Below are 72,089 nucleotides of genomic sequence, written 5' to 3' on the forward strand. Positions count from 1 at the left end.
GATTTTTTTCACGGAGTAAATCTATGATAGCTCTTAATTTGCAATCATCTATGAATATGGCCAGATAAAGGACCTTGACCTTAGCCTTTACCTCTGAGAAGTAGATGCCAAATAAAAGCGGTCTGAGCATGGCGCCCTGAGGTACCCAGTACTGCCCCAGTGATCGGTCTGTTAGTTTAGGTAGACCTCCTCTGAGACAGTGGGCAATCCAGTGATTTATGTAGAGGTTTATACCCAGCTTGGTGAATTTGTCAACTACACCTGAGTTGGGTATTGTGTCTAAATGCTTTGCTAGGTCCATACTGTTAGGTTTTTGGGTGAATTTATTTGATATATTGTAGATTTATTAATTTGGCATTGCCTAAAAAAAGGAGCTAAGGAGTTGGATAAAGTTTTTCCCAATATTCAGCAGCCCAGGGAAGACAGGCATAGACATAACTCTCAACTTCTTAGCTGAAGAAATTTGAACAAAGTCTAAAATAATGCGGGAACAAAAGATCAAAAATATGTACAGATTTTAAATACTGCTCTCATCAACTTAGAAAGTTGCTCGAATAACAGGATTTGAGGTAGCATGCATTTTCCGAAGGGTGTAAAGTCTGGAATTTAAATTAACTTCAATCCTCATTGATTTGTCAGAAAACCACACATTTTATGATGAACATATCAAAACTACTGGGCAAACATCTAGACAGTTGAGAGGTATGGGAACAGACCATTCTTTACAATTCAGTGTGGTATGTTAACCATGTCCTCCCATGCTGGCAAATATTGAATCCCACCGGAAAGAGACTTGAAACTAAGTCAATTATTGCAGTCAATCATCTTTTGTTCCTACTGTGGCCTCATCCTTGGTGAAGATAGCATTCTGCTGTATATAAGGTACCTACCTGTCTGAGACACATATTCAGAGAGATCAACAAATGCAACTCTTAATATAGTCCACAAAAGTACTTCTCAGTTCATTAACACACACATAGACTATGCTAAAATCATATTAGTGCCTGTGGTGTAGTGACTTAAGTGCTTGCATAACTTGTGGATCCCGGGTGCAGATAAGCATCTAACCATTATCTTCTACTGGATCAGTCTGGTCAGGGTGACATCTGTGTGTCATACTATGGAGTCCCCATTAAGAATAGTTCTGGGTGGGGGTGTGGCTAGGATGTAGACTGGTTGGCAGCATCTTTTCTCAACTCTGCAGTCAAAAGATATTTCTGACAGGAATTTTTAAAAACTAGATATTGTAGACAAACCTGTTTTGTTGAATTACTTCTACTAATATCACTAGAAGTCTACAGTGCAAAAAAATTGGCTTTAAACATTATTTTTCCTGTTAAAAATAAGAAGGAATGTATCTGAATCTACTGAAAATGAGCTTTTCTAAGCATACCACAGAGGACCAGACGATGAAAAAGGAGATACAGTCTTTATTAAATGCTATACAAGACTTGTCAGTGAAATTTGACAAAATGAATACCAAACTGGACACTTTTGAGGAGAGATCTACAAAACAAATACAGCAACTACAAGAAATAATGACGCAACAGAAGTCTCAAATAGCTGACATAGAGAGATCCATAAATGATACTGAGGGCAGACTCTCACAACAAGATCTTCAGCTACATTTTTTATCACAACAAAATGCTTCATTACAAAATAAAATAGAGGATCTAGAGAACAGGTCCAGACGAAATAACCTTCGCATCTATGGGCTACCAGAGAAAACAGAGGGAGATAACATGGTGACTTTCCTTATTACCTGGTTACCAGAAGTTTTAAAATTGCCTGAAGCTCTTTCTTATGGAATTGAAAGAGCCCACAGATCCTTAAGAGCTGCTTCATCAACCATCAAATCAAAAAATCACCCGAGATCAATAATAGTAACGTTTTTTTCATCACAGGACAAGGAACTTATTTTAAAAACAGCATGGTCAACTTCTCCAGTTAAATACAAAGACAACATAATCAGATTTGATAATGATTATTCTGCTGGAGTTATAACTGCAAGAAAAGAATGTCTCCCTCTGATAAAGGAATTGAAAAAAAGACAACTTAAAGTCCACTTGCTGTTCCCTGCAAGAATAAAAATATTTTTTACTGAAGGTCCTAAAACTTTTGACACTCTGCAAGCAACAGTTTCTTATCTTTCAGCTAATAAAACCTTGGATAATGTGGAAGAAATGGATTTCTCCCAATTTGGGGTTAAGCGTCACTTAGAAAAACATGAATGGAGCACTGCTGACAAGAAGAAGAAGAAACGATAAAAGACATATGAAAAACACAAACATTATTGTCTTCTATTTGCTCTGTAAGGCAAAAAAGTTCTTTGAAAGCATTCATGCTTTACACGTGTCAGTCTTTGAAACAATATAAATACAAGATAAGCAGGACATTTTATAACTAAAGGAAACAACCTTAAAGAAAGCAAGGTAACATATCTTTCTCTATTACAGTGTAAATACTTACAGTCATGATTTTTCTAACTCTAGATGATGTTTAGATAGTTCATTTATAAATTACCTGCCTTTTACTGCTAGTATAGAATATGATGTATTTACACTGACATATTAATGTGGTGTGTTTAAATGAGCATGATTCATTTTTATATTATTTACACTAAGCTGCATGAAATATCTAAACTGATGTATTTAATACACATAATACTATATAAAAACTGATAGTAATAACTGTCAAAAAGTGCCTTGAAAAGTAATTATCTATTCTTTGATGCTAAAAGTGCCTTTTTGACTAGCAAACAACTGTTTGGCTTGTATATCTGCCCTAAATGTTAAGAAAACTAATAGAAGTTTAATGAGCTGGTGTTCAGTTTAAAAAAAGCCCTAAAGACTTCACTTACTTTGTTTTTGTCTTCCCACCATGGTCATGAGCTGGGAACTCTTATTTTACCACCCCCAAATGAAGGTTCTTCAGTTAGAATCCATTACAGTGTGTTAAACCTTCTAACAGCACAAAATGAAAGTAAACAATCATGAGTGATGTCAGCACTAAAACAAGACAGTATGTGTGTGGTGTCAGCTCCTAAGCTACTTAAAGTAACCAGCACATTATTTATGAGATGGCAAAGTGCTTTTACAGTTTTAACAAATATTAAAAGTACACTGAAGTACCTAATGAATTTAGAAGGTATCAACACATACATGACGTTTTATTATATTGTAATATTTGTTATTCATTTTGAATTGTACACATAAACAGCACACAAAGCTTAAAAAGAAGTATATCACTTGGAAGAAACTGTATGAATAGTTAACATATACAGACTTTAGTATAATCTTTTCTGATAAGATCACCCACGTAAATTACTATAATTAAACTTAATTTTATAAAAATTTAATATATTTAAGTCCTTGACTGGAACTATATAACATATTTATAAACACACTGCAGCTAGTGTACTCAACCTTAAGGATAGTAAGTCAATTAAGGTTCATGAATGTAGCTATGTGTTATTAGGCATCTTAAGGGTAAAACAGGAGTTGCTGTTTAATTATCAAGATACTCTGTAAATATTAAATTGTTCAAGTAGCACAATCATTAAGCAGTAATGAGCAAGAAAAAAATTCAGTCTTGCTTATGATATTGTTTTATATATATATATATATATATATATATATATATATATATATATATATATATAGGAAAGAACTGCTGAATTATAAGTATGCTTTTATTAAAGGCAAGTTATATTAATATTGAACATCCTCACTGAAAATGAATGGTTGTGTAGAGACACAGTAACTCCCATTATATAACCAAGGCTAAAGAGATTGTCTTGTATGTCTAAATTGATCAGCCTTGAACCTTAGATTGCAAATAGACATGCAACATACTTTTACTTATAATACTGAATATATATTATATAACATCACAAAAGCTAAAGCCATTGTCAGCTACATCTCATACCAATCAGCATTAAAATATGATTTGAATAGCATAGGCATTTACTAAAATATTGCTGTTGGTACCTGATATGCATATAAGTAACAGGTCTAATTTCTGTCTATGAAAGTAAATACCAGGCTGTGTGTATTTGTTAATTATGAAACAAGAACGTGCTATCTATTCTTTTTAATATCCTATAGGTATGTACTTGTTAGAGACACACACATGCTGCATAGCTGCTAGTTATTGCATATTCATTAGTATATTTCTGACTGCAGTGTTATAAATATATGGTGTGGACCACTTGAGTTGAGAATATGTCTCTATATTGGGCATGTTCTCTGTTTGAACATTGTATATTATCTATAATATGATATGGAGTACCCTCACTAAATTCAAAGAAGCCACAATAGAAACAAATATTTATTAAAAATGGAGAATAGAAGGATGAAGAGAAAAATGAAGGAAAATGGTTGATGGTCATATAAGGTTATCTTTTCCTGTGTATGTAGAATAGTTGACAGTAATAAGTACCAAACAATTGTGTTATAGCATATTTAAAGCCTATTTTGCTTATCATATTTTCCAACCTTACAGTTATAACACTGCAGATAAATCCTGTAATATCATAAGGAGTATGAGTTGCTATATGACATATGACATATGTGGTAGACTAGCGATGAAATATGCCAGTGGCACTAATAAATATATAGGAATTGCTAAGAAATATAGTCTTAAACTATATAATATCAATGCCAAAAACAAATTAGTAGCATTCATACCACTAAAATATGACTTTTTGAATTAAAAGAAAACTATAAGATTACTGATAAATGACAATACAAATGTAACATTATATTCATTGTTACGGATACTTTCTGATTTAATCAACTTGTGGCACGGTTAACTGATGCATATAATGCTTAACATTTTTATTTTTTTTTGTATGTATGCATATATGTGTGTATGTATGTATGTGTGTATATATATATATGGGTGCATGTTAGTACATCGACAAGTGAAAATATCGACATCCACTTCACCGACACATGAAATAATCAAAACCGCAAATCACGGACATGTAACAGGTAAGAGGTTGAAATTTCGCTAATCATGCCTACCACACATGCATAACACTGCCACACTTACTAAAACATGGTAGGCATGATTAGCGAAATTTAAACCTCTTACCTGTTAAATGTCAGTGATTTGCGGTTTCGATTATTTCATGTGTCGGTGAAGTGGATGTCGATATTTTCACTTGTCGATGTACTAACATGTACCCATATATATATATATATATATATATATATATATATGTGTGTGTGTGTGTGTATGTGTATGTATGTATATGTATATATATATATATATATATATATATATATATATATATATATATATATATATATATATATATATATATATATGTATAGGTCTATATATAGGTAGACCATTACAATAAATTTGATACCTATGAATGCCACTCACACTACAAGGGAGATAGACAGCAAGCATATTATTTTTAAGATGCATAACCGTTATTGCTACACAAAAGATATATTAAAATAAAAGATTTTCCTTTACAATTTAAACAAAACCAAATAGTTAAGTATTAAATCTATGTATAGTTGTGTTGCCTTAGTGTTTTTTAAAATATTAAAAATAGATAAATACTGTATTTAAGTAATCTGTTAAGACAGATACATGTATACTTAAAAGATATATAAGATACTTTTCATTATAAAACTACCATATGGCGGGGCCGGGGGAAGATGCTGAAATGCAGACTTAGAGAGATCGCTTGAATGATTAGATCATTCAAGGATGAGATGTTTTTTCTCATGGAGGGGTTTGGTGGTTGTTTATCTTATATTGTTCTCAGTTATGATCTTGTAATTTACTTTTATTGGGTGTCTAAAATCTATTGTAATACTGTTAGAAAAAGAAAGAACAAGTCATTCTCTTCATGTACACAAATCTACACATTGTTACGAGTATATGAATATGGATAAAAGCAAAGCTAATATAAATCCAATTGCAAAATCTATATCTCTTAATGTAAATGGTTTAAATAATAACTGCAAAAGGGGAAGTCTTTATAGATATTTAAAGCTATGTGAAGCGCAACTAGTATTTTTACAGGAAACACACCTTACACAGGAAGACATAAATAAAATAAACAATAAAAATTATATAATTCTAGTAAGTCCTGCCTATAATCAGAAACGAAGGGGAGTAGCAAATGTGTGGAAAAACACTACTTTAATGCCTAAAATCATAAACACGTTCCATGACAACTCAGGAATGTTTTGTCTAGTGACAATATCTATCAATGAAATGATATATACATTAGTGAATATTTATTGGATACCAGGACTAGGTGTTAGAGTGGCCAAACAACACTTAGAAGACATTGTACAATATACCAAAGGCAATTTAATCATAGCTGGAGATATCAATTGCATTATAAAAGAAACTGACACAAATACTAAAACTACACGTAAGAGATCACCTTTAACAAAGTTGTTATCTGAGTTTGTTGAAACTTTTAATATAGTTGACATAAATGAGTATGCTATCCCAGATTCACTATTCTTTACACATTTTTCCCATAGACATAATACATACTGTAGAAGAGCTAGAGTGTACATAACAAAGGATTTAACCTCTAAATTAAATAAAGTCAAGTCAATTTCATGTCCATTTTCGGACCGTAACACCATAACGTTTGAGATAGACTTATGTTTCAAGAGAAGGATATCAGTAACAAGAATAACATCTTACATAACAAATCTCAAAGATTTTAAGGAATTTTATATTAAAGAGACACAAACATTCCTAGATATCAATCTTACAAAAGATGTATCTGAAATATATATATATATGGGATGCATTGAAAGCATACCTATATGGAAGAGTGGTGGGATGGTATAAAAATAAACAAAAACAGTGGAATAAGGAATTAATGGAATTACAGTCAAAAGTAGATAATTTAAAGCTTGATATTCAAAATGGAAAAAACAACTTAATAAAAGAACTAGAAGATACTAATAAAAAATACTCAGAGATGCTACACCAGAAAACAATGATCAACTTAGAAAAAATTAAACTATGTTACTATTCAATAGCAAATAGGACTAAAAAGATTATTAAAACAAATCAAATCAAGGAAATACATAATATAGAAACCAAAAAGAAAGTATCTGATTTAGAAGGAATACTAGAAGCTTTTAGGCTATTTTTTCATAAACTTAATAATCAAAATGAGAAAACAGAAACACATTCAGCATTGAAAGCTTTTCTCAAAAACAATGTTAAAGTTAGGTTATTAGAGGAGCAGGTACAACTAATAGATAAACAAATAACAATGACAGAACGTAAAGCTGAAGTAAATAAGCTAAAATTAAACAAATCTCCAGGTATAGATAATATCACCCCAGAAATGTTTAAATTACTATCAAATGAGGCTTTGCTGTTGTTATTGAATGTCTTTACATCAGTTAAAAATGGTAAAGACATTCCTCCTTCTTGGAAGTACACATTAATATCACCAATTCTGAAACAAAATAAAGATCCTAGTGAATGTTCATCATACAGACCCATTTCACTTCTTAATATAGATTATAAAATTTTTATGGCAATACATGCTGCTCGAATAAAACAATTACTACCACTTTTGATAGAGGAGGATCAAACAGGTTTTATAAAAGATAGGAACACTTATGACAACATTAAAATAATTCTTTCCTTAATTTATTATATAAATGTCACAAAAAACAAACTGAATGTTATTAGCTTAGACATAAATAGCGCATTTGATTCAGTGAACTGTGATTATCTGTGGTTAGTTTTAGAAGAATATGGCTTCTCAAACAACTTCACTTTGTTAATAAAATCATTATATGAAAAATCATTGGCTTATATAAAACTGGGATCTTGTCTGTCTAAATCTATTAAAATAACTAAGGGCACAAAACAAGGCTGCCCTCTTTCTCCGTTATTGTTTGCGCTAGTCATTGAACCCTTAGCAAATAATATACGTATGGATAAAAATATTGAAGGAATACAACTAGACAACAGCCTAGAGCTTAAAATTCAACTTTTTGCTGATGATATTTTAATTACCTTAAAAAATAATAATAGCAGTTTAAAAGCATTATGGGACTCAATTCAAAGCTTTCAAAACTTTTCAAGTCTTAAATTTAATGAGAACAAAACAAATGTATTGCTTATAAATACTAATAAAAAAGATCTAAATAAAAATACCATAAATATATCTCTACCGATAATATAATTAAATACTTGGGAATTATAATAACTAACAACCTAGATACTACAATTGAAACAAATTATAAAGAGACCTTAAATAATATTAAAAATCTAATACAAAGATGGAATAAATTCTTCTTTTCAATGGAAGAAAGGCTTTATATAATTAAAATGATCATATTTCCAAAAATTTTTATGTCATACAAGCTTGTTCTTTGCCACCAGCTAAATCACACCTAAAACAATTAAATGATTTAATGGTAAGATTCCTATGGTATCCAAAAAAACCAAGGATAGCTATGAAGTATCATCTAGATGATTGGGATATAGGTGACATAGGTTTAAGAGACATAGAAATATATTTGCATTCATCCATTATTAAAACAATATCATTATGGCTAAATACAAAATATACATCAAAATGGAAGCTAGTTCATGAGAGAATCTGGTTAAAATCAGGATTTGTAGTAACAAATAAGTATACAGATTTCATACCAAACAATTTTCTATGGCTGACGAAGGAATATATGATGATACATAAGAATAAAAATATAAGTTCCAAATACATTACTTATACATTAAAAATTTTCCAAAATCTTATTAATAGCAATCCTGATATTAAAGCATGGTCATTTCTTTTATATCCAGTAGTGTGCACACAAGGTATTATAATAACATTTAATATGGAAGTAGTCAACATGCTTAAAGAAAAGGGATTAATATATTGGCATCAATTGCTAAACTCTGGAAAACCTCTGACAATAGACCAGATTAAACAGAAATTAAATGTGGAAGATAGTTTGTGGTTACATGCACAAGAATTAAGATAGTATATATTAAGCAAACAAGAAACAATGCAACCGTCAATAAGACAAAATGTTCCTAACCTTATAGAACATATAATATTACTAACGAATCAACCCATTACTGGAAAGGGATACTTATCATCTATTTATAAAACAAACAAAAAAATAAAAATGCATAATAATGACAAAATATGGAATTATTATAGATCAGTTAATGGACATGTGCCAAATGACAGAGATAAAAAACTAATTCTTCTCTCTCCAAAGCAGACATCACTTTCATTACATTGGAGACTTTTACATGGCAATTCATACACAGATCTTATGTAACCCCTCATAAAATGGAACTTATGTTTAAGAAAAATATTGGCTGCTGGAGATGTGATTTATCATTAAAAGCAGACTGGCAACATATGTTCTACGAATGCCATTTGATTAAACCATATTGGGATAAAATAAATTATTTTCTGCAAATGGTATTCAATGATAAATTCAGATTTCCAAATCTATTATTTTGTTTAATGCACCTGTACCCGACTGTGTGCCAAGAACAAAATATGTAATCTTATGGACTCTCCTAGCTATTGGAAGGAAGAACATTACATCAAACTGGAAATCCAAAGCTTCTCCAACTTTTAAGCAATTCATGAATATGGTGTCAGTAGTATCGCAATTGGAAATGAACACTATTAAAGGAAGAACTGAAAGAACTACATCATTATACGTAGCATGGCAAAAAGTAACTGAAATACTGGAGAATAATGACTGCAGCAGATTATAATCAGGAAACAATTGTATAGAAAGTCAATTTTATGTCAACAATAGACACCCTGGTAAATACTTTATTTTGGTTTTAATGTTTGATATCTGTTTAGAGGTTTTAGCCTACCTTTTTAAATAATTTGTAAATACTTCATTGTCATAAATAACCTGCATTCATGTTTTATTGTTTTTGGAAATGAATAAAAATATTTAAAAAAAAAAAAAAAAGAATAGTTCTGGGTAATGTGTTTGCTTGCCTTATGGATTTAGGCATATGTGTGGAACTTGGTGCTGCTTTTGGTAAGTACTTTAAACTTGTTTTTTTAAGGATTATATGTCAGTCTATGATTGAGGCAATGGCTACATTGTCTCAGGATGTGGGTCTGCTTCAAAACATCTAAAACCCATAACATCTAATTTCATAGCATCGAGACTAGAACATCTAAGACCCAAACCATCTAAAACCCATAACATTGAATTTCATAACATCAAAAATGTACATCAGAACATCAAACAGTACAAATCACATAGACTAGCATCCCCTCCACAAATAATCAAACACACTTTTTACTACGTGTCTGCAAGGGGGGGGGGCACCCCTGCACCCCCCCACTCCTCGTAAATTAAATATACCAACTCTGAGATCACACTACAGTGGGAAAAAGTTAATTTATAACCCCACTGTATCACGATCACCATAAAGGATGCACACATAATGTCTCTATCACTTACCTGTATGACCTAAAAAACACATACAGAATGGCAAAATAAACACTATATAAAGAGTATTAACTCCTACACTATATAAATAATAACTATAGAAATGAAAACTACAACATCTCATAGTGATACCACAAGATTAACAGATTAAATTATAACAATTACATATCTGCTGATACACTATTACATATTATACATTTTATAACATTTTAGATGTTCTGAGTTTTAGATGTTATGGGTTTTAGATGTTCTGGTCTCAATGTTATGAAATTAGATGTTATGGGTTTTAGATATCTTGAGGGGACCCCAGGATGCACATATCTGCCAGGCTAGCTATGGGCTCATTTGGAAATTGCATATCCCTGTTGACTGGACCAGTATTTGGGTGGGCTACTGTAGTTCATGGTCTAGGTTATTATACAGAGGACTGCTTGGGTGGTCTCTGGGGTTTGGCATAAGACTAGGTTAGATGGTGCTATAATTTGATACTAAAGCTACTTAATGTGCAGACTAGGCGCTCTAATCTTGACTCCATGTAACGGCTTTGTTTTAGTCACACTAAGTTACAGGTTTCAGTTCTAAGGGAAGTCTTATACATGCAATTTACTCTCTGAGTATTTCTGTATAGGGTACTGCAAATCTCTTGATGTAATAAAATGCATCTATATTACAAAATTGAACTTTTAAAAGTTCGAACGTCATATGGTTGACATTATATGATCAAACTTTTAAAAGTTCGAAAATGTAATAAAAAAATAAACCAAAGAAAAAACCTACCTGAACGGTTTAAACAGGGGGGCAAGCCACCCTGCACCCCCACACCCCCTGCTTCTTAAATATACCAACTCCAAGATCACACTACAGTGCAGAAAAGGGAAATCTTCCTATTCCACCTTGTATGGAGATCTCCATTGAAACGTTCAAACTTTTAAAAGTTCGATCATATGGTGTCGACCATATGACATTCAAACTTTTAAGAGCCTGACAATGTGATATAGACCCAATAAAATCAAGCTAGATTGATTGTGAGTATAATTCTGCAACAAAACAAATTAAACAAACTACCTTGAAAATGCAAATTCAAGTATTAAGAACCATTAGAATGATTTTAAGGAAAAGTCATCAAATAATGCAAAAATAAAGCAATAACACTCTAACTAGTTAACATAACTACAAAGCAATACAATAAATTGCTTATCTGCCAAGGATGGAGCAGGATAGACTCAGGACCCCCTCAGAGTATGTCTGCAATACCAAGTAGATAAAAGCTCTGAGAAAATGAGTAGGAGGCAACTTGTAGTAAGGGAGGTTTACTCATGTGCAATACTGGTTTACCTAGTGGGCACTTACAGATATATATATATATATATATATATATATATATATATATATATATATATATATATATACATATATATATATATATATATATATATATATATATATATATATATATATATATATATATATATATATATATATATATATATATAAAACAGTGGGTGGGAAAGTGCATCAATACATTACACAAGAGACAATAACAGTGAAAGAGAGGAGTGAGGGAGCATAAGGGGTGGAAGCCAGAGAGTCAGCCTTTCTAAACCACAAGTAGAAAAGTGTGGAAAGGTTGGGGAAAACTCAGACTGAAAATCTAGTCCTATGGTTGGAATACAGCAATGTTTTGCTTGATGTCTCACTCAGGGAGGGAGGCAAACTCCAACAACAGGGGACAACATTAGCAAGGTAAAAAGAAATGCAATTTGATGCAACTGTAATCCTCTATGAAGAGGGCTAACATTACACAATTATGTAGTCTGCATCCCATACGCAAGTCCTGTTTCATTCATACCTGTATTATGGTTAAACACTGTTGCTGTGGATCCTGTGCCAACTCATCACAGAGGACATGCAGATGACCTTCATGGAACACATGAAAGTAACCATTGTGTCCAGTGTAAGCCATCAGTATTTTTTTTTACTGAGTGTTAGGTGCAATGCACATGTGTAACTGTTTGGTGCACCTGCTGCTTTCATGAATGTGTGTGTCCGGGTATTATGGGAAGTGGTGATGGTATTGCCATGTATAACATCTTGTAAAGTATTTTAATCTTAGTTATGTCTGATATCACACATATGTTGGATATGGCCATGACATTATGACATTTATAGCCTTTGCCATCATGACTGTCAGTCTGTTCTCATCATTTTATTATGTATGTACACCACTTGTGTGGCATATTATGGTAGAAATCTAGCTGCCTTATGTTGCCATATCACCAGCACTCACTTGTACTGAAGGTGCATGCTTCTTGTGCTCTGTTTCTTCTGTAATACATTTTCCCCAAAATATATTTATTTTTAAGCAGGCCTTCATTTCCAGGTAATGGAGTTGTGGTGGTTGTAGTTATATACCCCAAATAGTGGCTAACATGTTTGTGGGGTGCATATTGTGCAACTTTTGACATATCTCATTCAAGCCTATAGCACCTTTTTATATACTTCCAGTTGATACCTATACCTTTCTATGGCATCCAAATCATCTGTGGGCCTAGCTTCTTTAACTAAGTGTCTTACAGTCTAATAATAGGATTAACAAAATGACACTAAGATCGTTAACCTTGGATGCACAGTAGTGGAAAAATTAACCACTGTTTACCGTTTATTATTCATATTTTCATATTTATGTTCATATTCTCATAAATGAGAGGCCTGCATACTATTCAGAGGTATGATGTGAAATGCCATGGTGGCAGACAGGGCAATTCATTATCAATGTCCATTTATATCACAATATACAGCAGATGTTTCTAGTTTTTATTAATTATGAAAATAAACAACATTTATACATGTACTTAACATTTCTAAGACCGAGTGACTTAAAGGCTATCACATGACATCAGGTGAAACCTTAGATGTTGTTGAAGAAAACTATTTCTGATATTTGCACTGTAAGTTGCACATATTATCAGATATTCAGTGCTTTTTATATCACAACTAAACATATTTCTATAAATATCTGAATAAATATGCAGTCAGGGTTGCCCTGAAAAGGCTTATGTCTGGTTAACAAAAATGTTTTAACAGTATATGTCTACAAGTAAGTTGCATTGAGATAGTGAGAGGCTATTCAAGTGTGTTCAGAAATGTTAGCAATGATAAGATCAACACTGTTTGCTCGTTGATTGAATCAGTATTAGACAACAATTTTTCTGCTTTTTGGGCAAATACTACAAGCAGATATCTGGAGTTGCTATGGGTACTCGTGTGACTCCAATCTTTGTACATTTTATCATGGCCTCACAATCTTTTGAGAGGTACCTACAATGATTTTCTGCTGTTCTTTCTGCTGTTCGTAAAATATCTTACCACCAGTATGGACTTCCTCAGGTTTACAATCAGTGGCTATGGTAAAAGCATCAGTTACTTGGACATTTCTTTGACCTCTGATGCCCCTCAAATGTCCTTTACAAGTAAAATTTATATGAAGGAAACACTTGTTAACCATTACTTGCACAGGGACAGTTTGCCTCCATCACATATAAGAGGGGGAGTTGTAAAGGGCCAACTAATTAGATGTAGTAGATTGACCACTGACAATGATATTTTTCTGGACGAGATTTCCAACTTCAGGAATTTTTTCCTCGATCAAGGTTATGATCATAACTGGTTAGTTGGCATTGAAAATGAAGTTGCAATGTTTAGGGACCACAAAGCTCTACCTATCCTGGGTAGTGTTTCTTCAGCAATCTCTTTTGTCAACATTGTCAAAGGTGTGCCAGCATCTACTAATCATGTTTCCTTTTAACAAGCTTTTCCTATCCCTATTTCTACTGACAATCCCATTATTAGAGACATCATCACTAACAACTGGAAAATTATATTGGGCAACACAGATCTTGTCAATGTGACTGGAGACAAATTTTTTTCACCTACAAAAAAATGCCGTTCAATTTGAAATCCATCTTTGAACATACAGTGCCCCCCAGTTTACACACTCAACAGATGCCAGGCACCTTTCATTGTGACAAGTGTAAGCAATGTAGGTCATCCTCAGTGCATTTCAAACCATTGGATATTCTCATTTTTGCAAATAAAAGATTGTAATTTTAAGTACTTAGTTTACTTTGCATCCTGTGAATCATGCAAAAGCTTTTACATCGGCAAGACTATAAAATGTTTGTTAAGGAGAATCTATTAGCACACATTACCCGTATGCAAGAAAGATCCAAATAATGCACTTGCTAAACATGCAATGACTTTAAGAAGTTCACTTTTTTCATTTTAGATTTTGTACACACAGATAATTTTTGTGGGGACAGTGACAGTTTGTTTGAATGGAATTTTTCATTTGACTTGTATTTTTTAAAGAATGAAAGTGTTCAAAAACACAAGTTCATCTCTGGAACCTTGCCTAGGTGATTGGTAGAAATTTTTCTCAGTTACTAAATTTGGTTTGTATTCTACTACACTTTTGCTGTTCTATATGTCTAGGTTGTATAGTTTCCAAGATATGACAGTTTGTTTTTGAAAGTTTAACAAAAAAATATAAATCTCTGGGTTTGTGTGAATTCTTAGTATAAAAATAGTGTGAAACTTGACTGACCCTATTGCCAAGCTACTAATGATTAGCCTAAAAAAGGGGGGACCTGTGAGATCCATCTATTTAGGCTGAGAAACGTTCATTGAGAGAAATACAACCTGTCAGCATTCATGCTTTTATGGTTATATTTACTAGCAAAGCCCAAAACAAGAGTACTCTATAGTGCCAGAAAGATATACCCATGAATTACTCCATCCAGTGGATAACATTATGAAAGATGAGAACCAACTGTGTTATCCATGGAAGTATATCCCAGTGATTTTCCTGAAGTCCACTATCTGAAGCTCACACTTCTGCAGTTCTAAATTCTGAATCACAAAAATGGATATAGCTTGTTTTTTCAAAGCAGATCTATATTAATGCCAGTCCATCATTTGGAACAGTGGCAATAGGCAGATGAGCATTGTGTAAAAATCAGTTGTACTTTTTATATTCTAAAAACAAATTCGTAAAACTACGGTCAGGATGGTAAACCAGATATAATTTAATAAAAATAAGTGCTTTTATTCTGTATAATGCAAAACGTCTTCAGGTTAACGTCCACATTAAGAATATGCATTGAAAACACTCATTGTAAACATCACGTGTTAGAAATAACCCATAGAATTTGCATCCAAAACATACCAAAATGATTTTCTAGATGTCATCTTATCTATGAAAAGCTTTAAGTTTTAAAAAAGTTGTAATCGTTACCAATTGTTTGAACAACAACACAATAACCTATATGAAGAACTTTTAGAAATCATTCTTAAGATACATTTTATTTGGTTTAATTTGAAATATTTCCTTCAGAATGAAGAAGTTGCCATGGGATCACTGGTGGGGTCACTATTTGCTTATGTAGTGATGCTTGAATGGGAACAATGATACATCATCTATCCCCCTTTCTATACAAAAAATAAGCTGCATCAATGATATTTGGATGATATATTTTTGATTTGGATGGGGAGTGAAGAAGAAATTGAAGAATTATTGGACTGTATTAATAATACTACAACTTTTTCTCATTTACTTATAATAAGAATTGTTTGGAAATTTCATATTTAGATATTTTACTGAGCAAGAATCATAATAAAAACTTGTACACATCATGAATTTATAGGAAAGAAACATTTTCAAACTTTTATTTGCATTTCTCTAGCTCCCACCCCTATCATCAGAAAAAGGTATAGTTAAGGGCAATTGATTTGAGCCGCAGGTATGATCACCGTGGTACATCATTTCAAAGAAGAATGTGAGATTATTAAAAATGTATTTTGTAGGCGGGGTTATCCAGAACCTCTTTTGAATGACAGGGTGTATGAGGTCTCTTATCAAAGGAGTAGTGTCCATGTCACTCCCCAGCTTAATGGGAAATCTCAAGAGAGACAGATAACTCTTCAGAAACAGTATAATGCATCTGAATCATATTCAACATCTATGATCATCACCTTTGCATCAGACAGTCATATTATCAGGGCTATATTGAATAAATCCTGGGGCATACTCCAAGAAAACAACATACACCAGCAGACAATTGTGCCTTTTAAAAAAGATGTACTTTTATTCTAAATGATGCCATAAGGCACATAAAAAGGCAAAAAGCCTACAGTACAAAATCCAAACCAGTTTCGGCTTATAAATTAAGCCTTCATCAGTGAAAAAACAAAAAGCAAAAAAAGAACCAAGAAGGCTGCTTGCCTTATATAGAGAACACCTGTCAATCATCATTACAAACAATTGGTAAACTACAAATGTTCATTTAAACCAGGGGGAAAAAGACCACCCAAATCAAAGATAGTCATCTGTGTTAATTATCAGACAAATGGTTTACATCTACATATTTATGTACTTAGTATCCTCATAAGATTATACAATTCAAAATATAGGCTTTCAGGTCACTTTGCTTCCATGTATCAAAATTATGTATCCTGTAAGGTAGTGATGCTTGCAGATGTAAATTTAGCTCATCTGTCTGCACATAGACTGACTGTTCAGTGAGTGTTACTGCTAGTGTTTGATGTGTCTGTTTACCTCATCATTTGAGAGGTCTTTATGGCTGATTATGTAGAATGTGGCACTGCATAATCTCACAAGAACAATTCAAAAACATTTTTTGATCTGACTGCTGTTTGTCATAGATGATTTTTTTTCCAGTCTCACAACACAACGGTTTAACAGTCCAATATTTTATAAAGTACTGACTGAATCACTCCCGCTGTGTCAAATATCCAAGAAGCAAATATGGATGCATAACATCCAACAAAAACAGCAACAGTCAACCTTCTGCACAAAGGTCCGCCATCTACAGACCCTGGAAACTACAGACCCATAAGTCCCACTCATCTCATATGTAAAGCCATAGAAACAATAAGCATGGAAATAGTCAGTGATATAGTAAACCTCCAGACACTGGGCCTAACCCAGTTTGGTTTCATCAAGGGCAGGCCATGCCTACTCAACTTGGTGGACATTTTTGAGAAGGTCACCAAAGCAATGCATGAGGGTCAAATGGTTCGCACTGCCTACCTTGACCTGGTTAAGGCATTTGACACAATATCCTACTTAGGCATTGTTGACAAACTCAAGAGGTTAGGTACAAACTCGTATGTCACAAGGTGGATAGCCAAATGGCTCACAGATAGGACCCAGGAAGTTAGAATTGGGGAGTCCTCCTCAACAAAGAGGCCAATCACAAGTGGAGTCCTTCAGGGATCAGTCCTTGGTCTGCTTCCTTTCAGCATTTACTTCTCTGAAGTCAAGGCCAATGTCAGTGGTCTCTGGCTAACTACATTTGCAGAGGATTGCAAATTAGGAGCTGTCATTGAATCTAACACTGACACAAATGTTCTCCAGGAGGGGCTGACACAGACAAACAACTCTTGTAAGAGGCATGGACTAAAACTAAATACTAAGAAATGCATAATAGTATCCTTCTGGATGTCATCCACCCCTGGTAATTATCATATTGACAACACATCTCAGTAGTCAGGGACATAGGGATACTCATATGCAGTAATCTAGCCTTTGACCATAACATGTCTACAGTAGTGAGGAAATTATTCTATGTTATGCAGCTTATAAACAAACGTATGGCATACCTGTCCAAAGAAGTAATTGTTCCATGGTATTTTACATTCATCAGACCTATCATTGAGTACAGTGACCCCATTGTTATGTACATAACCAGGCATATCCAACAATTGGAATGTCCACAGAAGTTCCTAACTAAAAGAATATAGGGTATGAGTAAAATGTCCTATGCAGACCACCATAAGTCCCTATCTCTGTATACTGTCCCCTACAGGCTTTTGAGGGGAGATATATGTCTAGCATACAAGACATTGTCAGAGCCCACTCTGATGAACCTCCTGCATATCCATAAAACAAACAGCACCAGAGTCACCCACTATAAAGAGTTAAACCTTGCCTGTGATATAAATAGTACCTGCTGAAGAGACATATATATATCCCAGAGACTACCCATTCTCTGGAACAGGCTCCCCATCCATGAAAAGCAGAGTTCCTCCCTAACTCAATTCAAGTGAAATTTGGAAAATCGGATGGGGAACAGGAAATTCATGCCTAGTTTGGTACCTATGTCTCTAATGGACACGGGCAACCTGCAAATGTTTCATCTCCCAGCCCCTGCTTGTAAATGTTTCATCTCCCAGCCCCTGCTTGTAAATGTTTCATCTCCCAGCCCCTGCTTGTAAATGTTTCATCTCCCAGCCCCTGTTTGTAAATGTATCATCTCCCAGCCCCTGCTTGTAAATGTTTCATCTCCCAGCCCCTGCTTGTAAATGTTTCATCTCCCAGGCCCTGCTTGTAAATGTTTCATCTCTCAGGCCCTGCTTGTAAATGTTTCATCTCCCAGGCCCTGCTTGTAAATGTTTCATCTCCCAGGCCCTGCTTGTAAATGTTTCATCTCCCAGGCCCTGCTTGTAAATGTTTCATCTCCCAGCCCCTGCTTGTAAATGTTTCATCTCCCAGGCCCTGCTTGTAAATGTTTCATCTCCCAGCCCCTGCTTGTAAATGTTTCATCTCCCAGCCCCTGCTTGTAAATGTTTCATCTCCCAGGCCCTGCTTGTAAATGTTTCATCTCCCAGGCCCTGCTTGTAAATGTTTCATCTCCCAGCCCCTGCTTGTAAATGTTTCATCTCCCAGGCCCCTGCTTGTAAATGTTTCATCTCCCAGGCCCCTGCTTGTAAATGTTTCATCTCCCAGGCCCCTGCTTGTAAATGTTTCATCTCCCAGGCCCTGCTTGTACATGTTTCATCTCCCAGGCCCTGCTTGTAAATGTTTCATCTCCCAGCCCCTGCTTGTAAATGTTTCATCTCCCAGGCCCTGCTTGTAAATGTTTCATCTCCCAGGCCCCTGCTTGTAAATGTTTCATCTCCCAGCCCCTGCTTGTAAATGTTTCATCTCCCAGCCCCTGCTTGTAAATGTTTCATCTCCCAGGCCCTGCTTGTAAATGTTTCATCTCCCAGCCCCTGCTTGTAAATGTTTCATCTCCCAGGCCCCTGCTTGTAAATGTTTCATCTCCCAGGCCCCTGCTTGTAAATGCTTCATCTCCCAGGCCCCTGCTTGTAAATGTTTCATCTCCCAGCCGCTGCTTGTAAATGTTTCATCTCCCAGCCCCTGCTTGTAAATGTTTCATCTCCCAGGCCCTGCTTGTAAATGTTTCATCTCCCAGGCCCCTGCTTGTAAATGTTTCATCTCCCAGGCCCCTGCTTGTAAATGTTTCATCTCCCAGGCCCCTGCTTGCAAATGTTTTGTCTTCCAAGGCCCTGCTTACACTTTTTAAGGGTATCAGAACTTGTCAGAGATTTGGTATGCATGGCTAGGCTTAAAAAGACCCTCATGGTCATTAGCCTAGTAAACACCTATGAACCTATGAACAGATTGAGTTATCTCTCAAGCTGTTTGGACTCATGTGGAATGAAAATATCAGACATGCTGCCTGCACAGTATTTCTATCCTGGTGAAAACTGTATCTCAGCTCCTAATCAGACGTATGGAATAACTCTGACTTTATTTTCTTGACAGGATAAGTCTGCTTTTTGTAGAGAAGGTTGTGCTATCTCCTGAGTCTTCATCATGTTTGTTTCATGCATGAGTTCAGTTGCTATAGTTAGATTATTCCACATCATCCTGAGAAGAGCAAGAAAATTCCTACCTGCAGCTTTGGTTTTTACTTCTCCTTTTTATGGTGTTAACATGTCTAGCTGTTATATTTTTGAAAATTTGCATACTTCTTCATTTCATATAGAATTCATGTAATATAGTTGGAATTGTAGCCATTTTGTACTCAGGCTGGCAAACAAGAGTCAGAAAATATTTTATTGTTTATTCATTCAGGTACCCTTTTGTGTTTTAACTACAGTATCCATTTGAAAAAGTGTACTTTTTCTAGACACATTAGTACAAAAGATCAAGTTGAGCATCTGCATTTCTTATAAAAATGCACAAATAATACATTATTGAACTATAGCAGTATGTATCTAGTAAGCATCAAAACAAATGTGGTAGCCAACGTATTTTATAGCAGGAGAATGAATACTTCTGATAAAGTCAGCATGGATGGTATTTATGCTGACCTAGAGAAGAGATGTAAAGTTAGAATATACCATAATCACTACATGGAAGATGACATGAATTAGACAATTTGTATGTCTAGCAAGGAGTAGAGGGTGACTATAGGATTAACCTTTACCTTCTAATAAGTATAGAGAGAATAGTAGAAAATAATTGGAAAATATTGATTGCTAAGCCCGATGTAAACAGTGAAGTGGGTACAAGTATTAGATTTAGTAACAAAAACGTGAGAGTCTGTAGTAAATGTTTGAGACTAACAAGGATGAGAAAGGTAACGTTACCTGCAGTAAATTGGAAGTAACAGAGGTGGTGCATGTAACTGCATATAAAGGAATGTGTAGGTACAAAAATGATGGTCTGACTGTTTTTTTTTGTGCAAATTTAGCTAGAACATATGATCCAAGGCAGTAGGAAGATTGTACACCAAAATATGTGATGTGCGTTGCAAATTGTTTATGTGATAAATTTTAAATATTAATAAACAGAGAACTATGAAACAGGATATATGAATGAGCATAGCATTCATTGGCAGTTAATAACAATAATGCTACAAATGTCATGTACAAATATTCATTCAATATAATCATTAAAAACATTATTATTATTTTTAAAACAAATCCCCATTAGTCTAAGAATCAGAATGATAAGTTGAATTATATGGCATAAATAGCAAATTGAAGTAGATATATGTAGAGGTTATGGATTAAATGTTAATCTGATATTTATTTTAAGCAGAAACTGAAAGTGGCTAGTGGAACCATTGCGGCTCCAAATTTTGCAAGTTTAGTAATGGCTGGATAGTATGAAATGTGTTTGTACAAAACAAACACAAAAGTCTTTTGTGCCAGTTGCTCACAACACTCTTGATGTGACATGCTCAAAAAGCATGTGCTCAAACTCCCTATAGCTAGATTTCCCACTTCTGTATAGCAGTCCCAACACTTGATCCATAAAACTCTAAGTCCTACCAATGTACTATTTTTAAGTCTATAACTCCCACCCCATGCACTAACCTCTCTTCCCCTTACTGCTACTTCTCCAAATTAATGTTTGAGTTCAAATGTGAGATGCAGACTACATTTGCTACAAGACACTAAAGTCCCTTGTTTCATGACAACAATTTTCGAGTGCTTGTTGTACACCTGAAATTTTATTCTTATAGAATTGTTTTAATAAACTTTTTGTCATGTGATTTGAAATGTAAGTATATGATTGATTTTTGTGTTTAAATTATGGCTGGATGAAATCACATTAGTCTGAGGAAGTAATTTATATCATGTGTTATAGTAAGTTTGTTATTTTGCCATCCAGCAGTTTCAGTCACCATTATTTTGCTAGTTTATTTTGGCTTTTTTCATGTTTCTAGTGAAAATGACTTGTGCTGTTTTTATTTTGTGTTCATTATTATAAATTGCCTTTGGAACAGCATCACATTCTCATCGCAGCTGTTTATAATAGTGAATACCAGATGGTCATACTGGGAAGTTTCTCCACTTAGACTGCTAAAGCTTGCCCTTGTACTGACCCAACTTAACCATCCTCCATCCCTCCTATCATCTATGAAACACCCCACCTCTCACTGTCTTCCAACCCTCCTTCTCTCATCCTCTTCTTTTCTCATAGGTCAGATTATACAATAATCTCCTCAGTTTTGATGTTTACTTTCAAATTATTCCTAAACCTTCTGTATAATGTATAATGAGGATATCTTACATCTGTAGAATGTATACTGAGAATACCTTACATCTGTATAATATATAATGGGGAGACCTTACATCTGTAGAATGTATAATGAGGATACATTACATCTGTAGAATGTATAGTGAGGATAACTTACATCTGTATAATGTATAATTAGGATACCGTACATCTATAAAATGTATAACGAGGATACATTACATTTGTATAATGTATAATAAGGATACTGTACATCTGTAGACTGTATAATGAGGGTACATAACATCTGTATAATGTATAATAAGGATACCGTCCGCACATCTGTAGAATGTATAATGAGAATACCTTACATCTGTATAATATATAATGGGGATAACTTACATCTGTACAATGTATAATGAGGATACCTTACATCTGTATAATGTATAATAAGGATACCGTACATCTGTAGAATGTATAACGAGGATACATTACATTTGTATAATGTATAATAAGGATACTGTACATCTGTAGACTGTATAATGAGGGTACATAACATCTGTATAATGTATAATAAGGATACCGTCCGCACATCTGCAGAATGTATAATGAGAATACCTTACATCTGTATAATATATAATGGGGATAACTTACATCTGTACAATGTATAATGAGGATACCTTACATCTGTATAATGTATAATAAGGATATCGTACATCTGTAGAATGTATAATGAGGATACATTACATCTGTAGAATGTATAATGAGGATAACTTACATCTGTATAATGTATAATAGGGATACCGTACATCTATCAAATGTATAATGAGGGTACATTATATCTGTAGAATGTATAATGAGAATACCTTACATCTGTATAATATATAATGGGGATACCTTACCTCTGTGGAATGTATAATGAGGATACCTTACATCTGTATAATGTATAATAAGGATACCATACATCTGTAGAAAGTATAATGAGGATACATTACATCTGTAGAATGTATAATGAGGATAACTTACATCTGTATAATGTATAATAGGGATACCGTACATCTATCGAATGTATAATGAGGATACATTATATCTGTAGAATGTTTAATGAGAATACCTTACATCTGTATAATATATAATGGGGATACCTTACCTCTGTGGAATGTATAATGAGGATACATTACATCTGCATAATGTATAATAAGGATACCGTACATCTGTAGAATGTATAATGAGGATACATTACATCTGTAGAATGTATAATGAGGATAACTTTCATCTGTATAATGTATAATAGGGATACCGTACATCTATCGAATGTATAATGAGGATACATTATATCTGTAGAATGTATAATGAGAATACCTTACATCTGTATAATATATAATGGGGATACCTTACCTCTGTGGAATGTATAATGAGGATAATTTACATCTGTATAATGTATAATAAGGATACTGTACATCTGTATAATGTATAATGAGGATACCGTACATCTGTAGAATGTATAATGAGGATAACTTACTTCTGTATAATGTATAATAAGGATACTGTACATCTGTAGAATGTATAATGAGGATAACTTACTTCTGTATAATGTATAAAAAGGATACCGTACATCAGTAGACTATATAATGAGGATACCTTACATCTGTAGAATGATGCCTTATATTGAGTAAAAAATTATACTTTAACCAATGTGTAACATTAAACTACAATGTCCTTTTTGTTATACAGTATCTTATTACAGTATTGTATTATTTTTAATGTAACTATTGTACATGTTATATTCAGTGTGTGATTACTGTCTTACTTTGCTGTGATTATTTTTATAATTAACTATCTATTATCTACCTTTCTGGAGCTTTTCTCCTCAGATCTCTGCTGAAAATGGGCATCTGCCAAGACAGAGTAACCCTGTCAACAAATGTCAAATAAATAAAATAAATAAATAATCAATACACAGCTTGTAGCAGAGCACCGTTTTTGTCCCTGATAACCACATAAAATTCCTCAATGTTCTAAATGATCTCACTATTAGCAGAGACTCCATTATTCTGTGCAACTTCAACTATTCTGCAATACGCTCATGTATCTACCTCTAATGCAGGTTATGTCTAAAATTCCTTGATTTAATGAACATAAATGCCCTTCAGAAGTTAATAACAAACACAGCAGCGGACACAGCATTCCTACAAATATGTTCTGTTGATAAACTCCACTGTTATCTCCTTCTTCTGTAAAGTCTGAACACAAACTTCTGACCTTCTCCATTAAACTCGCAAAGCACCTACAACAAATGTTACTGAATTTAAAGACTATAAATATGTCACTTCAAACTACTCTGCGATGAAATATTACAATTCACATTTGGCTATACCATTCTGAACTTGCTACAGTAACAAGCTTCATTAAGGAATACTACACTTGTTTAGAAAAATGCATAGAACTAGCAACTGCCTAGAAGAACAAAGTATCATGGAGAAACCAAAATAAGCCACACTGGTGTTCCACTACCATATATAAACTCTACAAGAAAAGAAGCAGACTCCTTAAATTGTATAGTAAATCTAAAAATTGTCTATTCAAATAAAATGTATTTTAGTTAGTTAGTTAGTTAGTTAGTTAGTTAGTTAGTTAGTTAGTTAGTTAGTTAGTTTTATTTGTTTGTTTGTTTGTTTGATGGAGGTCCAGGGAGCACACAAGTCCAGTATAAACTGCACAGCTAGTAGTAACCACCAAAGATTTTTTGAGAAAAAACAGCAGTCAAGCGCTTTCATCTTACCTCAAGACATCATCAGAATTGCAGTAATCGCATAAACCACACAATATAAAGGAACATCTTGTAGTCATGTGGTTAAAACAAAAAAATACAAATAATGCTTAAAAAATAATTAATTAATTAAAAACTTGAAAGCTTAAAAATGTAATAATAGTGTAAAACAGTGTGTATAAGTGAAAAAACAGAGCCAAACATATTACAAAAATGTATATACAACAAATGATAAAGATGACTGATGAATTACCCTTCCATACTTTTCAATTTTAGGATTGGGGTAATGGAACAGCAGTCATTAAACCCAGGGGAAGTAAGGGCATCACACATCAAAATCCAGATTAATTCCTTTCTGTTGAGTTGTTCTTCTATACTAAAACCCCTTGCATCCCATTCCATATAGTCCAACACTACAAACTTGAAGTGGTGGTCAGGAAAAGCTGAAATATGCCTATACAAGGCATTGGTGTTCTTCCCTTTCTTGATGTCATTTAAGTGTTCATAAATTCTTTCTTTCAGCTTACAACTAGTCTTTCCAATGTATAATGCCTTACAACATTGACAAAGAGCTCCATATACCACCCCCTTGGATATACAATTGAAGTGGTTTTTTTTTTACCTTAAATTTCCTATTTCTGATGAAAAATTAGTCGCACGATGAAATATGCTGACAATAATTGCAATGGTTGCATTTGTACATGACCTTTGGTTTACTTGAACAACTCAAGTCAACTTTCATGTCTATATGGTTCTTAAAAGACTTGCCCTTTCTGAACACAACCATTGGCTTGACCGCAAACAATTCTTTGCCTTCACTGATACTCCTCACAGTTGGCCAAAAAGTGCGCACTGTGTCCACTACATCATAGATGTTTACAGAAAAAGTGACTATTAGTGAACATTCAAAAGGGACAAATGATGGTTGTGTTTCTTTGGAGAAACTATTACCAGCCAAATGGTCATCAGTTCGACCACCAAGAATAGGCAGTATCGGTTTGTAAAAAGCATTCCTCCTCTTACCCTGGACTTCTTCCTTAATACTGTCCAATAACTCATGGGCATAATCTATTTTGCTGAACATGCCAATCAATTTGTCTATTTCAACAGTAAAGGTGGCATTATCGGAAATCATATGAGCAAGTCTTGACCAACTGCCCTTTGACCACAGCCTTCTTTTGAAATTGTGGATGCCAGCTATTGAAATGGAGGTAAGAGTTGGAAAAAGTTTTTTTATGGTAGATGTTGGAACAAAAACAATTTCTCAAATACTATTTGGTTACTAATACATCCAAATAGGCCATTGAGTCATGATCAAACATATGGGTAAACTTTAAGAAAGATGTACTACCATTGATATACTTGAGACGTGTTAAATTTTGTGGCAGAATTGTCCCAAACGATAAAAATATCATCCAGGAAACAAATATAGAATGACCAATATTCAGCAAAAGAACTGTTGATTACAAAATGCTTCTCCAAATAGGCTATGTTCAAGTTGTCTAAGCTTGGGGCACAAGAAGCCCCCATGGCCAACCCTCTTGCCTGTTTGAACTACTGGCCTTCAAAATAAAGAAAATTGTTGTATGTGAATTTAAGCCCTCCCACTGTCCATCATCTGATACTGGTGCTGCTATTGGCTGTCCAGGTTCAGAAGCCTTGGGGGGGGGGGGGGGGTGAGGAATATGTGTTATCTTTGACAGCTTCTCTGCAGTTTTCTAACCTTCTTGTTTTTTACTGCAGCACAAGTTTTATCAATTTTTTTAAACAGGTTATAATAGTTGGTGTAATAGTGATCAAATAAACCATCAGTAGTTAAACTAGTATTAATAATGTACAGGTCATGAGATAATTTGTCTAATTTCATTTCATTTTCATGTATGATTAAATGAAGTATGTCTATGCCTGCTTTGTGGAAAATATTAATTAAAGCTTTGTGAAAGTCAGAGTCAGTTTCTAGTCCATTAAGGAAATGCCACAAATGGAGGGGTTGGAAAATATTCTTTCTGACATAGGGCTATTGTTGAATAATGACATTGGCACGGCTTGTACACTTATGGATCTGGTTTTGACCAACCATTTCTTTATTTTGAAGGCCAGTATCAATGAAGGCAAATAATTGTTTGGGGGCCAAGCCAAAGGTTGTGCTCAGAAAAGGCACGTCTTTTTAAGAACCTTTTAGAAATGAAAGGTGATATGAGTTGTTCAAGTAGACCTAAGGGCATGTACAAATGCAACCATTGCAATTATTGTCAGCATATTTTATTGTGCGACTCATTTTTCATTAGGAATTGAGAATTTAAGGTAAAAAAAACACTTCAATTGCATATCCAATTGGGTGGTATATGGAGCTCTTGGTCAATGTTGTAAGGCATTCTACATCGGAAAGACTAGTCATAAGGTGAAAAAAAAATTTATGAACACTTAAATGACATCAAGAAAGGGAAGAATACCAATGCCTTGTATAGGCATATTTCAGCTTTTCCTGACCACCACTTCACGTTTATAGTATTGGACTATATGGAATGGGATGTGAGGGGTTTTAGTACAGAAGAATACCTCAACAGAAAGGAATTAATCTGAATTTTGATGTGTGATGCCCTTACTTCCCCTGGGCTTAAAGACTGCTGTTCCATTACCCCAATCCTAAAATTGAAAAGTATGGAACAGTAATTCATCAGTCGTCTTTATAATTTGTTGTATATACACTGTTGTGCTGTTTGTCTCTGTTTTTTCACTCCTACACACTGTTTCAAACTATTAGTACATTTTCAAGTTTTTAATTAATTAATACATTTTTTAGGCATTATTTGTATTGGTCAGTTTTACATCAAAAAAGTTCCCCCTGCACGAAAGGCAAGTGCATGGCTTAAGTAATATAAAATCCAAAAAAAATGTGTAAGCCAGCAAACTGTAAGGCTATAAAAATAAATGTATTTAGTTAATGCAATGCACAAACAAACCAGTGTTGGCTGGTATACAGCACAGCCTTCCTCAGTGTGAATTAAAATACATTTCAAGAAGTCTTTTATACATACACTTAATTGGAATAGGCTTATAATTGGTTGATCTAAAATTATTTATTTAATCCAGGTGGAAATAAAGCACCCAGTTTAACAATCCATTTTTTCTCTTTGGTGTTAAGAATGGAATGCCAACCCACTTTGTTGGATTTGTTCCCTTTCATGATATCTATTACCATTAAACAAAACTCGGCAGATGAATGTTTTAAACAATGTTTATATAAAGCACTACTTAATTTCTTTTTCTTCATATCACTAGTATTCTCAGAAATTCTCACTCTTAGTGGTTGTGAGGTTTGCTCTATATAGAAAGAGCCACAGCTGCATGTTGCTAAATATATCAGCCATTCACTACTGCAATTGGCAAAAAAATTAATTTCATCAACTGTACCACAGTACTTACTGGTAAATTGTTTGAATTTAAAAACCTTATTGCAGTGAGTGCAATGTCCACATGGGAAGCATCCTGTGAACGCCTCACCCAATAATATAGTTTGACCCTCATGGAATGGTATCCTGGAATGTGAGTGTTTATAATCATTAAAATGGGAAGCAAGATTTCTCCCTTTCCGAAATGAAAACTGGCATCTGTCTGATAGAATGTTAGTTAGATTGTGATCATTCTGTAGAATATTTCAGTGTCTCTGAAATATCACTATGGAGGAGCTGGTCTGAGGACAGGTAATTGCTGCAGAGAACATATTTGAGTACAGAGACAGGTAGGGTGTTTATGAAGGACAGAGAATCTGATGTGTGTGTGTATGTGTATGCAATGCCCCAGTTGTTTCATGGTGGTGGGTAGAGAATAAGGCTTGAACCCTGTATCTTGGGCCTGAGTGACAAGAGCCTGAATTCCCTACCCACCACCATTTGTAAAACATTTGCAGATTTTTGCCTCATATTTGTTCTGTTCCTCATAAAATCTGTGGTTTCTGTATTTTTGTTACTTTACTTAACACATCCAGTAGTGCAGTGGTGCAGTGGAAGCAGTGTTGCCTGACATCTATAGGTTGTCTGGTTTGATTCTTAGCTGGGGTGCCTTCTGTGTGGAGTCTACATGTCCTCCCTGTGTTTGTGTGGGTTTTCCCTGGTGTCCTCAGTGGGTATTTGTCCCTATTTTTTGGATTGTATTCCCCCATTATTGGCTTCATCCAAGTTTTTTGTGCCAAGGTTGAGAGCTATGGTGATAAATGAACTCAATGAATATGTTTGGTGGCTGTATTCCCCCATTATTGGCTATGTTCAGGTGTTTTGTGCTAAGATGTTGACAGCTATGGTGAGAACTGAATTCACTATATGGCATCCATTAAGTTTCAGTCTTCCTTTCTTTCATAAAAGTAGATGATTTAGCATAGTGGTGTGTTACTCTGGCTGTTTTGCAGAGTCCTGGGTTCAATACTTGACATTGAAATATATGGTGGTAACACAGCATTTTATTCTAGCAACTTTCCAACATTATACAAGCAATGTTTAAAATGTGTCCCTGGTTTTGGGATTTTGCCCCCCACCCAAATAAACATTGGCTTTTTCCAGATTTCTTGTGCTGCAATATACAGCTGAGTGTCGAGTAGATTTTACAAGGAGCTGATAGCTGCATGGGAACAAAAGTTTAGTGCTGCGTATGCCGAGTCTGCTTGCTTTGTAAATAGCACAACAGGTAGTGTACTTGCTTTTGATGCAGAAGGCTGTGGGTTCTACTCCCACAGTAGATAGACTTATTGCTGATACTGTACTCTGTTGTAAAGGGGATGGATGCAGTCCTCTTTGGCGAAGATACCTAGTAACTATAAACCTGTTATCAGTTTGCCATCCATTCCCTTTTGTGATATTACTAGCATTATAATTTTTTAATGCAACATAAACAATTTATTCCTCAAGGGCAACAGGCACTTTATTTGTAGATGAAACAATGACATATAAAGTTGTTTGCTAGCGGTAACCTCTTCATTAGTTAACAGATTTCTTTAATGTGGAATTATTTAGATGACTTTTACTTCTTCAGAGATCATGCATATTTACTGATACTGGTGGACTGTAGAAGTTTGAGTAGACTTTTATGATGGAAATGTTCTGAATTGGGCAGTTTTGTCATTATTGGTGCATGCATTTTGTTTAATTGTTTATTGGCAAAATGTTCAAAACAATAAATTTAAAATGCCGTCTAACAATTGTACTGTATTGTACAAGGAATATAATTTAATACCGTCAGGAAGGTGTATTAAAGAGCATGTGTATGTTTCATGTTCAAGGGGCCTATGATGTGAAAACAGCCCAAAATTAATTTTTATCTGCCACTAGCAAAATGTATTTTCTTTGAATGTGGGTGTCAATGCTGTTTCAATGAATGTGAGTTTCAAGGGCAGAGAAGTTTTAATGTCTATTTTCATTGTGAGACTGCATTGCTTTGTTTAGCAGGTATCTATTAGGGTTTATGCTGTAAAATATAAAATAAAACTTTCAAATGAAATCCATATCATCGCAGAATTAAAGCAGTATGCACATTACAGTGTTTATGGCAAATGGGGTGAAATAACCAAGGAATGGGACATTTGAATGACTGCAGAGGGGACGCTCCATTCAACCATGATTTTGTGATGGGGAGAAGGGCAGCAAACTCAGATAGCCCCGGCTGAACTATACCTCTCAACTGTACAGAATTTTGCATAATGAACAGATTTTTGCTTCTTATTTTTGGTTTGTTCCTCATAAAATTTGTGTTTTTCTGCCAAATCATTTAGGAATTAAGTCACTAAATAACAACAGACATTGAGTTTCAGACGTCATAACCTTCAGAAAAATGCATGCTAAAGCCAGACCTGTTATTCTATCAACTGTCCTTTTAGTACTGGTTGTATGTTCCCCCAATATATTTGGCCTTATCCAGATTTCCTGCATTAAGAGGTTGAGAGGTACATGCAAAAAATCGCTTTATAGAATTAAAAATATCCAAACCTCTCAACTGTCTCTAATTTTGGCTCAAAATGTTGCTCTCCCCCTAATAATCCCTCTGCAAAACAGCAATTTTGGAAGAAAACGTGGTGGGTTTGCAATTATAAATAACTGTTATGATCACAGTTATAGATTACTTTTATTTCAGAAATGCATGTAGATGCTCTTATTTTCTCAGCTGCTCAAGTTAACAGTACTAATTTTAAAAAGGTGTCCCTTCTTTTTAACAGGTTCCCAGCTGTATCGTGTGGCAATTTTATATTTTTACATAACATATTTGGTCTGCTTTTCATAAAATTGTGGTTTTCTGGCAAATTAGTAGCAAATCATTAAAGACTGAAGTTAGAAAATAATGGCATACATTTGAGTTTCAGATTTCATACCCTTCAAAAATTCCTACTAATAATACCTACTAATATTCTATTATCTTTCTAAGTTTATAAGAGCAATATTTAAAAATTGTCTTTATTTTTGGGTCTGTTTCCCACTTCTATCTATGGCTTTGTCCAGATTTCTTGCTCTGAGGTTGTGAGGTATGAGTGTCAAAGCCATCACCGTCAGCCAGAGACATTTCAAACTGTGACCTACTTGTTGCACTCCACTCCCCATTGTAGTGGCTCTGGATGTGTCCAAGCAAGGCAAGGAGCAGTTATGCAGTGTAAATGTGCAGAGTATTCTCCCATGCAAGGTAGACCACAAGTATGACCATGCCTTTTCATCAGTCCTTGATTTTGCAGAATGTTTTGGTTTTCTGTCATATTTTTATACTGTTGATTTATGCTTCTTATTATTTAGAAAATGCATGCTGTTGCAGTGCCCTGTTGCTCTGTATTAAAGTAGCAGAGCTTTAATGACCATCAGGTAAGCTTGTTGGAGATTGTAAGATGCAAGTAAGCTTTAATAAGCATACTGTTAAAGAGTTACCAACATTGAAAGTCTTTTCTTTGTTGCCATGCAGAGAATATTTACATAACTAGATAACGTATAAGCCTTAGGTATTGAAATGCATATGACAGTATTTGTAATAAAGGACAGGATTACAGTATTTTCAGAAGCTCATTACAGTTGTTGGAGACTTGCAGTTATCTTTGCAGGCTTTACTCATAAACTAAACAGAATGACAATCTATCATGTGTGGTCCATAACTTGTGCAGTAATCCTTTAAGCATTTTATCTTGAGCTTGTTTCTTGCTCCCTGTTCTTTTTTACTTTGATCATGTGTTCTCCATGAAACAAGTGCATAGTTGTTGTCAGGCAGCAGGTCTTTTTTGGATAAGAAACATTTTTACAAGTGGGGATATCACAGAGATTGCTACTTTCAGCATGTTACTTGGTAATTTTATAAAGCTGAATATAAATTATAATTAGAACTGCAGTGCAAGGAGAAGTGGTTTGAGCTGAGTGCTGCTTGTTTTTTTATACTTGATTTTGACTGGCATTCCAGTAATGTATTTAAAAAGCAATTTATTTTTTCATGCCTCACAACCTTTGTGTTTCCATCTAGATATTAAGTAAGTTGTCATGTAGCCAATGCATTGAAATATTTTTTTCTTCTACACTTCATTTTGTCTTGATTGGACTCTCATAATGATGGTTTGGTACCCAGGGCAGCATATTTAATTAAAGTTCCAGTTGTTGTGGTTTTGAGCATAGCTCCACCCTTTCTAGTTGGGCACACCCCTTCCCATTGGCCCCACCCATTCAGCTGTCTCCTGCAGCCCCCCTTTAATTTGAAGTCACCAGCCGCCACTGCAGGACACCATTCCATGAGGTTCAAACTACATTATCAGGCGAGGTGCTCACAGGATGCTTCCCATGTGGACATTGCACTCACTGCAATAAGGTTTTTAAATCCAAACAATTTACCAGTACGAACTGTGGTACAGTTTATGACATTAATTTTGTTGCCAATTGCAGTAGTGAATGGCTGATATATTTAGCAACATGCAGCAGTGGCTCTTTCTATATAGAGCAAACCTCACGGCCACTAAGACTGAGAATTTCTGAGAATACCAGTGATCTGAAGAACAAGAAATTAAGTAGTGCTTTATATAAACATTGTTTAAAACATTCATCTGCCGAGTTTTGTTTAATGGTAATAGATATCATGAAAGGGAACAAATCCAACAAAGCGGGTTGGCATTCCATTCTTGATACCAAAGAGAAAAAATGGATTGTTAAACTGGGTGGTTTATTTCCACCTAGATTAAATGAACAATTTTAGATCAACCAATTACAAGCCTATTCTAATTAAGTGCATGTTTAAAAGACTTCTTGAAATGTATTTTAATTCACACTGAGGAAGGCTGTGTTGTATACCAGCCGAAACCAGTCTGTTTGTGCATTGCATTAACTAAATAAATTTATTTTTATAGCCTTACAGTTTGCTAGCTTACACTTTTTTTCTTGGTCAGTTTTAACCACATGACTACAGGATGTTCCTTTATATTGTGTGGTTTATGTGATTACTGTGGTACTGATAACGTCTTGATGTAAGTCAAAAGCGCTTGACTGCTGTTTTTGCTCAATAAGTCTTTGGTTGTTGCTACTAGCTGTGTGGTTTATACTGGGCTTGTGTGCTCTTGTCTGGCTCCTGGTTTCTCTTGTTGGATTTGTTTGTTTGTTTGTTTGCTTGTTTACTGTAAAAATCCAACTGGGATAAAACCCATTTTCAGCAGAAGCTCAAGGAGAAAAGTTCTACATTTAACACTAGATGTGACACATATGTAAAATACAGTTACATGACAGCAGAAGGATACAAAATATACAGTATGTAGGAATACATACATGTAAGGAAAAGCTCTGCAATTGCCTACATAAACGTCATTTAGAAACAAATCATATACATAGCGTGTAGAGGTATATACAATGTTGAACATCCAAAAATATTACAAAAAAATAAAAGTGAAGACCAGTGTCATGTCAATTAAAGGAGACCATGAACATAGGCTAGTCTCTGAAGGTAAAGATAATTGTAAAATCTTTTCTAGTTCTATTATAAAACTATGAAACAATAGTCTACATTGCTCTGGATGTATTCAAAATGACACTTCCTTCTCTGACTTAATAGACATTGTCAACGTCCTTACAAAAACTTCTGTGCCAGCTTCATCCTTGTGACCTCTTCCCCAGTATACAACAGCTTAGAAGTACCTGACATGCTTCCTTTCCCAAGTATCTTTAAGGATTATTTACTAAAAGTGCTAAACAAGAACAAAATTACTTTCTCCATTGGCTGTGAATATGAAACAGATTCTTAACTAATTAAACAATTTATTGCAAGTCCACTCTTTAAAGTGTCTACCTTAAATTTCATTACTGATTTTCTTCCACATGAATGACACACTGTAGTCATAACACTTCTCCATAACGGTGGCATTAAAACCAAACAAGATAATTACGGATGTGTGCCATACAAGCCTTATCAGAAAATTAAGGAATGTATTATAACTGACCTCAAAAGAAGAATTTCATTATGTTAAAAGTGTATCTAATATGTAAAAAACATGAAGATAAGATAGGGCATGATATTTGTTAAAAAATAGACAATATCTTGTCAGAATATTAAAACGGAGGTGATAACTTGCAGAGATTTTAATGCAAGAGTTGGGGAGTATGTCGAGGCCTGGGTTAACTCTATGGCCACCAGTACTGTTATTTAACAGGGTGTTGGCAGAAATTGGGCTACTGTTGGCTGAAGGAGAAGAAGGAGAAGAGGAGGTAGAAGGCATGCCCGAAGGCAGGAAGAGAGGAGGATGGTTAGGAGTTTGGTAGTGAGAGTAGGAACTTTGAATGTTGGCAGTGTGGCTGGTATAGAGAGAGAGATAGCTGATATGATGGACAGAGGGAAGGTTGTTCTATTGTGTGTACAAGAGATCAGATGGAAGAGAAGTAAGGCCAGGTGTATTGGAGGTAGGTTCAAATTGTTCTATCATGGTGTGGATGGGTGGAGAAATGGGGTAGGGGTTATCCTGAAGGAACAGTATGCTAAGAGTGTTTTGGAGGTGAAAAGAGTATCAGATAGAGTGATGTTTATGAAGCTGGAAATCGATGCTGTAATGATGAATGTTGTTAGTGCATATGCTCCGCAAGATGGGTGTGCGATGGATGAGAAAGATGAATTTTGGATTGAGTTGGATGAAGTGGTGATGACTGTACCCAAGGGTGAGAGAGTGGTGATTGGAGCAGATTTCAATGGGCATGTTGGTGAAGGGAACAGAGGGGATGAGGAAGTGATGGGTAGGTATGGTGTTAAGGAAAGTAATGTAGAAGGTCAGATAGTAGTGGATTCTGCAAAAAGGATGGACATGGCTGTGGTGAGTACGTATTTTAACAAGAGGGAGGAGCATAGGGTGACAAACAAGAGTGGAGGGAGATGAACACAGGTGGATTATATCCTATGCAGGAGGGTCAGTTTGAAGGAGATTGAGACTGTAAAGTAGTAATGGGGGAAAGTGTAGTTATGCAGCATAGAATAATGGTCTGTAGAATGACGTTGGTGATCAAGAAGAGGAGGAGGACTGTAAGGGCAGCACCAAGGATCAAATGGTGGAAATTGAAATAGGGTGATTGTGAGGTGGAGTTTAGAGAAGAGTTAAGACAGGCACTGGGTGGCAGTGAAGAGTTACCGAACAGCTGGGTAACTACAGCAGAGCTAGTAAGGGAGACTGCTAGAAAGGTGCTTGGTGTGACATCTGGACAGAGAAAGGAGGACAAGGAGACCTGGTGGTGGAATGAGGAAGTACAGGAGAGTATACAGAGAAAGAGGTTGGCGAAGAAGAAATGGGATTGTCAGAGAGATGAAGAACGTAGACAGGAGTATAAGGAGATGAGATGCATGGCAAAGAGAGAGGTGGCAAAAGCTTAGGATAAGGCATATGGAGAGATGTATGAAAGGATGGACACTAAGCAGGGAGAAACGGGCCTGTACCGATTGGTTAGACAGAGGGACCGAGCTAGAAAGATGTGCAGCAGGTAAGGGTGATAAAGGATAATGAGGGAAATGTACTCACAAATGAGGAGAGTGTGTTGAGCAGATGGAAAGAGTCCTTATGGGGTTGATGGATGAAGAGAATGAGAGGGAGAGAAGGTTGGATGATGTGCGGATAGTGAATCATGAAGTGCAGTGGATTAGCAAGGAGGAAGTAAAGATAGCTATGAAGAGGATGAAGAATAGAAAGGTTTTTGATCCAGATGACATACCTGTGGAAGCTTGGAGGTGTTTAGGAGAAATGGCAGTGGAATTTTTAACCAGATTGTTTAATGAAATCTTGGAAAACAAGAAGATGCCTGAGGAATGGAGAAAAAGTGTTTTGGTACCGATTATTAAGAATAAGGGTGATGTGCAGAGCTGTAGTAAATACAAAGGGATAAAACTCATCAGTCACAGCATGAAATTATGGGAAAGAGTAGTAGAAGCTAGGTTAAGAATGGAGGTGATAATTAGTGATCAGTAGTATGGTTTCATGCCAGAAAAAAGCACTACAGATGCGATGTTTGCTCTGAGAGTGTTGATGGAGAAATACAAAAAAGGGCAGAAGGAGTTGCATTGTGTCTTTGTGGACTTAGAGAAAGCATATGACAGGGTACGTAGAAAGGAGTTGTGGTATTGTATGAGGAAGTCAGGAGTGGCAGCGAAGTATGTAAGAGTGGTACAAGATATGTACAAGGGTAGTGTGACAGCAGTGAGATCTACAGTGAGAGTGACAAATGCATTTAAGGTGGAGGTGGGATTACATCAAAGATCAGATCTGGGCCCTTTCTTATTTGCAGTGGTGATGGACAGGTTGACAGATGAGATCAGTCAGGAGTCCCCATGGACTATGATGTTTGCAGATGACATTGTGATATGTAGTGATAGTAGAGAACAGGTTGAAGAGACCCTGGAGAGGTGGAGATATCAAAAAGAGAGGAGAGGAATGAAGGTCAGCAGGACTAAAACAGAATATATGTGTGTGAATGAGAGGGATGATAGAGGAATGGTGAGGATGTAGGGAGTAGAGTTGGTGAAGGTGGATGAGTTTAAATACTTGGGATCAACAGCTCAAAGTAATGGAGAGCATGGAAGAGAGGTGAAGAAGAGAGTACAGGCAGGGTGGAGTGAGTGGAGAAGAGTGTCAGGAGTGATTTGTGACAGACGAGTACCAGTATAAGTCAAAGGGAAGGTCTACAAGAGGGTAGCTTGTTATATGGGTTGGAGACAGTGGCATTGACAAAAAGGCAGGAGTCAGAGCTGGATGTGGTTAAAAATGTTAGATTTGCACTGGGTGTGATGAGGGTGGACAGGATTAGGAATAAATATATTAGAGGGTCAGCCCAGGTTGGACAGTTTGGAGACAAAGCCAGAGAGACGAGATTGCATTGGTTTGGACATGTGCTGAGGAGGGATGCTGAGTATATTGGGAAAAGGATGTTAAGGATGAAGCTGTCAGGTACGAGGAAAAGAGGAAGGCCTAAGATAAGGTTTATGGATGTAGTGAGAGAGAGAACATGCAGGTGGTTGGTGTGACAGAGCAAAATGCAGAGGAAGAAATGGAAACAGATGATCCACTGTGGCGATCCCTAACGGGAACAGCCGAAAGAAAAAGAAGTTGGAGAGTATGTCACGTATACACATTTATTTAAAGAAGCTGAAATACAGATATTGATGAGATGTAATTCTAAATATGTCATGTATACACATTTATTTAAAGAAGCTTAAATACAGATATTCATGAGATGTATTTCTTAATAACAAAGGAATTTTTTTATTAACATTAGTAGAGAAACATCAATTAACGATATTGAATGGGGAGTGTATGTAAAGTGAAGATTGCTAATTTATATTTAGCAAAAGTAACAGCAAACCTTGAGCCCAGGAATTTCTCAATATAGATATATTTATACTATTTACATTTCATATATATATATATATATATATTTTATATATAATATATTTTATATATAATACATTTTATAAGTAACTAAGTGTATTTTATACATTTTTTTTCACTTTTGTATCAATCAAATTTATTCCATTCAACACACTTCTTTAGGTCTTACCTACAACATTCGATATTATATTATATTTATTTAAATATCTAAATATTTTAATTGTTCTGTATAATTGAACTGTATATTTTTAATATTATATTTGAAAGTGAAATTTATGTCATCATAAACAATTTTCAAATGTATTGGTTGAGTTGAAACAATTATTTATTTTAATTTCTAATATAATTGTATTTTTCCTTTAAGACAAGGAACATTTGCATTGAAAGTTTGAATTATTTAATTGATTAATTGTCAGTTCAATTTATTTGTATGTACTATATAAAGGGATGACTTTGTAACAAATGTTGTACTCTGATGATGCCCCCTGTGTGTGGGTGAAAGCGCTTAGTATTGATTTTGTGGAACATTTTGTCCTGTTCGTCTGTTTGTTCGTGGTTTTGAACATTAAAGGCTATATTGAGAAATTCCTGGGCTCAAGGTTTGCTGTTACTTTTGCTTATTAATTTATATTTAGCAAAGGTAAATCTGTAAATGATTATTCTTTGATTGAAAAGAGTCAATTAAATTTGGAGTGGAATTTAAGTTGGAAAATAATCATTTGCCTATTTTTGTATAGATTAGGGCAAGGAAAGTGTTGAATCTTTATGAAGTTATTTTGATATTGAATATAAAGAGAAGAAAATGAGTTAAAAGAAGATTATGAGGACTTGGGTAAGAAGCAGAGGCACTAATGAGCCAGAAAGATAAAAAAAAAAGAAAAAAATGCAGACAAAAAAAAAAAAAAAACGAGAATGTAATGAGAAGATATGGGAGCAGTGTTAATAGCAAAAAGGAACAATAATCACAGTGCTTATTAGAAGTTAATATTATTAAATGTAGGTAGCAAAAACTCACAGTAGACTGGTATATAAATGAAGACAGTTGGTATACACGCATAACAGACAGATTTAAGGTAGGAACAAGGAAAGAATAAATTACAATAAAAGCACTGAATGAGACAGGAGGGGATTTAAAAGGAATAAAAAATCTAACAGAAATAAAATTACAAAAATTCCATTAGAAAACAATCATTGGGCTCAAAGGCTAGAGACACTTTAATAAAGAATCCATAGAGAGATGACAAGATCCTAAATTATAGAAGGACATTATTAAGTTCCTGGCTATAAAAACAGAAGTAAAAATAGAGCTACTTAATTATCGGTGGCAGTGTAAACATTGGCACTAGATAATTGTCACTGTTGAAGTGACGCCTTGACCCCATGTGCAAAAATGGGAAAAAAGGTTGTGGGTGGATGGATGGATGAACTTTGTTAGATTCCTCATTTAAATTGTTACTACCATAGTTATGCAAATGTTAAAAGATGAAATGTAATGGACTGGGTGTTTTAACTATCATTTTGCATATAGAAGGAAAGATTGGGCCATCCGTGGGTGCTAAGTTATCAATCACTTAATACTGAAATATGTGAATGTGAGGAAACAAGCTTTATATGCAGCATGTATAGCCTTGGAAACATCCACTGACAGTATTAACAGATTTACTCGGAAATAATGAATAAAAATTAAAAGTACTAGTAAGGTAGTTATATGACAGAATTTCCCCTGATTTTGAATAACAAACAATGGATATTATACATATCAAATCAAAGCTGCAAGTGGAGTAAGAAATGGATACCTGTTAGTGCTTTAGTTATTTTTGATTTATTTTAATGTTGAACTGGAAATATGCACAGAGGATGGATATACTAAAGATAAAAAAACATTTAATGTCCAGTTATGTGCTATGCAAATGGTACTGCTATAATACTTCATATAAGAATGGAATTATAGAGGCTAATTTAAATATTCAATGAAGATTTTAAAAGAAAAATAAATGCACAGTTTTCTTTCAGAAGAAAGATAAGGGTGAAACTTTCTTAACAAGAAGGTTAATGTAAAGAGTAACAAGAATTAAATATTTGGGAATCATCTTTGAAAAACTGAAAAATGGAAATCCCATGTAGAGGTTCTAAACCATAAAATAGAAATTGATATGCAGAATGTATACCGATTTGATCAGAGACTGGGAGGAAGAATGCAAAACATGTATTAGCAGTGGAAAAAAATAAAATGTATATATTTGTATGTGGTATTGGAATATGAAGATTATGAAGAAAAATATTCTAATGGTAAGAAATATATCTTTATCCTGCTAATTTTTTGTCATCATCATTTCTAGATATTTACATAAGAAAGGAATTTGCATATGGTCAGAGGGGGCACTTTTAGAAATTGCTTTAGTGTCTAGTTAGACAGGTATTTTGAAACTCCAAGGCCAAAAGCAGACGAAAAAGGCTTGTTTAAAAAGAATGAGTGGGAACTGAATTCTGTATATAATTTGGATAATAAGAAAATGATAATGCAGTAATGAAAAGATATGGGTTAACTTATTTAGAAAATTATTAACAGAAGGACCTGCAATTAAGCTATTCTTATATTCCATATTTTAAAAATGATAGTCAAGAAAAAATAGAGATTGAAAAGTGAAGGGAAATAAAACAAAGTAAATAATCTGAATGTTTTCAAGAAAGTTGATCATAGAAAGAAATGTCTTGCATTTAGATTTAATTGAGAATAGGCATGCTGTAAAGATGTACTTAAAGTACAAGTTAAATGTCTTTGAAAGTATATGTTAAAGAAAATATATTGTGCTAAGCTCATGTCATACAGAGATGGTGTATTAAATGAGAAGAAAACTTTGTGCGTTTCAGTGTTTTTTTTTTTTTAGAAATCAATCAAGGATCGAAGCATGGCAAATCCTAATTATAAGAAAAGCTAGAAAGAAGACTTAGATGATCTTTGCAAAATTCTTTTCATTATAGCATACCATGACACCATCTTACAAATGTAAAAAATGTTGAACATGATTCACTGGAACAGTACTGTAGAAAAAAATAAAAAAAGGATTGATTGTGCATAACATGATGCGATTTCTTCTTTTTTATAGTTGAATTAGTTCGTGCTTTTAAATTAAGTGTGTGAATGATTGTTACATGTAACAACCAGGGGGATGAAGCAATAAAGAAAAGAAGGAAAGGTCTGACCTCGATAACTATAATAACAAAAATCTTATTTGACTTGAACCCCAACAGTCTGGCTTTGTAAGGTATAGTCTACTGAATCTGTAAAGCATCTTAAGAAGTAGTATTGGGTCTGTAGATAGTGGCCATGCTATACACATGACATATCTCAATCTGACCAAATTATTTGATACCGTTCTACATTCTAGCATAATATTGAAGTTAATGTATTAAAAAATCACACTATCTGAGGCAAAATGAATAGCTAACTTGCTGAAAGACTGTACCTACTTATTGTCATTTGAATGAGTCTCATCCAAATATACAAAAGTGATTGGCAGTGTCTCAGATGGATTAGTGATAAGACCTCTCCTTTTTGGTCTTTACATCTCAGATTTCCAAACAAGGTTCCATGACTTCGGGCTAACGAAGTTTGCAGACAACTGCAATCTGGGAGTTGTTGTTAGGTCACCCTCTTGGTGTACTATGAATAGGCTCAAATTAATGCTAAAAAGTGTATTTTTGCCACTTTTGGCAAACAACCTGTCCCTTGTTAGACTATACAGAAAACATACCACTACAAAATTAAAATATACTCATGTATGTAGGAAAATCTGTTTCATGATTATTCTGTCTTTTAACATCATGTGATAATAGCACATGCTTGTCAGAAAATCCTTTTACATAGCACAGCTAATTTCAAAAGGAATGTTGATAATGCTGTGTAGTCTTTAATATGTGCTGTGCCTAAACATATGGTGTTATTTAGGAAACTGCTTGACCTAGCCTGATTATTACTATCTTCTATGTGTTATAGATGTCAGTATTTTAATAGAGCATCCAGTTATTTCTGCACTGTCTTAAAACATTGTTCTTATTATTATTTCCTAACATTTATGTTATTTCTCCACTCCTTTCCTCCTGCATTAGTTACCTCCTGAATATACCCTGTGTTTTGCCTGGGTGGAATCCCTCTACTACCTCTGCTAGTCTGCTTTCTACCAACGGCCATTGGAAATATATAACTCCTTGCCTTCTTCTGCAACCCTCTACCTCAAGACTCAAGAAAGTATGTCTACCTACATGTTGGACTTGTAGTTTTTAAACAATTTTATCCCTGCTACGCTTTTGCTAGCTCCCAGTCAAGCTTTCCAGCAGCAACCCCCCCTTTTTCTATATTATTTCCGTTCCCTCCCTTACCCAACTTTTAATTAGCCTGTGTTTGCTCTCTTATTAGGCTTCTTTCACTCCCAAAGTGCCCCTTTACATATTACTTAAACTTTGCTTCTGTCCACTAGATGTCACTGTTTCTTTAACTTTTTCTATTGTACTTGATTTTTATTCTACCTACCTCTTCCTATTTCACCCCTCCTATTCCTATCCCTTTCTTCTTTCTTAAATCCTCTCTTACTCTCTCCTCCATAAACTACCTTACTCACCTGGACTCAGCTAGCTTTCTCTGATACTTTTTTCTTCTTCTTTGGTTTACTTTGTGGATCCCGCTCTGTTCGCCCTGTGGGCTCACTCTGCTCCCCTCCCTACCCCCAATTCCCACCCGCCCCCAAGGGTCCTAACCTTATACCTCTCTGAACACACCCCCTTGTCTCTCCTCCTATCCTTTCCCTTCCCGCTAAAATTATTACCCCTCCCCACTATACACCCCCTTCCTCCCCCACCTCTTGCCCATACATCCTGCAACTCACTTCTCTCCTTTCCTCTTCTATTACTCTTCCTACATCTCTCAACTGACTTTACCTGTCTCTCCCCTTCCTATACCCTACAATACCCTTAGGCCTCCTCTTTTATCCTGCAGTCTTATATATATTACTACCTCTAAAAAACGACTTATTGTTCCTTTTACCCTATAACTTCTCTTATCTAATCTCACTTTTAATAATGGCTCCCCACTCACCTACCATCCTTATACTCTCAGTCTTACTCCTAACCACCCTATTTTCAGCTTACCTTCTTACCTACTTTGAAAACGCACTTAATATACAGCCTAATTATGCAAAGAAACACACTTTTTCTCTCCAAACTTCTCTCACTTCATTCTCAAATGTTAACTCCACACCTAGCTACCTCCTACCTAAATTTCACAGATACTCCCACCTCAACTATTACATACCCTCAGATAAAAAAATCAAACTGCTTATTCTTCCTATCAGCAACTTCACAGTCCTACCAGATAATCCCACCTTACTAGATGGTGACATTCACCCCAACCCTGGCCCCTTACATCCCTCCTCTCATGTATCTAGACCCAACATTAATAATACCTTCCTTATAGGACATCTTAACATACGTAGTGTAAATAATAAAGTACCCCACCTACATGCCCTCCTTGACACACACTGTTTTGATATTCTCTGTCTTACAGAGACATGGCTAAAGCCAGTCACTAAAGATACTGAAATTATACCACAAGGCAATAATATACTTAGATTTGACCGATCAAAACGTAAAGGTGGAGGAGTAGCAATTGTATTTAAGAATAACCTTAATATCACTACCCTTCCTACCTGTCCAACCCAGGATAGTAAAGTAGAGGCCATTGTCACTAAACTCCAATTAAATGTCAAAAAGTCCCTCTATATCATTTGCATGTACATACCTCCAGGTAACAACATACCCATCTTAGAAGACTATCTCAGTTGGGTTTCTACCAACTACCCCCAAGAAACTCTAATTCTTGATGACTTTAATATAGATTGGAATACTATTAACACTCAAAATCCCTCCTCTCACATAAACCTAAATGGTTTTACCCAAACCATCACCTCTACTACAAGACTTAATAAGTCTAGTAAGAAAGAGAGCATCCTTGACTGGATACTTACAAACAAAACTAATATTACTTATAAAGTAGGAACTATGCCAGATGACCTCAGTGACCACTGTTTAACTTACATTATTAGAGAAAAGACAGATTGTCTAAACCCCCCTAATATAAGAAAAATACGCTCTACCAAACACTTTAAAATTGACCAATTCCAAAATGAACTCAAATCTTGCAACTGGAACCCCTTAAAATCGCTTCCACTTAATGATGCTGTATTATTCTTTAACTCAACCTTCCTTGCCATTCTTGACAGACATGCTCCAGAACGTACCATTAGAATGAAAGCTAATACAGCTCCATGGCTCCCTCCTGAAACTAAGAAACGAATACTCTCTAGAAATAAGGTATGGGCCAAATGGAGAAACCATAGAAACAGCTCTGACTTTCTTTACTTCAGCCAGCTTAGGAATCTTACCAAAAAAGCTATAATCTCTGACAAAAGAAAATATTACTATAGGCTTCAAGAAACCAATCTAAATAAACCTAAACAATTCTGGTCATCAGTTAATAGACTCCTCCACCTGGAACAACCAAAACTCCCTCACCCCTTAATGCTGACCCTAACACCCCTCATCTAACCGCAAATGCTTTTAACTCTTTTTTTCCGAAACTATTCAAGCTCTTGCTAGACAACTGAACACCAACAACTTCTATCCCCCAAATAATCTAATAGACTCTTCTCACAACTTCACTTTACAACCTATCCCTACCTCTTTCATCTATAAACTTATTTACAAACTGAAACCTTGTACCTTCTCTGCTGACAAACTCCCTTCTCTTTATCTTCAAAAGGCAGCCAAAGAAATTGCAGTCCCAATATCTATACTCATCAATAAGACAATCCAAGAGGGAACTATCCCTGATACCTGGAAAGTCTCACATATTATCCCTCTACACAAAGGTGGTAACTCTATTGAATACGCCAACTTTAGACCAATTGCTCTTCTCTCACCCTTAGCAAAAATTATGGAGAAATGTATACATCAGCAACTTGTTCAATACCTCTCATTACACAACATTATAGCTAATTCTCAACATGGCTTTAGACCCCATCATAGTACAACCACTGCTCTCCTTTCCTTTGTAGATACTATCAATAGTAACCGCAATAATAACCTTCTCTCTTCTGCACTATTCATTGACCTCTCCAAAGCCTTTGACATGGTCAACCACTCTTCTTTGCTTCATATCCTTGAATCCCTCTCATATGATAATCTTGCCATTAAATGGTTTAGCTCTTATCTGAATAACAGACAACAAGCTGTTCTTTGGGATAACTGTATCTCATCATTGTTGCCCATTTCCAATGGAGTCCCTCAGGGCTCTATTCTTGGTCCTCTTATTTTCTCCCTCTATATAAGTGACCTTCACACAGTAATCTCTCAAGCTACCTGTATCCAATATGCTGACGATTCTACCATTATTTGCTCAGCATCTTCCTCCTCAGATCTAATCTTTCTAACTCAAAATGCTTTCACCACTGTTGAAACATGGTTTACTAGACGGTATCTCCTTCTTAATGCTAAAAAAAAAAAACTTCTTCTCTTCTCCCCAACCTCTCGGACCTCCCCATTAAACTTCACCATCTTGTCTAATAACACCACTGTCATCACCCCTGACTCTACAACTAAACTGCTAGGAATAACTATTGATAATAATCTTACTTTTGATCATCACATCAACAACACCATCAAATCAGTTAACAGAAAAATAGGATCCATATACTGTATTAAAACCTTTCTAACCCCAGCTACTAGAGCTACTATCGCCCACTCCCATCTCTTATCCACTTTATTTTATGCATCTCTGATCTTTACCAACCTTAAGAAAGCTAACCTAAACAAACTAGCCATTTGCTACAATAACATTGCCCGCTTTGCCACAGGCAACCCCTTCAGAACCCATCACTGTCATAATTTGAGACTTTTAAGCTGGCTGGAATAACAAAACGACCTTACAGTCTCACAACTCGCTATTGCCCACAAAATACTGCACCAACCTGGAAACAACCTTATACTCTCTCAACTATTAATCCCTTACAACAGTCTTACCTCCCTTCGATCCTCCTGTAAACTCTTGGCCAGTTCTATAAAGTCCAACAACTCAGCTGGCAACTCTCTTTTCACAAATTCTGTAGGTAGGATATGGAATCTGTTACCTAGGGATATAACACTAATTACTTCTTTGCCTCTCTTCAAACATAAAATTAAACTGTACTTCCAAGAACACTGGCTTTGTTCTTGTAGTACACCTGACTAACTTTCTTCACTCTACCCTATCATCTTATCTACTCTGATCTTTAGCCTATCTCTTAAGCTACTACCTAGACTAGCCTCTGCCCTTGGACTCCTTCTATCCCCATATCTACTACTTTCTTTCTTTTCCCTCTCCTCCAACTATCCTCTCTGTTATAGACCTTTGTATGTGCTACCTTTTCTTTCTTTTCAAAATTACTACTCCTGCTTTTCGTAACAATATGGGATTAGGAATTCTACACAGTATTTAGTATTTTAAGTATTATACATTTTCTGTAAAAATTATGTAATTTAAGAACTGTACATTTCTGTAAAAATGCTTCTGTATTGTTAATATCCTGAATTCAATTAGTTCTTTGATCCTTATAAGTTGTATCTTATAGTAATGTATTTTATGTAATGTACCAGTATATAGTGGAGCTTTTCTCCTCGGGCCTCTGCTGAAAATGGACATGTATCCAGCCAGACTAGCCTGGTCAACAAATGTAAAATAAAATAAAATAAAATAAATAATGTCTTCAAGGTCTAAAGAGATAATCACTTCCTAGTACTTAGTATTGATCAGACTAATTCCTGAGTACAATGCTCCTTTAAGATGTATCCAACTAAACATATCATTCGATTAGAAAGACCCCAATAGTTCTTTACCCAAACTATCTTTGGCCGTATTCCATAAGCTATCGAGAGAGACATGAAGTGGTATCCCTGTATTCAGTGGACTTTTAGAAGAGATGACTGCCTCACTTAGCATGCCATAAGAGATGTGATTGTCTTGGACCACTTGAATCTCTGCAAGTCTGATGGTCCCACCAGTAGTAGGAATATGGAACTACATTTTCACCAACAGATAACTAAAACATGGCAGAGAGACACATTTTTTAACTCAGCTCCTCTCACTTAACTGGAAAAGAATTTCTTTGCATGTTAAACAGTACAATGCACTACCTTCCTTTAAGAGTAACTGGGATGAATGGATGGGTATTCAAAAATTTGCTATTGCGTTGACTGGTATGGTCCTTCTGAAAAAAATAAGGTATAGACTGAGGGAGGGTACTGGTAAGGCACAGATATCATAAGAATAAATGGCATTGGTAAACATGTAACTTTATGCATCTTTAGATAAAAGGCAGTGATCGTTGAAGACTTCAGCTTTAGCAGAACATACAATAGTTTGCCTATAAATGCCCAGGTAGCAAAATAAATGTTATGGAGTATGTCATGTATTAAAATGTCAGATTAAGAATTAACTAGAAAAAAGGACATGGAGTGTGATGACTTGCAGTCTTCTTAAAAAGAAGTAGGAATGCACACTTCACAGAATCAGCAAAAACTTAGGCCCTGCACCAAAAATACTAATATAGGCCATTAACCATAAAACTCAAGAGTAAGTACAAGAAAGTAAAATGTGTCAATGATGCAGCTACAGAAGAACAGGAACACAATCTCCACTAAAGAAACTAATGCCATTAGTACTACTAATAATAATTATAATTATATGTTCATCAGATTTCATGACACATTTCCAAACCAGCATCTAGTATATTTTCTCAGACTCATGGAGAAACATTCACCTTTTTTGATGAAAAAGAGAGAGAGAGAGAGAGAGGGGGAGGGGGAAGGGCTGGGCAAACAATTGTAGAGGCATTGAGGTAAAATTCTTTGAAAAATACAAAAGCACTTAATACACTAGTTTATATTGATTGACTGGAAACTCGACTGACTGACACAAAATAGTGCAAAAAGAAAATATCAAGTTCCTGACAATGATCCTATCCACAATTAATTTGCCTTATGTAAGTAACTCTCGCACACCAGTAACACCATGTTAATACTTGTGGCTTTAAACAACAGAAAAAAAGAATCATTGTTAAACTGCATTTTTTAACTCAGAGATCACACATTTACGGGGAAAGGGCATATTCTCATTCCTTATGTACTGCAACCTTACATAGACACATAACTGCCTAAAATTTCCAGTTAGCTATGAATTAATCTGATCCTAACACTGACTAGCATTCAGAAATGGTTACCATAACCAGTAAGCTACACCATGAGTGGCAATCAATCTCAAGTTATCCCATTCCCATTCAGAGACTGCCCTCCCTCAGAGCTTTTCTTAGAGACAACCATCAGTGCATAGTGGGGCCACATTTTAAAGGGTAAGGAGACAACCTAGGGGAGTAGCTAATGCTATTTAGCCATGTGATTTCCACCAGCAAATCACTTGCCTGCATAACTTAATAAGTCCAGTCAAGAAGAAAACTCATCAGAAGGAATGCATCACTTAGTGAAATCAATGGGAGAAAAGTTGTTGCAGGTAAGTTTAGAGAGGTTTAGCAGAGATGCATGGGTTTTGTGTGTGTGTGTGTGTGTGTGTGTGTGTGTGTGTGTGTGTGTGTGTGTGTGTGTGTGTGTGTGTGTGTGTGTTTCTGCATGAAGGATATTTGGTCACATTAAGAGGGTTAGGTTGGGGAAGGAAAGTGGGGATGAGTGTGTGTGTGTGTGTGTTTGTGTGTGTGTGTGTGTGTGTGTGTGTGTGTGTGTGTGTGTGTGTGTGTGTGTGTGTGTGTGTGTGTGTGTGTGTGAGGAGCATTTGTCGTGCCTCTCAAAGACTATCAGACAAAAAAAATAATGGTAGGATAAATTTTCTCAATCAGGGACTATTTTTAAATGTTACTTAAATTTACTTAACAAGTTATCACAGCAACAGGATTTGCGTCAATGTCCATTTTCTAAAAAATAAAAAAGTATAAAATTCTAAAGTCCGTCATTATTGACTGACTGTAAACTCAGTAATTTGCCAGAAACTGTACATTTTAATGAGGGACTCAGTCGATATATTAGGAATCATGCAGGACATTTGAGAGATATGGTGCCTTTGTCAGCGTGATATAAGGGTTGTAAAAGGACAGTACTGTCACAGTATGATTTCAGCTGAGCAGTTAATAACATCATTTCACAGACATACAAAAATCAGATGATAAGGTATCCTCAGTTTGGTTACAGGTATATCTGATTATAAACAAAATAAATGGAAACCAACCAGCGTGCTTCACCATACGTTTATTAAAAATAAATCAAAAATAGAGACCGAGTGCATTCAACTTTACTGTGCTTAACACTTCATCAGAGTGATTAACTGTCATAATTAAGGGGTATAAATGCTGAAAAGTCAACCAATCAAACCTGAAACATTAGCGTAACCAGTGTGATGTCATTCACTGTAGTGAAACTGATGGAACAAAGTTAAAAATAAGTCTGCATGTCTAAATCATTTTGATTAAAAAGTATATAAATACATGACTCTGAAACTACAAAACCATAAAACCATAAAAGTCGGGTCTATATTAGAACATCAAAGTTTCAAAACTTCGAATGTTCTAACATCGACCCCTAGTCAGTGAAAGCTGAAAATATCGAAGCAACAGAAAATCAAATTTTTTCCTAGGGAAAGAATTTGGTTGTCTGTTTCTGTTGTTTCGGTATTTTCAGTGCTGTGGTGGAAAGTTATGGGTCGGGTTCAGTTAAGTGTGTGATTGAGTGCAGGGTTAGGTTAATTAGAGTTAAGGTACAAGTTAGGTATGTGTGAAATTGTGTGAACGTGAGGGTTAGAGCGGGTTAGGTGAGTTAGGGTTAGGGCATGGGTTAGGTATGTGTGCGATTGTGTGGACGTGAGGCTTAGGGCAGGTTAGGTGAGTTAGGGTTAGGGCGCGGGTCAGGCAAGTGTGCGATTGTGTGGACGTGAGGGTTAGGGTGAGGTAGGTGAGTTAGGGCGTGGGTGAATTGAGGTAGTGATAGTGGCAGACCTTAGGGTTAGGGTTTGGGTTAAGGTAAGTGGATAGTTAGTGGTCTGTGTATAGTTTAGTGTAGGGTAAGGTGTAAGATTTTAGGTGTATGCATGTGGATTGCTGTTTGTTTGGTGTGCTTGTGTTGTATGTATGTGTTTTGGAACAGTGAATTTTTTCCCTAGGAAAAAATTCACTGTTCTGTATGTTCAATGTTTTCAGCTTTTGCTGAATAGGGGTCGATATTAGAACATTCAAAGTTTTGAAACTTCGATGTTTTAATATAGACCCTAAAACTCTGATAAGAAATATAATTATGGCCAATAAATGTGTTTTAAAATAGTAAAATGTAAAACTTGAACAGTGTCATACTACAGCAGGTTTTTTCTTAAGTACGCTTAAAAGAGAAACAGTGTCATTAATACCAGGATCAATCGAGGCATTAAGCTTCAATTGCCAAGTAAGCCTTTTAAACTCAAGAAGGGTTTCAAAGTCTCCACAAAAATTTGCAACTATCACACTGTTAATGATGAAAAATAAAAACTTAAAATTAGAGCAACCAGCGGTGTGTCTGAACAAAGCATTAGTGGTTTTCTTTTTTCTGATATCATAAACATGTTCATGAATTCTTTCTTTCAATTTCTGATAATTTTCCCCACATAAAAAGGCACTGCGAGAGCTGCATCAAGATAAACAATATGGGGGGGGGGGGGTTACAATTACATTTGATTCACTACTTCCATGATTGCATAAACTGACCTACCTATGTAAGCAGCTTATGAGACACATATTCTTCTTTCTGAATCCCAGACATTGCTCAGCCTGCTAAATAAGACACACTCTTAACGTTTTAAATGACAACCATGCATTCATATAGTAGTGCAGCAGCTTAAATAGGTTTTCATCAGATTTGATATTAGTTTTAAGAAAGGAAACCAACCTTAATGAAGAAGATTTCCCATATTGTATGCTATTCATTAATGCTGAAGAGAGAGGTGGCAAGATTATGTTCTATCTCACATGCTTTTATTGTTCTTTTTCTTATTAAATGTTTAGCGTAGGTTTAAATAACACCATATTTGTGTTTCTTAAAAATCAGGGCATCAGCAACATGCTTACTATATTCATTGACAAATATTTTAATTTATTTCTTGTTAACAAATAGCTAAGCTAATGTATGAAGAGGCTGAATATATCCAGTTGAGTTTTTGGATGAGATTCAGAAACATGAACACACTGCTGATGGCAAGTGCCAATCAAAGACTAATTAATTCGTATCTTGGTGATGATAATAGTGTCTGCACAAGCTGCTTTTAATAATAAATAGTTAAAACTACACCCAAACGTATGCAATAAAGTAAACCTAGTTAAGGAAAAAGACTCAGGATTGGTAAGATGCGATGGAGGACAACAAATGTTGATGTCATACATGCAAAATATAAGACAAAGAAAATCCTTTACTGCATGTCCTTATGAAGACTTGTCCTTGTGCTTGCTTTGTATTCTGATGACCTGAGAAGGTTGATGAACTATTTTGATATGTACAAATAGATAGAAAGGCTTTAAAAATATTTTGCTAAATAGAAAGTGTTTATAAAGAAAAAAAGTAACTATCCATTTGGAATTCCACACTGTAAATAAGGAATCACAATTAGTGTTTTTTTTTCGGATGTTGACTTTAACTGTTCACATCATCATTTTTGATCCACTGCAGTAAGGTCCTTCAGACTGGATGTTCTGGGCTCCTCCGTTACAGTGACACACTACAGTCTGTCTTCTTTCAATATGAAGTTAGGTTAAACTGCTCAAAGATTGATCAATGATACCGTGGCTGGGTGTTTTGCCTTACAATTTTATCCTTAATTCAACACAGCAACAGTTCATAAAGTTAATCATTCCATGATGATAACATTGATTAGCTTGTTATCATAAACGCTTATCAATAATGCTTAAGCCTGAAGCTGGTAAGTGCTCTAGGAAATCTCAGCAGTCTATATATCTATAATTCAGAAATGAGTGCATATATGCCCTAACTTAGTAAATACTTTGCTGTTGGTAGTCAGCTATGACTCTGTGACCACAAAGACTTTACATTAGTCATGTTAATCCACCACTGATTCTTGAGTTTTTCTTTGAGTTGTTCTAAATTCATATTCATTAAACACCTGACCATTGTTTCATAGTTTGTCATACTGCATCTAGGACCATCCCATCACAGAATACAGATTCCTTAAGACTAAACCCGAACATTTTTTTTCTTTCCCATGTTTATCCAACCTTATCTTAAAGATGTCTAAAGATATACAGTAGATCTAAAAAGTGTATGCACCCCTAATAAAATGCCAGGTTTTTGTAATATAAAATATGAGAACACAGTCAATCATTTCAAAATTTTTCCTACCTTTAATGTGAATTAACCTGTACAATTCAATTGAAAAACAAATCTGTTAGGGGAAAAATATAAAAAATAAAAAACGTACAATAAGCTGGTTGCATAAGTGTGCACACCCTTAAGCTAATACTTTGTTGAAGCACCTTTTGATTTAATCACAACATTCAGTCTTCTTGAGTAGGAGTCTATCAGCATGGCACACCTTGACTTGGCAATATTTGTCCACTCTTCCTTGCAAAAGTGCTCCAAATTTGTCAGATTGGGAGGGCATCTCTTGTGCACAGCCCTTTTCAGGTCAACCCACAGATTTTCTATTGGATTTAGGTCTTTGCTCTGGCTGGGCCTTTCCAAAACTTTAACTTTTTCTGGTGACACCATTCTTTTCTTGATTTGGATGTATGCTTGGGGTCATTGTCATGTTGAAAAGTGAAATTCTTCCTCATCTTCATCTTTCTTGCAGATGCCTGAAGGTTTTGGGCCAAAAGTGACTGGTATTTGGAACTGTTTATAATTCCTTTCACCTTGACTAATGCTCCAGTTCCAGCTAAAGAAAAGCAACCCCAAAGAATGATACTGTCACCACCATGCTTCACCATGGGGATGGTGATCTTTTGGTGATCTAAAGTATTGTTTTTGCACCAAACGTACCTTTTGGAATTGTGGCCAAAAAGTCTAACCTTGGTCTCATCAGAAAATAACACATTTTCCCACATGATTTTGGAGGACTTGATGTATTGCTTTGCAAATGTTATGCAAGGCCTGGATGTTTTCTGTGTAAAAAAAGGCTTCCATCTTGCAACCGTACCCCATAGTACAGACATATGTAGAATATAAGAGATTGTTGTCACATGTAGTACACTACCAGTACTTGCCAGAAATTTCTGCAGCTCATTCAGTGTTGCTGTAGGTCTCTTGGCAGCTTCTCTGACCAGTTTTCATCTTGTCTTTTCATCAAATTTGGTGGGACGTCCAGTTCTTTACAACATCACTGTTGTCTCATATTTTCTCCACTTTTTGATGTCTGTCTTCACTGTGTTCAATGGTATATCCAATGCTGTGAAAATTTTTTTGTACCCTTCATCTGACTGATACCTTTCAACAATGAGATCTCTTTGATGCTTTGTAAGCTGTCTGCGAACCATTGCTTTTGCAGTAGTAGGCAACTGAGTAAATGTCAGAAAAATCCTACTAAGACAGCTGAACTTTATTTGGGGTTAATCAGAGTCTCTTTAATTGATGGCAGGTGTGTACCCAAGAAGACTGAATGCTGTAATTAAATAAAAAGGTGCTTCAACAAAGTATTAGTTTAAGGGTGTGCACACTTAAGCAACCAGTGTCGTTTTTTTTTTTTTTTATATATTTTTCCCCTAACAGATTTGTTTGTTTTTTTAGTTGCATTGTACAGGTTATAGGTCACATTATAGGTGGGAAATGTTTTGAAATTATTTATTGTGGTCTCATTTTTTATATCACAAAAAACAGGCATTTCAACAGGGCTGTGCACACTTTTTATATCCACTGCAGGTGTACATACACAAGGTAGAAGTTTGATCCATAGTGAGTTATCATTTACGATATATAGTCATCCCATTTAATTCATAAGTGCTCCCATATCAATTACTATTATTTTGATTAAATAATACTTACTCTAGGTCTTCTAAGGTGTTATTGAGTACTGATGTTAGATGTAAGGTACAATGTTTAAATATGTATTCTGTATCCAAAACTAAATTTACTCGTTTCTTACATCTGTCATAAATATATTAAACTACCCATTCCTCTTAATGTTTTGTTAATATTCTTTGCACTATTTGTTACAAATCTCATGTATTTAGATTAAAGAATGCAACATCATATTAAATAATTGGTCTTACCAAAGATTCATATATAGAGGTCATGATGCTATTCAGTCACAACATGATATTAACTTAAACATTAGCCCCATCTGTCTTAGGACACTTGCTTTGATTTTTGATTTGCATGTCCCAGATTTTAATTCCAGATATACCTGTATTCTGATACATCTAAAAATTTCAAGTTAATGATTGTTTATTAAAATTATTATGACATCTGCTTTTCCATGAAGTATCACCTTGCTTTTCTTTATTCATCTATGTAGCTGCTTGTCTTTGTTGACCATGAAAGTCCAACTGCGGAAGCGCAGTTATAACAGGGACGTGGGGAGAAAAGCTCTAGCAGGTACATTAAGATACTCATGACAAAACATATATTTTTTCTGAAGATACATTACATTTACATCAAAAACAATTTATTTATTTATTTATTTATTTATTGTCATTTGTTAACCGAGTTGGTACAGCTGAGCCAAAGGCCCATTTTCAATGGAGACCCAAGGAGAAAAGCTCATTTTAAAATTATGGTCATCAAAGTCACAAATTTACATCACAGATGGTATATACAAGAGGGTTCCTATTAAATGATTGAAAACACATTATTTTGAATGTGTCTTGATCGAACTTGAAAGCATGAAAAGGCAAAATAGTGAAACGGCAGGTAAGAGAATTCTTTATTCTTTCCCTGGGAAAGAAATCACTTAGCCACTTCCATTACTTTGCTGTTTTTGTGACTGTAGTGTGATCTCAGAGTTGGAATATTTAAGTAAAGGGGTGTAGGGGCCACAACCCCCCACATTGGGTGGTGTGAGGGGCAAATCCCCCCACTTTATGTAATGTTTTTAATTTTTTTTTTTTTTTTTGTGGAACAACCATTTTTTTCCCTTGGAAATAAAATCGCTGTTCTAAGAGTTTGAGATTGTAAGCTTTTGCTTACATGGGGTTAGATAAATCATTGTTCACTTTTTTAAGCATTCGATGATTTAACATAGACCCTATACAAGAATATTTACAATAAAGTGAAGTTAACTAACTTAACAGTTTTGTACAGCTTTAAGTGTATATTTATAGAGTAACAACAAGTTAGTCAGGATTCAAAGGATTATATAGAAAGAAAAACTAGGTGTTGATATGTAGTAGTATTGATAGTATGGAGAGGAGAGAGAAATGAGGAAAGAGAAGGATATGAGAGAAGGTAGGTAGATTAAGGAGGATGATAGCTAGAATCACGTTGGAGCTTGCCAGGGACAGGACCAGGCGTTTGGCAGAAAGTGTTTAAGTTCAAGTTTGAACTGGCACTTATGAGGGATATTTCTTATATTATTTGGGAGGGAGTTCCAGGAGTGGGCTACTGAGTATTTGTATAGTGATTTCCCAATATTTTTTGTCAGGTTGTCGATATCCAGAAGGTGTTTGTCAGATGTACAAAGCTGATGTTGGGGGTTGTATAGTGCTACAATATTAGAGATAGAGAGGTAGGAAGTGGGGATATACAGAACAGAATGTGTTATATGCAGCTGTGGATGGAGCAGTTGTTTGGAGAATTCAGGCCATTGCAAAGACTTTAAGGCAAGGCAGTGGTAAGATTTATAGTGGAGATTGGAGGCAAACTTAGCTATTTTATTGTAGGTTTGCTCTAGTTTGCTTAAAAGAGATGACCAGAGGTTCATAAGGACAGGAGCAGCATACAGAAAACAGGGTAAGAGGAGAGACAAGGCTAGTGAGGATTTGGAGGAGGGAGAAAGAAATTTATGACTACAGTAAAGAGGCCGAGTTTTTGGTGAGTTTTCTTTATACAGTGATTGATATGTATATCAAATTTTAGTTCATCATTGATTGTGACACCAAGGAATTTAGTGAATGGTTCTGGTCTGATTATGGTATTGTTAAGGGAGGTGATGGAGAAAGAGGATTTGCGTTGTGCTAGTGTTTTGGGAAGAAAAAGTAGAAGTTTTTTTTTTTTTAGGATTTAAGATTAGTTGATTTTCAGTGAGCCAGGTTTCAATGGAAGAGAAAGTGTTTTGGGTTAGAGAAAGGACTTCAGGGTTATTGTAGGCAGTGGTTATAAGGGTGGAATTGTCAGCATATTGTAAGAGTGTTGAGAAATTGGTAGCAGAGTAAGTTATTAGTAAAGCTATTGAACAGGAGGGGACCTAAAATAGAGCCTTGGGGGACACCGGTGTGCAGAGGGAGAAATGGGGAGGTGACAGCTTGCCAGCATATAGATTGTAGTCTATTAGATAAGTAACTAGAGAACCAGGCTATAGAGGTGGTAGAGAGCTGAAGGTCAGAAAGTTTGGTTAACAGTTTAGAGTGGGAGACTGTATCAAAAACCTTTGAGAGGTCAAGGAAAAGACAGGAAATAAGTAGATTGTTATACTGGGCTTCTGCTACAGTTTGGGTGAATGAGAGTAGAGCGGTAAATGTGCTATGATGGGGCCTAACCCCATGTTGGATGGGGGTTAAGAGATTATTATCAAGCAAGTGTTTAAGTAGCTGAGAGTGAGCACATTTTTCTAGTATTTTGGAAAGTGGGCATAGTATCACAATGGGACAATAGTTTGAGGGATCAGTAGAGTTACCACCATTGTGGAGAGTGATTGTATAAAAGGATTTCCATAATTTAGAGACAACAGAATCAGTGATGAAATGATTAATGAGGATAGAGATGAGATGGATAGGCAATAGAATTGGCAGCACTTTTAAGGAAGTGGGGGTTAAATTGTCTACAGAGGGAGAGCAGGTTTGAGTTTATTTAGCTGGGATTTGCTAAAGGCAGTGGGAACAGATTGTATGGAAAAGTTATTAGAGGAAGAAGGACTGGGAGGTAAAGGCAGAGAAGAGGCACTGGAGCTTTGTTGAGTTAGTTTTTGGATTGTTTCTATTAAGTGTTTGTTTACTAGAGCAGCAGTTTCAGAGGCAGTATTAAGAGGGAAGGGGTTGGGGGTGGGTGGGGTACTAGAGTAGAGGATCATGTTAATGGTGGACCAGAATTTCTTAGGGTTGGCATGTGGACTGCAATGGTCGGAAGTAAAAAATGATCATTTATCTTTAATGGTTAGTTTTTTACACGTTTCTAAGTTTTTGTAGTATTGGTGTATGGGAGAGGTTTTATTTATTTTTGACCCAGGTTTTCCAGGCAGTGTCCCTCTGGTGTATAATAGAACATGTTTGCTTAGTGAGCCAGGGGGCACAGCCTTATTTTACTATGATCTTTCCAGATTGGGCCATGGTGTTTATTATGTTAAGAAATATTTTGTCGAAAGAAGTTACAGCATCATTTATGGGGAGGTTATATAGGAAGGTCCAGGTGACACTGGACAAGGTAGTGTTGCAATTGTCTGGGTTGAAGTGAATCAGATTATGATATACTCTGCAGAGGTGTTCTTTGGGTGACTGTTGAGAGTACTTGTGGATGTAGGTAGGTGAATTTGGGTTTATATTATAAGACTGAAAGTGCATATGTGCAACTACATAAAAGTCGACACATAATGCATGAAACCTGAAAATAGCGAACGGTCACATCACATAAGCAGATTTTTCCCTAGGGAAAAAACTCACGCAGCCGTTCGCTAAAAAAAAATAATTCAACACCACACCCCCTAACTAAATATACCAACTCCGAGATTGCACTATAGGGGAGGAAAGGGCAACTCCGTTAAGTTGGCCAGCTATCTCCTTGCCCTATGACATATTCATCGAATTGCTTAAATGCGATTCGATGAATATGTATCGCTGTTTCCGTATTCACTCAGAATAATTTTCGTGCTTCTAATATACACCCGAGAATTTTAGATGCCCAAATAGTTGTATACTTCAGAAAGTAATTTACCTTATTTATCTAATTTATGTATTTGTTATTAAGTGTAACTGCTCCAGTTTTGCAGTATTATCAATTATGTTACCAGTCAGACAGTAGCTTTTGTGATGTCTGAGAATTCATACCTAAAACTGAGCAATGAAAGATCCCAGCTGATATTCTTTCTCAAGTGAATACTCACCCTTTGCTCTCTTTTGGTTAACCAAACAGATATTCCCCCAAATATGTATAGACTGCAATCTAGTTGGTTAAACTTGTCTATTAAGGTTGTATGGGAAGAAATGTCAAATGCTTCTGTTGCATCTAAATATTTTTTACCAAGCATTGTTTTCCTTGGTACAGTTTTTCACATTTCATGTTTTAGAGCATTTTAAACTTCTTAATATAGAAAATTCTTTCATAAATCCATATCAGGTACGTTCTAAGCCCAATCCATGCTCATTTTCTATTTTTACTTGTAACTGACAATATTGGTAATGTCTTCCCTCACATCTTCATGTCAAGCACATGGCAACACTTGTTTTCTTTCTAATATACTCTGATAATTTCCATTAGCTGATTCATATCTTTCTAGCTTTCCAAAATAATTATAAAACTGTAATAGTTTCATCTCGTGAGATAATATTTTACCTGTAAGAAATATTGGAACAGGCAGAACAATGATCTTTGTTGTGCATTTACATACTTAAAAAAATGCAATACATATGGATCTACTATGGAAGCTTTAACTTTCAAAACTTTGAACTTCATATGGTCGAGACTATAACATCAAAGTTTTGAAAGTTTGAAACTTCAATAAAAATAAAATAAAAACATTTAATTTCCATTATGCAGGGGGCAAACCTCTGCACCCCCACAGTCCATGCAAATTAAATATACCAACTCCAAGATCGCACTACAGTGACGACAATGGTAAATTTAATGTTCTGCTCTGTTCAGCAATCTCCATTTAAACTGTTCAAAGTTGCAAAACTTCAATCTTATGGTGTAAACCATATGAAATATTAAGTTTTGAAACTAACTTCAAGCTTCCAAAATAGACCTATATATCTATAGCTATATCTATATATATATATATATATATATATATATATATATATATATATATATATATATATATATAGATATATATATATATATATATATATATATATATATATATATGTATATATGAAAAGCTCAGACAGGCAAACCATTCAGCAAAATCTGCAACAGCCAAGCTTGATAGAGTTATCTTTGATGTTAGCTGATTAAAACCAAAGCTTTTTCATTGTCCAGTAAGGCTTTTTTTAAATTTTGAGAAATGACATATGATTTCCTCTTATTATATATTGTAGATTTCATCTTAAAGACTTTGAATACAATCCTTTTTGAATTCAGCATAGAGCTCAATTGTATGGCTTTAAAGCAGCCACCAAGAATGGATTTGAAAAGCAGTAGGAACTTCAAATTGCTAGCCACCAAAAGTGCAAATTCTGCAGATGTAACCAAACTCAGGCTTTTAATACTGAAATATCATAACTCCATATAAAAAAATATGAGTATGGGCACACAACACACACACACACACTGATATATATGTATTTATATATATATATGTATATATATATATATATATATATATATATATATATATAAATATATGTATATGTATATATATATATATATATATATATATATATATATGTGTGTGTGTGTGTGTGTGTGTGTGTGTGTGTATATATACATATATATATATATATATATATATATATATATATATATATATATATATATATATAGAGAGAGAGAGAGAGAGAAAGAAAGAAATAGATAGCTGTAGTACTCTACATCGGATGGACCAAAATACTGATGTCTGTAACATTGATGTAAAACTGTTAAGAAATGGAACATTGATACATACTCTGCATGCCCTGAAGATAAACCTCAGAGCAGGCAAAATCAAAAACATGTGTTCTTGTGGGGAGAAGGACCACCTACGTCCCCACATCCCCTATTATATATATATAGATATATATGGGTTCCTGTTAGATCGATGAAAATCCACATCCCCAATGACCGGATCACCGAGATGAGATCACCGACACCACACATCCCTGACAATGGTGAGTAGTGCAGAATGGGATGTATTCCCATTTATTCAATGTGGTGCAATCTCAGAGTTGGTATATTTGAGTAGGGGGTGTGTGGGGGTGCAGCCCCCCACATGGGGGGTTCAGGGGGGCTTGCCCCTCTGCTATACAGGTATCTGTCTATTTTTTAAGTGTATTACAGACACGGGAAAAGGTTCCATTCTGTAATACATACACTTACCTTTGTTGGGGATGTGTGGTGTCGGCAATCTCTTCTCGGTGATCCGGTAGTCGGGGATGTGGATTTTCGTCGATGTAACTTGGATCCATATATTTATATATATATATATATATATATATATATATATATATATATATATATATATATATCAGGAGTTACCCATGGTTGGCGGGTAAATCCTAATATACCCATACCCTGTCATGGATTATTCCTTTAACACAATATTATGTGTAGTGCCTTTTAGCTTTATAGTCTCAAGAAACACTGAGTAATAATCTGCTATCTGTTATTTCTTTTCTCTGTTATTCTTCTTTACCTGAATAAATGAACATCTATTCTGTTTGATTACTACAAGGATTAGCATTGTGACCTCATACCTTCTTATTCTATTTCTATTATCATGCCTGACAAGGAAAAATATTGCAAAATCTTTCTTTATACTTTACAACTCCTAAATCTGATTTTTGCATTCTTGTTAAAGTTGCATCCTCTTTCTGATTAGGAACCGTTATTTTACCAATCTTAGATGCTAGTCTTCATATGGTGATGATCTTTTAATGAAATATAAAGCTGTGTTTCATTTATCACAGCAGACTATTGTCTGGCCAGCCTGACATTATCACATCTCAAAGCACATGCATGTCCTAATCACTTCCAGAGCACTGCTAAAACACTTTAAGCTTATTTGAATCATGTACAACTTTAGAAGTGTCTGATTTATTTCTAGTTCTTTGACAAAAAAATTGTATTATTGGTGTTGTAACTGCAAACAGCCCACAATATTAGCTAAATACATTTCTTTTCCAAGGTTTACCTCTGAGTCATTCATCATTAATCTTAACAACACTATCTAGATTTTTGATTGTACCATTTAAAATGACATCATGAATCCATCCATCCATCCACCCATCCATCCATCCATCCACAATCCCTTTCTTCCCATTTTTGCACATTGTGTTGGGGTATCACTTCAGTGCTGACAATCATGTAGATCCAAGGTTCACATCACTGGGTGGCTAGCCCTGCTACTGCCACACACTTGCAAGCACACTCACACCTATGGCCAGTTTAGATTGTCCAGTCCACCTACTGCATGTCATTGGAATGTAGGAGGAAACCAGAGCATCCACAGGAAGCCCACACAAATACAGGGAGGAAATGCAGACTCTGCACAGAAATCATCACAGTTGAGAATTGAACTGGGGAATCTCTAGCTGTGAGGCAACACTATCCACTGTGTAAGTCTATCAAATTGCATATTATCCATTTTAGCTGATGTTTTTCTATGCATGTTTAGCTATATGATAAGAGCAATTAGATTTTTTTAATGTGGCCATATAAATTATTGCATTCGATAATGTCTATGAACCCATAAGTAAATTCTTTATTGTGTTGTTGCAATGGGTCTATCTTTGTGCATTGACTATGGATTACAGCAAATGCCTTATAACTGAATGCAAAACAGCAAAACATTAAAGTTCCAAAAATGCTTAACTTCATAAAATAATTCATTAAATGGCTATAGATGGCCAGCAACCAGGAGCTACCATGAAGCCTATGGTAAGTGAAGGAAGCCTTTTTTTAAATTTGCCTATCCCCCACTGTAGTGCGATTTTGGAGTTGTTATATGTAGTTAGGCACAGTCCTCCACATTGGGTGGTGTGGGAGGTAAAGCTCCCCCACCTTGGTTGATTACATTTGTGATGTTGGCCAACTATGGCCATTCAATGAATTGTTTTATGATGTCATGCATTTTTGGTACTATAAAGTTTTGTTGTTTCATATTCGATTATAAGACATTTGCTATAATCCATATTTGATGCACAAAGATAGACCCATTACATCTCTACACCAGTTCCTTTCTGGCTGGCATAAAACTGTAATGTTGCTGACTTATTTCTATCATAATACTTCAATGTATGGACTTCAATAACTATTTAAGAATTTCCTTGCTATCTTTTCCAGTACAAACTCATTATTGAGTTCTAATAATTTCTTAAGAGCACATTGCCTCAAACAAAAACACTCAGCCATATACTTGCTTAACTGAATAAACTACTTTATTCCTCTGACAGGAAAGGTATTAAAGAAAGACCCTCCTAGATCTGCTAGTTAAATTGATTTTATCTGGACTAATCCTTTATATTCTGTTTCTTTTTAGTCCTGTCTCCATCTGGTTCATGGGTGGGATACCACACTTCACTTGGCCTCTCTGGATTACCTCTGTTTCCTATTTTAGTATTAATATAGATCAACAGTTCAATAGTTCTGGTAAGCTGCATATAGGCCAAAAAGACCTCTCAGAATGCAGACTCCAGCATTTTCAAGTTAACTTGTGAACCCATCTAAGAGTCAAAAGATGTCTTAAAACCTGGAGAGTGATTTATTTTTTCTTACAGACAAGTGGCAGCTTTTTACAGTAAAAGCAGTTGAGTAAGAAATTGATTTATTTCAGCACGTGCATCTACGGCAGTATAACTTAAATGTTGCATGCTTATGGCTAGATATTTTACTACATTGAAGTAATACTGCATTGAAAATGAACCTCAGTTACTCATTATGTAGTGATTTATAGGCCAAACAATGTTTTTGTCATAGAGATCTATAACAAAAGGAATACAGAAGAAATTATTTTAGTCTGTCAGAATAGTCTAATTGCATGTCTGTAAGAAGGATTCTCACAATCGTCTTTTAAACCCACTCAAGAATAAGCAATTTCCCCTTAGAAAAGGCACAAAACACTGAACTGTATTCAGGTAGTCGACTTGCACAAACAAAAATTGTTTAATCAATGCCAATATACAACATCTGGTGATATTTCACAAAATAAGCCCACAGGCAAAAACTGCTTTATTTCTTACTACATACATATGATTTTTTATTTATTTATTTTATTTACACTTGTTGACCGGGAGTGTCCGACTGGACGTAGGTCCGTTTTCAGCCAAGGCCCGGGGAAAAAAGCTCCATTTTAAAATGAAAAACAATATATATATATATATATATATATATATATATATATATATATATATTGGAGATGGTGAAACCTAAATCTTTATATTCTATAGCAACAACATAGTTGACCAGGAACAGTTGTAAGTTAGGATGAAATATCTGAGAGTTCATTAGGCCAAAATAAATTGACTCTGTTAATATAGTGATTGAAAATCTGGTGACTCTCCAGCTTTGCTTTTAAAGTAGCAATTGTTGAAATCATCAGCATATTTTCCATCCAGAAATTGGAATATAGAGAAATTTGAGAAAATATTACATCATAAAGACAGGCCCTAACACCAAACCCTGTGGAACTTTAGCCTTGATTAGTCTGAAATAAAGTTACTAATCATAACTGTTTGATGTCTACCTGTAAGCCTAGCAGAAACCAATTTTATGATTAAGGATTTGAAGAGATGACAGTCATAAAGTTCAATATCACATGACGAGGATTAAAATGCTTTAGAGAAATATCAAAATACTACCTCTGCACTAATAACATGGTTCAAGGCCCTACTAATTGATTCATAAATGCTTGTAAAGTAAAAAGAAACAAGGCCTTCCTTTTATAGAAACCATGCTAATATGGATCAACCAGTAGAGCAGTTTTAACAGTATTCTCTGATAAAGATTGAAGGCATTTTCAAAGCACTTTGCCATAAGAGATGTGAAACTAATAGGACTGCAATTTCAAAATCATGTCCAAAGCTCTCCTTTAATTGAGAGCACGGTAGACATATTAAATGTTTGGCTCTGACAAATATACCTGCAAAGCATGTTTCATGGAAATTTGCATTCTTTTAATTTTATGGTCATTGATAAATTGGACCCCTCCATGAGGATGGGAGACCTTAGTAATTTTACAGAGCAGAAGGAACTCTGGTGGATTATTAGATTACAGGCTGATAAAGGTAAGGGATTGAAAGAAAAGATTGTTTGAGACCACTTTTGAAGTCTAAAAGCTAAGGAGGTTGTATCACTGCACTTGCTGTGTTACCACTTTAAATCTGAATTGCTATTATAGGTTCATAGGTAGGTACTAGGCTATTGGCCCTAGGGCCTATATAAGCCTAGCCAAATCGTACCCTGGCTTCTGCCACCCACGAAAATTATTTTCCTGTACCCCTGTCAAGCAGAGCCACAGAAGTGATCCCCAGGGTGACTTTCCTATCTCCCATCCAATCATCAAGATTTTTCTTGTTGAGTGCTAATGAGGAACTTTGTTTGATATAGATAGGTAGTTTTTTCCAGAGTATGGGAAGTTTCTGGGACAGGAATCTGTCCCTCCAGCATGTTCTGTTTATTGTGGTGACAAGGTTTAGGTCCCTAGAGCATGTAGCTCAGAGGGATTGGGATTTCTTTAAGTGAAGCATGTCCAACAGCTTTGGGTTTGATATACGCAAACAAATTAGTGAAGTAAGCACAAAACAATGTAGAACCAAAACAAAACCAATCCGAAAGCACAGTAGTAAAACAAAAAAAAACAGTTTTAATATGAAGCGCTTTTCATCACTGTTTGTACAGTGACTTCATCAGATAAAGTAAAAACCTTCATGTCGTTTTTAAATAATAAATTGTAAAAATGTCACATGTTGGAAAACTTCCAATCAACAAGTAAAGCTGTATATGCACGTATTATTAAGAAGCACTACAAACAAGTATATTAATCAATTAAATACACTAAACACCATTCAAAAACAATTAAATAAAATAAACCTATATAAATTCTATGTATAAACAATAAAAAAAGTGTCTATCACACCCATCGGAACAATATAATCTATTTAAACTTTTTAATTAAAGCAAACAAGTGATGTTGCAAGCTTCATCAAGACCTGGGTTAGAAAAGGCATTAAGTCTCAACTGTCAAATTAATTCACGTTCCTCCAGGAGTAAAGCCATCGGGCCACCCCTAACTGGGTTTGACATAGCTTGAGGAAGCAATATGTGACAGAGTAAAGCTCGAGTTTTTTGAGATGGTCTGTGTGGGGCATCAGTTTGAGGCCTGTAATCCTCTTTGTGAGGTATTTCTGTGGCCTTTCCAGTTGTTGTTGATGTCTTGTGAGGTACATACCAAAAGGGGCATTGTATTCTACAATGGGTCTAATGAGTGATGAGTAGAGGGGAACAATGACCTCTTTTTTCCTGGATGAGAAACCTTTTGTGATGAGGTGTGCCATGTAGAAGGATTTTCTGACTACAGTGGAGATGTGATTATCAAAGGAGAGACTAGTGTCCACCTGTATCCCAAGGTCTCTTATCACACTTTCGGTGTTAAGTAGACTACCGCCTATGTGGTAGTTCATGGGTACAGAGTTTTTACCAAAAGGGATGACAATGCACTTTTTGGCATTGAGCTTGAGGCCATGGCTTTGACACCAGGCATCTGTCTCAGTGAGGCTCTTTTGTAGGATGTCCACATCGTTAGGAGTTTTGATTATGGCTCCTACTTTGCAGTCATCTGGGAACTTTGTTAGCCAAAGACCTTCTGTGATAGCCTGTACTTCAGAGAAGTAGATACCAAACAGGAGAGGACCTAGGACTGAACCTTGTGGTACTCCACTTGTCACTGGTCTGAATTTGGATTTAGAGTCTGCTACTGTGGGTTCTGTCAGTGAGCCAGTTGGCAACCCATTTTGTGACATAGGGATTTATACCTAGTTTAGTGAATTTATCTATAATTCCAGAGTGGGGGATGGTGTCAAAAGCCTTGGCAAGGTCTAGATAGGCTGCGTGAACCACCTTACCCTCATCTAAGGCTTTGGTGACCGCTTCAAAGAAGTCTATCAGGTTTAGGAGACATAATCTGCCTTTTACAAACCTGAAGTGGGTAGGCTTCAGAGTTTGGAGATTACCAATGTTATTGTTTATAAGTTCCATGATGATACGTTCCATAGCCTTGCAGACCAGGCTCATCAGGCTAATGGGGCGGTAGTTCCTGGGGTCCGTGGTGGCTCCTCCTTTGTGGAGTTGGATAACCATTGCTGTGTGCCAGTTAGTGGGCACAAAGCCTGAGGTGAGGCTATGATTGAACATGGTACTGAGGTGGGATGCCAGTTCGTTCTGTATTTCATGAAGAACACAGCCTGAGATGTTGTCAGGTCCAATGGATGCTTTGTTCTTGGCTTAGGAGAGTGTGTTTTTTACCTGTGCAGCCATGATTACAGGAACTTTTCATTCTTCCGGTATAGAGATGGGCCCTTTAGGGGATGAGAGAGTGGTAAAGTTAGCACTGAAACTATCTGCCAGAATGTTGGCAATATCAGTTGGTTCTGTATATTTAGTGCCATTGTGCTGTAACTCAGAGCAGATCTGAGTGTTGCCATTGAGATTCTTGACATAGCTATAGAATGCTTTTTGGTTGTCTTTAGAATCAGTGGTGGACTTGTTTTCATAACTAGCTTTGGAGGATTTTATGAGGGATCTCAACTTCTTACTGAGGCTGACCATTGGGTTCCTCCAATAATGGGATTTTACTATTTTTTGCAAAAGTTTCTTTCTTCTGTTGTAGAGTTTGTTTATGGCATGGGACCACCAGATTGACTTCCTTTTTTAGGAGGATAGCATCTTGGTTCTGTTAGGGATTGCACAATCCATGCACTCTTGTAAGTGCTTATAAAGTGCACTAGTATAGGATTCAGCAGCCATACCTCTATTGTCCATCAGCATGGGTGTCATGAAGTTTGCCACTTCTGTCTTAAGAAGTGTGAAGTCAGAGGAAGGGCTCTGAGCCAACTAATTTGTTGCTTATTTCTGAGCCCTAAAGTCTTTCTGGGCTGTGGTTGAGTGGCGCCTTTTATGAGTAGAGTCATGTGATTTTAATATTTGCTGTGATTGGAGTTTTTGAAATGTTATTATGTATTTAAGTGTTTTTTTTATATTTTGTATTTATATGGTATGAGGAAGCAGCATTTAGGCTGTGAAAGAGCTTACCATTCTGTAATAAATCTTCTTAGCCGTGTTTATGCAAAGCCTGGTATTTCTTTTTTATACAGTTTTAATTTCCTTTGACTAAGCTACATTTCATCAGCTTGCCTTTCTTATAATTATGTTTAGTATTTAAAATATGTTTCTATTTTGAGCCTTTGCTCCCCCTGTATTTTAAGTTTTAACCATAGCTTTAGCTAAAAGGTTGAGAGTTAGCAAACTTCTTTCCTGCTGCTAATACTGCTCAGCTGTCCAGATTTTCACAAAATGTCCAGATTCTTGCCTCATATTTTTAGTCTGTTCCTTGTAAAATGTTGGTTTTCTGGTAAATCTTTGGCAAATCATGGATGATTGAAGTCAGAAAATAATTGACATACAATTGAGTTTCAGACTTCTTCTTACCCTTCAGAAAATGCTTGCTGATACAAAACCTGTTATTCTATCAACTTTGTAAGTTTAAAAGCACAGTACTTAAAATTGTCCCTATAATGGCTTTTTCCCCCATTGTTTCTGGCTTTGTCCAGATTTCATGCTCTAAGAAGTTTCGAGATGTGCTGCTGCTGCCAGTACTCCATCATTTCCACTCTTCACTGCCTCTCTCACTCACACATACACACACAGACAGAAACATAAACACACGCCCACACACACACGCACACACACATACACACACACACGCACACACGCACACACGCACACACACACACACACACACACACACACACACACACACACACACACACACACACACACACACACACACACACACACATTTTTTTCATTTTCTTCTTTTTTTTAAATATTTTACACTTGCTAAACAGCATAAGTGCTGCTTAATAAGTGTAAAATAATGAGGGCCATTATATTATTTTCTATCTGAGCTGCACAGTAGCTTGATATGCTGCCATGAAGTGGTGGACTTGTTTTTCAGCGGGCATTACCTATATATTAACACCCTGCTGGAGAGTGTTTGTTCTCCAATCAGGGTGCAATCTACAGTTCACCCATTCTCTAATGTAATTTAACATCCGTGTTCTACAGCTTCCACTTTGAACAGTGTTAAAAAATTTACTTTATATGACAATTTATATGAAAGTTGCTATTACTTGGGAAGTGGTAAGTTCTTCGCATAGTTTTTTGTCTCCACTTTTTGAAGGCAAAATCTGTTGAGCAATGTACTTTTGGAAAAAAAACCTTTGATCAATGGAATTATGTTATTGCTATTGTAGTTTGTGAGTCATAGTATTGTAGACAAACTAAGAAAAATTCACAGAAAGAGATCTCTGCAAATGCGGAAGTATGCTGAGACTAAGATGGAATACTACTGGAGTTCATTAATAGAAGGCTGCAGAGGGTTAAACAACCTGCATGCGAATATAGAAAGTTTTCTAGCTTGAAAAAAATGTATTGAAAATCTGTAATTAAATGGAATGCAGTGGCGCTAATTTAGAAACAATGATAAAGTTTCTGATATTGATATGAAGTGTCTTCGATATGAAGTTAACCGTTAACAACTTGGTGAATGCTGCTATATCACAATAAATGTCAATCGTAAGTTAACTCAGACACTTTTCGACTTTATAAAGGTGGAGACATTCTACTCATTGATATGTGGTAAACAGTGAATCAAGATTTATCTTTCATGGAAACGTATGAAAGGATGATTGATTCAAAATAAATGGCTATTGATAAGCCAATGACAGTGATAATACCATCTTATTTATTAAAATATGTGGTTACATAGAAATTATCTCACTTTCTGAACTCCTCTCTTTGCTACTGTAATAATGCAATTTTTGTTTCTTTGGTTTCTGCATCTAACCATTTTACTTTGTGTTTTGATTCTTATTTTCTGTAGGTGTATTTATGGACTAATTTCCACAGGGAAAGCTTTTTTTTAACTAAAAGTGAATACAACATAAAAACTGTTAAAGCTGAGGATGCATTCCATTTAAATACAGTAGCATTGTTTTTTCATTTTGAGATAATGTATTTCTTCCCTGTGCACTGATACTCAATCTCTGTCAGTCCCCTAATGTAGCTTTTACCATTACCTCAATGCAGGTGCACAATTCCCCCTTTCTCTGCACAGAAATCTGTTGCACAACATGGCATCATTTATTGCCCTCTAGCATGCACATTTCCAGGCTTGTATGTTTTTTATGTATAAGTTTAGAAACTTTTCTATTAATACACTCACATTTTTATTAATACGCTCACACTTGCTATGGAATTCAGAATTACTTCCTGCACTGTGTAGTCTTATTCACAGGTCATGCAATTTATAGTCCACAGTACCATTTAAGTGGCACAAAGTGACCATCCTATAGTGTGGGTAATGGTCTCATTGGTGAAGCCACATTAAAATGCAGCTGTCAAGGGGTGTGGATAATGCTAGTTAGCCATGTGCTTTCCTGCATTATCACTGGCATCTGAATAGTATGGTTGAGTGTTACAGAGAATAGCTATATATTTCTATTTGGAGAGCAAAGTGGAAAATTGTATGTTGTCTTTTGATAGAGTACTCCCATTCATTTCAGTGGAAGGATTGGTACTTTAGCAGTACAGGAAGTAAATCCTGCAAAGGTGTGTGTGTGTGTGTGTGTGTGTGTGTGTGTGTGTCTGTGTGTGTGTGTGTGTGTGTGTGTGTGTGTGTGTGTGTGTGTGTGTCTGTGTGTGTCTGTGTGTGTGTGTGTGTGTGTGTGTGTGTGTGTGTGTGTGTGTGTGTGTGTGTGTGTGTGTGTGTGTGTGTGTGTGTGTGTGTGTGTCTGTGTGTGTGTGTGTGTGTGTGTGTGTGTGTGTGTGTGTGTGTGTGTGTGTGTGGCTGCCTGAATATATGTGCAGATTTGCTGGTTGAAACATGCTTTTGCTGCCATGGTGCATTGGCTGGCAAGGGGGACCAGGCTAACAGCACAGTGCTCACTTCAGAAATATACTAATCAGCTGTTAATTAGCTGCTGCTCAGTGCTGCTATTTCAAATCTCTGAATCACATATCACGGTACTGCTATTTGGACATACAACATTCCTCAATTAGCGCTGGCAGAGATAACTTTTCTGAATCCTTTGTCTGTAGTTTATTTTCTGGAAATCAAGAGAATATATGTTATGCATAATGTGATTAAAAAGATGAAGGTTTTACCTCGGTACATCTTGTTGTCTGGGAAGCCTGTTTTCGTTGGTTGTGTGAGTGCATGGAAATTAGGGTAATGAAAGGATACGTCATCACAGGAAGTAAGGTAGGAGTTTCAGTTTTGGGAGGGGTTTAGGAATATTTAAGGAAAAGGTATTGGAGGTTTCAATGTCTTTGGCATAAAACTTTTGTTGACCCACACATTCCTCCACCACGTTTTTGTTAATGACATTGGTTGAGCATGTTTAGGTCTCCCCATTTTACTTGGGCATTTTGCAGGTGCATTTTTTGGTAGGGGTGAAATGGAAGATAACACTCCATGGGTCATATGATGTGGTTGGGGGAGCAGTCAGTGATGCTACTGCAAGTGGTTGAGCAGTGTATGAAGGCAGCCATTCTTTTCCTTACTGTTTTATTGAGATTAAATAACTGTTTTATTGAGATTAAATAACTTTTATTGAGATTAAATAACTGTTTTATTGAGATTAAATAACTGTTTTATTGAGATTAAATAACTGTTTTATCCTGCTGATCGTGATGAGGTGCTTGAAGATGATAATGTTCAGTGTTCATGAAATTGGATTATGTTAATGCATGGCCTGGCAATCAAAAAAAAGTCTTTCAGTTATTTCTGGTATGGTTATTGGCTTGGGGTAGGGTCTGTGGTCAACCTGTCTTTCTATTTATCTGCCATAAGACATTTTTAAAATCATTCCCTTTTCTGTAAATCTGAAATTAAAGCCTATATATCTGCTGCACAGACTAGGTGTTACTGGTCTATACAGGCTTCATTTGTAGTACACAAAGAAAGTGCCTTCATTAGCACATAATCTTTGGTACAGGTGATATACTATGATCTGTAGTGTCTTATAGCTTTATTCAGACTCCAGTGAACAGTTCACTTGAATGGCTGAAAAATGAATGAATGACATTCTACTGGAATGTGCAGGGTGCTCTTGACTAAGTATACCCAATTAGATTGCAAGTGGAACAGATCTTCAGATACAGCTATACTTAGCCCCTTCACTATTTTAATGAAAGAAGTTATCCAGCATTGTAAACACTGGCTACAGATAATGGTCAATGTTTATGTGGCATCCACACCCCACATTCGGAAATGGCAAAAAAGGTGGCATGGATGGATGGATGAGTGGATGAGTGGATGGATAAGGACCACATTGTTCTTTTTGTTACCTCCCACACGTAGTAAAGAAAATCTTGAAATTCAAAGGTAAAACTCTTGATATTTTTTATTTGCTTGACATTTTACTCACTGAATGATGTAATGAAAATTACAACTTACCTTCAACCCAGGGCTCTTGAAGTGAGAAAGTAATAAATATTCTGACAGATTTTATGAAAAAGGCAAGAAAGTTTAAAATAAAGCTGTAATATAAATGTAATCTTATGTTAATGTTGCTGGAGGCCAGTGAAAATGTGCATAAATTATGTTAGATAACACATATTATGATAGTTACATTACACAAAGTTACAGAAACACACACACGCACAAAGGAGCACATGAAAAGGAACACACACAATGAATTTACTAGACAACACTTTTGTAACAGTAGTATTTTTTGCAGTACAAGCAGTATATGAAAGTGAGGTAAAAGAAAACATGGACTGATATAGAAAAGAGTGTAGGGAGAGACCTCAAAGGGGTAGTAAAGGGAATAAATAATA

Source organism: Protopterus annectens, chromosome 2.part1 (genome assembly GCF_019279795.1).
Source record: "Protopterus annectens isolate FY-2018-M chromosome 2.part1, PAN1.0, whole genome shotgun sequence".
Lineage (NCBI taxonomy): Eukaryota > Metazoa > Chordata > Ceratodontiformes > Protopteridae > Protopterus > Protopterus annectens.